Below are 72,089 nucleotides of genomic sequence, written 5' to 3'. Positions count from 1 at the left end.
GGGATCTCATCATGATAAAAAGCTTCTGCATGGCAAAGGAAACAATCAGCAAGAATAAAAGGCAACCGACAGAATGGGAGAAGATATTTGCAAACAACATATCAGATACAGGGTGAGTATCCAAAATCTATAAAGAACTTATCAAACTCTACACCCAAAAAAACAAATAGTCTAGTGAAGAAATGGGCAAAAGACATGAATGGACACTTTTCCAAAGAAGACATCCAGATGGCTAACAGACACATGAAAAAGTGCTCCACATCACTCATCATCAGGGAAATACAAATCAAAATCACAATGAGATACTACCTCACACCTGTCAGAATGGCTAAAATGAACAACTCAGACAACAGATGTTGGAGGATGCAGAGAAAGAGGATCTCTTCTGCATTCCTGGTGGGAATGCAAAGTAGTGCAGCCACTCTGGAAAATAGTGTGGAGGTTCCTCAAAAAATTAAGAATAGACCTACCCTATGACCCAGCAATTTCACTACTAGGTATTTATCCAAAGGATACAGGTGTGCTGTTTCAAAAGCGCAATGTTTATAGCAGCGCTATCGACAATAGCCAAAGTATGGAAAGAGTCCAAATGTCCATGGACAGATGAATGGATAAAGAAGATTTGGTATATACATATACATATGTATATATATATATATATATGTATATATATACACACACACACACATATATATATACACACACACACACCAATGTATATACCATATATATATATATATACCCTATATATATACACACCATATATATACACCATATATATATCATATATGCACCATATATACCATATATATACCATATATATATACCATATATCACATATACATACACACACACAATGGAGTATTACTTGGCAATCAAAAAGAACAAAATCTTGCCGTTTGCAACAATGTGGATGGAACTAGAGTCCATTATGCTAAGCGAAATTAGTCAGGGAAAGACAAATATCATGACTTAACTCATGTGAAATTTAAGATACAAAACAGATGAACATAAGGGAAGGGAAGCAAAAATAATATAAAAAACAGGGAGGGGAACAAAACATAAGGGACTCTTAAATATAGAGAACAAACTGAGAGTTGCTGGAGGGGTTATGGGTGGGGCCATGGGCTAAACAGGCAAGGGGCATTAAGGAAGACACTTGTTGGGTTGAGCACTGGGTGTTGTATAAAGGGGATGAATCACTGGATTCTACTCCTGAACTCATTATTGCACTATATGCTAACTAACTTGGATGTAAATTTAAAAAAAATAATAAAAAATGTTTTGTTTCATGAATGGAAGGCAACAGAATTTGGCCATGTTAACATCTTTAGATGTCACTTTTATGAAATAAAACTAAAGATGCCTAGCTATTTACATGCTTGTAGATACTGTGTACTGAGTACCAAAATCTATTTGTAGCTTCCTTCTCTGCTTTCTTCTACTGTACACTCCCTTGCAGGGAAGGGGACCATGTGTTCCAATTCTGGCCAAGATATAAACGCAAGTATCTGGTTGGGGCTTCTGAGAACGTTCCTTCATTCAGTTTGGCCTCCTATCCCTTCCCTCTTCTTCCTGACCTAGGACACAAATGCAACAACCTAGAGGTTCAGTAGTCATCTTTTAACATGGGACAAAAGTGACAGACTAAGGATGGTGGAATAGAAAGAAGGAGGAAAGCTTGATGATATCATTGAGCAGCTTCATTAGCCCTGAACTGACCACCTTGGCTTTTTTATCACATGAGGAGAAATATAGTCCCCATGAGGTAAAGCCATTGTCTATCTTTCTATAACTTGCAATCTGACTCAATTCTATCTATTTGGGTGATACTTAGAGTTTCCTTCTATTTTTATACTCCATCAACATTGCTCAGGAAATGAAATTTCCAGCACCCAAAACAGTTGTATTAATTTTCCAGCTCTTCATGTGCCACTTTGAAAAGTTGGTTTGAAGATATTTAAAATCTTGTTACAAGCTCAAAAATATATATAAAGATAAAAATTCATTGGTATTCTTAGGAAGAAGTCCTATTACAATACATCAAGTTCAAAGAAAACATTCTACAACATAGCTTCTAAGAATATCAAAGGTATTGTCAACAGATTCTTTCTATACTTGTTTTAGGTAGCAAACACTTTGTGCCAGCAAACTATCCAGAAAGAATTTAATAATATATGAATATGGTCTATTTTTTCTGCATTTCGTGGCCCCCAAATCATTATATTTTGTGACACATACATTAGCTAATATTATAAAGCTTGGGTTTTAGGAGCACTCAGTTGCCAAATTTGGGGCAATTTGGGCTTCAAAAAAATTAATGATGGTAGGGGTGCCTGGGTGACTCAGTCAGTTAAGCATCCAACTCTTTTTTTTTTTTTTTAATGTTTATTTATTTATTTTGAGAGAGAGAGCAAGAGCAGGGAAGAGGCAGAGAGAGAGGGAGAGAGAGAGAGAATCCCAAGCAAGCTCCATGCTGTCAGTGCGGAGCCTGATGCAGGGCGTGAACCCATGAACTGTGAGATCATGACCTGGGCCGAAACCAAAAGTTAGATGCTTAACGACTGAACCACCTGAGTGCCCCAAGCGTCCAACTCTTGATCTCGGCTCAGGTCATGATCTCATTGTTCGTGAGTTAGAGTCCTGTGTTGGGCTCTGCACTGACAGCACAGAGCCTGCTTGGGATTCTCTCTCTTTCCCTCTCTCTCTGCCCCTCCCCACTTGCACTCTCCCTCAAAATAAATAAATAAATAAATAAATAAAGTTAAAAAAATTAATGATGGTAGTGGATTATAACACACTAAATGAAATGTAAAAAACCTGTGTTCACAGTGATTCAAAAGCATGTCAGCTTGTACATGTAGATGAATATTAGAGTTTGCAGCTGCCAGTATAATAATTGTGTCAGGGTACCATCATTAACAGATGCTAAAGCTATTGAGTGAAAGGATATTGGGGAACAAGATAATCACGTGGCTTCAAAGTAGCATCTCAGAGATCAGTTAATAATTCTAAAAGGAAAATGTATCTTTACCATTGCACAATCTGGTAGACATCATCTTAACCAAGCAGTCAAACTTTGGCATCACCAATAGTTAGACAATGTGCAGCTTCTGATCTTATGCAGTAAGAGGTACACAACACCCCTTATGCAGAATTCTTGTCTGAATCTAAACATAAGGAAATAGGAAAATCCAGCGTTCGGAAAAGACTTGTAAGACAACTAGCTTAGTTTCTTAAAAAAGTTCAATGTCACAAAAACCACCAAAAGGCAGAGATTTTTCTAGACTAACAGGGAGTAAGCGGATAACAACCAAATGCACTGTATAAGTCTTCTGCATCAGAGGAGAAAAAATCCTGCTTATAAAAGACATTTTTAAAACCATTGGAGAAATTTGAATATAGACATATATTATATTAAATTGTATCATTGAGCTAATGTTAATTTTCTGAGGTGTGATAGTAGTGGTATTGTGGTTATTTAGTAGAATTTCCTTTTTCAAGAAGATCCATATTTTAGGCATTTAGGGTTTATACAACTTCATCCTACTTTTTTTTTTTTTAAGATTTCATTTTTAAGTAATCTCTACACCCAACGTGGGTGGGGTTTGAACTTACAACCCTGAAATCAAGAATTGTGTGCTCTACTGAGTATGTATAGTGTGTGTGTGTTTGTGTGTGTGTGTGTGTAGATGCAATTGTGGCAAAATGTTAATAATTAGTAAATCTATGTAAGGATTTAGGATGTTTATTTAGCTATTCTTTCAATTTCTTTGGGGGTTTAAGACTTATCAAAAAGAGAGAGAGAGAGAAAAAGTCTTGGACTTTCATACTATACCTAGGAATTTTAAGAGTATTATCATGACCAATTGTCATAGTCACCTTCTGGTAGATATTAAAATAGGCTTGCTAGACATCCTAATGCAAGGTCTAGGTGTCAGATAAGGATTATTCGGTAAAATACAAGCCAGACACTATTTTAGGCAACCCGGATACTTAAATGAACAAGACAGCAATCTCCTGTTCCCATGAAGCTTATATTCAAGGAGGGGAGTGGTGGAGACAGACAGAAACAATAATAATAAGTAAGTAATAATAATAAGTCATCAGTAAATTGTGTAGTGCTATGGAAAAAAATAGTGGAGGAGGGGTGGGGGGGAAGTTGGGGAATATTAAAATGGAAATTTAGATAAATAAATGAAAGGAGCACAAAAATTGACCTAAGGGATATTGAGATAATGTCCAAATTTCCTACTATTCTAGGATACGCTGGCTTGGTTTCACCTGAAGAGTCCTGCAGTTCTTTCTCACACAAAGCCACTCAATTGTACTGCAGGCAGACTAGGCTGAGTCCTGCCTGGGGTGATCACCTGGTTTGACTAGGACTAAGGAATTTCCCAAGAATGGGACATTCGCTGCTAAAATTGAGATGGTCCTGGGTAAACTGGTGTGGTTGTTCACCCTGATATTGCTACTTTTCACTTGTGTGAGCTTGAGCAAATCATTTAGCTTCCCAGAGTCTTGGTTTCCTTGTCTGTAAATAGGAGATTATACATGTGCTACAAAATGGGTGAACCTTGAAAATATTACACTAAGTGAAAGAAGCCAGACACCGACACCATATATTATATAACAATTCCGTTTTATATGAAATTTCCAGGATAGGCAAATCCATAGAGACAGAAGGCAGATTAGTGGCTGCCAGGACCTGCAGGGAGGGGGAAATAGCGAATGACTGCTAAGGGGTATGAGATTTCTTTTTGGGGTGATGAGAATGTTCTAGCTTTAGATAGTAGCAATTGTATAGCTCTGTAAATACACAAAAAACCACTGAGTTGCACATTTTAAGAGCGTAAATTTTATGGTATATGAATTACATCTCAATAAAGCTGTTATTTAAAAAAAAAACAAAACAGGAACACAGAGTTACCATATAACCAACAATTCCATTCCTAGGAATAGGCAGATCTATAGTGACAGAAACAAAATTACTGGTTACCTAGGGTTGGGAGGAGTGAAGGAAACTGGGGAGTGACTGTTAATGCGAGTAGAGTTTCTTTTTGGAGGGATGAAAATGTTCTAAAATTGATTGTGGTAATGGTTACACATCTCTATCAATATACTAAAAACCATTGAATTGTATACTTTAAATGGGTGGATTGAATTGTGTGGTATGTGACCGATACCACAATAAAGCCATTAAACAGGCAATACAGTAAAAATAGTTTAGGTTAAAAAAAAAAGGGAGATTATAATACCTGTGTGAGGTCTAAATGAATCTTTGCTCTCATAACACTCATACCCCCTCCCCAACTCACACTTTTTATCACACCAAATCATCATTGTGTGTGCCTTTTTCTTGACCACTGAGCTGAGAACCCTTTGATAGCCGAAACTTTCTAATTCCCTGGGGGCCAGTTTCCTGGACATGTAACCTATGCAGTCACACAAGACCCACATTTGGTTCAATGCTCTGCTGTCACTGTCTTGAAATTCTTAATTTCTGAACAAGGTGCAGCACCCCTCATTTCCATTTGGCACTGGACCCTGCAAATTTTGTAGCTGTCTGAATCCACCTTTGTACCCCCAACACTTAGCGTAGTACTGATGCTCAGTGGGTGTTCAATAAAGGTTGATTCTTTTTCCTGGTCCCAGAACCCTGGGACGTCACTGAGAACAGCACGTTGACCTTCATACAGATTTATCCAAAGGCTCCTATGTGCTAGGAACTGTGTCAGCTCCTGGGGACCCGGGGGGGGGGGGGGGGTGGGGAGCCAAAGCAGGCAGCAGGGAACTGCTCAGAAGGAAGCTGTTCACGCAGGTAGATGTGTCCACCTCACCACTTATCTCGAAGGGCAGTGACAGCATTTCACTCATTTCTGCTTTTAGTTGTAGAAAAACGCATCACCTTGGGACCTGATTTTGCGAGTTCTGCTTTGTTACAGGTAATAGAAGACTCTGATGAATGAGGATGGGACTGCAATTCTTTTCCACAGTGTGAATAAAAAGTCAACTCTGCCTTTTTTGATATGCTTGTGGTCTATCACACTGACATCTATTTTTAAAGAGATCTGTCAGCACCTTTTAATTCAAGTCAGTTTCTATCTACAAAACACATTGTTAGGCACTGCTGCTGATAGGAAGATGGTAGCTGGATGTTTTTCAGCTTGTCACATGAGGTCTTTGGATGATTATGGTGAGCTACAACATCATGGGGGGGGGGTCAGTGGAAAACAGCAGTCAAAACTCTGAAATTCCTGACAGACTTGGCTGATGCTTGCTAGATGTTCTTTATTATGGTGAATTCCAGGGGCAATTCCCTAATCTCTCTAAACTTCGGTGTTTTAATCGGTTAATACAACCCTGGTGTCAAAGGGCTATTGTAAAGATTAAATGAGATAGTGCACACATAAATTTTGGCACAGTGTCTGGCACTTAGTAAGAAAGCTACAATAAAATCAAAGCCTCAAACATCCTGTGAAACTGTTGTTTTGCATCTTAATGGCTAAATAGTACTGTTCCTGGCAAACAGCCACACATCATAAAATAGCTCTGCCTGCAGCTGCTGTTCCTCCAGCGAGAGGTGAAGGCAAACAACTCTAACCAGTATCCACCTAATTCTTTAAAGTCAGTGAAGTCCTCTTCCTCCCTCTCAGCCTTGGTGGTGACCCCATACCTGGCTCCCACGCTCCTGAGCACAGTGTCTATTTTGGGGAAGGGTTATCAAGGGGGCCAGAATGTCTGCAGCTGCTGGTGGGGGCACTAAGAGGACAGAGTTTGACCTGTCCTGGCATCTTGAGCTTCTTGAGCCCATCCTCTCCCAGCGCAGTTTGCTTACTAAGCACCTTCATCAGCAGTGGCTGCCACCAGGGAGAAGGGCATGACCTCAGCAAGGTAGCCTTCTTCAGTTGAGGAAGGGCAATTCTTGGAAAGATGTTTATCTGAGAGCTGTCAACCAACTCTCCTAGCAGGTGGGAGAATGAGTGCTTCTGTCCTGAAGCAGGGAATCTAGGTAGGCAGCATGCCACAGAGTTTCTGTTCTAAATCCCAGCCATTTCTAGGACTTCTGGAATGAGGACTGGTGGGGGGAGGATAGAGAATCATGAGATATGCCACCAAATCTCGTTTGATTATCTAGGAAAATTCACTGAAAACTCAATATACTACAGTTATGTGTATTTAACTAAACTTAGAGTTGATCCAAGCAAAAAATTTCTAAACACATCTACAAAAAGTACAAAGAAGTCTTTACCATAAGATATCCACCATTTATAAGATTGTGTTTGTTTTCTTTTAAAATCTTTATTGTTGTTTAGACATAATGTTCACATAAGCAAAAAACAGCAACAAAAAAGAGTTGGATTCTGGAAATTGACAGGACCAAGTTTGGTCCCAGATCCATGGCTTATACTCTGAGTGATGTCTATTTAGTGACCTGTGTAATCAAAATAATATTACCTACCACTCTGGATTAATGAGATAATGTACCTGAGGTACCCAGCACATTCCAATTTCTTTCTTTCTCTCTTTCTTTCTTTCTTTCTTTCTTTCTTTCTTTCTTTCTTTCTTTCTTTTTCTTTCTTTCTTTCTTTTTCTTTCTTTTGTTTATTTACTTATTTTTGAGAGAGAGAGAGAGAGAGGCAAGGAGAGAGGGAGAAAAAGAATCCCAAGCAGGATTCCTGCTGTCAGCACAGAGCCTGACATAGGGTTTGAACCCACAAACCATGAGATCATGACTTGAGCCGAAATCAAGGGTCCGATGCCTAACTGACTGAACCACCCAGGTGCCCTGTCCAATTTCTTAGTAAATATTTCTTCTTCTTTTCCTCCTCTTACTCATTCTCATTATTTATTCTTCATTTCACTGGGCACAGGAAAAAATACTAGGTTCTTACTCTCCAACTACTATTCCAATAATCCACATGGATAGTCTATTTTCCAGCACTTAGATGTTGTTTTGCTTAGTATTTAATGAAATTCTCATCCTATGATAGGGGAAAGATAAGATAGGCAGAGAGGGAATGGTTAGGACCTGAGGTCCCTGGATGGGGAAAACACACATTTTGCAACAATGCTGGGAGTGTTGGCCACAGCAAACTTCCTCGAGCGTAAGGCTCCTCTTAAGAACGTAACAGACACCACCTATGCCCCTCAGGTTCCCCTTAGGAATTTGACAATCAAAATACCTAACTAAAGTAAGTAAACCATAAAACTTATGTTTATGAGGGACAGTATGACCGTATTCTAACTCCTCACACAATGGAGTCGAGCCAATCAGGAGTGGACAACCCAACACCTAGAGTTATCAAGCCAATAAGGATAGAACCTGAGAAGGAATGGGGGGAAGGAGAGGCCAACCAAAACCCTATAAAATGAAGACCCTTGCCTATAGTTGGGAGCATTCACTTTCAAATGCTCCCTTTCTGCAAAGAGAGCTTTCATACTATTCTTACTTTCTAATCTTATATTCTAATAAACTTTTGCCTGCTGCTCATTTTATTCTGTGTCCACTTCTTCATTCTTCAAAGCTGTGAGACAACAAATCTCAGGTATTGCGCTAAAAAAAATCATGCAACAATCCTGTATCCATTTTATGATGTTCCCACCTCTGGTACTAATTTGACAATAAAGTGAGCCTCTTTGTTAACAAATCTTAATGTCATTTAAAAAATATGTTCAGGGGTGCCTGGGTGGCTGAGTTGGTTAAGCGTCTGGCTCTTGATTTTGGTTCAGGTAATGATCTCATAGTTCATGTGATCAAGCTTCATCTCCGGCTCTGCACTGACAGTGGGGAGGAGCCTGCTTGGGATTCTCTCTCTTCCTCTTTCTCTGCCCTTCCCCTACTCACACTCTCTCTTGCTCTTAAAATAAAAATAAATAAATAAATATGTTTACTCAGAAATCTTCTCTATAACTGAGCCCAATTCTGTGGGGTGTTGTATCTCTTAATATTGAGTAAGCAATGGGAAGATTTAAACCACTTGGCTCACTCACCAGCAAAACTGTTTTCAAAGATCATCTCTGTTTCATTTCCCCAGTAAGTATAAACCATGTCAACTGAGAAGATCATAGCCCTCTTTGGGAATGTCCTTGAGGTCCTATATATGGCCAGGACTAACCAACTCTAAAGCCAACACTCACTGTTTGAGAGGCACACTGTACAATATAAATGAATTAAAAACAGATCTTATCTAAAAGAAGTTGAAAATTTTATAAGGGAGATATGACATGTATATAAAGAAATTAATACAACATAGAAAGCAGTAAATGTCCATTATGTACTGAATGTTTGTGTTGCCCCAAAACTCTTTTGTTGAAATCCTAACCCCCATTGTGATGATAGTAGGAGGTGGGTCTTTGAGAGGTGATTCAGTCATGAGGGTGGAGCTCTTATGAATGGTATTAGTGCTTAATAAAAGGGACCCTAAAGACCTCTCCCACTCCTTCTGCCATTTGAGGACACAGCGAGAAGGTGGCCATCTATGAACCAGGAAGTGGCCTCACCAGACCCTGAACCTGTTGGCATCTTGATCTTGAACTTCCCAGCCTCCAGAATCATGAGAAATAAAATTTTGTTGTTTAAGTCACCCAGTCTATTGTGTTTTTACCAGCCTGAATGGACTAAGAGAGTGTCATGAGAAAAATACAGAAACACACACACACACACACACACACACACACACACACACAGGGCTGGAAGAGTAGACATGATCACTTCCCTCTGATATCTATTGCTTTTACGATGGTGTCAGTAGATCTTCCAGTAGGCACTAGAGATGGAGAAGCCAGCCTTCCAGAGACTGTCAGCTGCAGCTGCAGGCAGAGACCTGAACCTCCATCACAAACTGGAATTTGAATGACATTGTCAAGGAAAACAGAAAAGAGGGCCAAGGACAGATCTTTGCATATATTTAATCTGTCTGCTATGCCTTTTCCTAAGTGCTTTCTGACAGATTGTTTTTTCTACCCAGGAAACTCACATTTTGAACTTTAGGTTCCTAAAATACATTAAATCACACTGTGGAGGGGCAGGAGGGGATGCACATAATGATTACTTGTGCAGTTCACGTCTCATCTGAGGAAATTATCTTTTCAAAATGATCAGGTGCTCCTGACCCTGTTAGAAAGAGTGTGGGTATTTTTGAGCTAAGTTAGGAAGTGTGTAGGATAATTGTTATCACTCAGAGGATCTACTTCTAGCCCGGTGTTGGAATCTCAGGAACCCATAGAATTTCGAGAGGAAGAAAAAGATACCTTTTACTCTTTTCCTGCTCATGCCAAGAGAGCTACTTAATATCTAAGTAGATCACAAATTGGTAGCTTCTCTTCTGGATCAATGGTCACAACCTATAGTACTGTGTAGAAATACCACAAAGAATAGCTAACATTTCCCCCCAAAGAGTTTGTGGAATTTTGTTTGGGTGAATAATTTCAAGAAGAAAGGAGCAGCAGTTCTAATCTGTCATACCCAGAAACTAGTTGTCAACCTCATGGAACTTTGTAGAAACAGTAAAATGTCTATAAATGGCCATCATGATTACCATAGCAAAAATGCTTAGTTAGTTTTAAAAAAATTTTTTTTAAATGTTTATTTATTATTTTTGAGAGACAGAGAGACAGAGGATGAATGGGAGAGAGGCAGAGAGAGGGGGAGACATAGAATCTGAAGCAGGATTCAGGCTCTGAGCTGTCAGCACTGAGCCCAACGCAGGGCTCAAACCCATGAACCATGAGATCATGACCTTTGCCAAAGTCGGACACTGAACTGACTGAGCCACCCAGGCGGCCCATTGAATGCTTAGTTTTTTATCAGACACTGGGTTAAGGCCATTCATTCATTATTCATTTAATCACCTCAAAAATCCCATAAGATAACTTTTGTTTATGGGTCTCATTTTATGGATGCAAAAATTAAGGCTTAGTGAGCAAAATTCATGTTCCTAACCACTGCCAGATTACTCTTGCTTTACTCTCGGGTAGGACCCATCTGCAGACCTCCACGTGGCCATAATCTGTCTATGGGCCTGGGGCATCCATTCAAGCGGCCAGTAGTAAACATCCTTAGATCTACCAAGATACACTATAACTCTGCTTACCTAAGCGTTCTCCTACTTGGTTCTGAACTTTGGATCTAAATGTCCTCACTTTCATGAACTTCAAACACTGCTGGTTTCCCTTAGAAGGCAGCTAGGTTTGGCCCCACTGTCTACAGATGCTGGGGCACAGCTAAAGAAACAGGGACCTGGATTAATTACACCCTTGAAGTGAGGCCAGTTCTAAGAAAACACTCAATTTTTGCACGCAGACAGAAAAAATAGTGGAAGATTAGAGATACAGAGGCGTACACCCAGGGGTCAGAGGGAGCTAGATTGCAGAAGGGGAGCATGTAGATGGGCAAGACTAGTGGTGTAGAGCAAAAGGCACAACCCAGAATATCGGAGGCTTGTGGATAGGAAGGTAGCCCAGTGGTGAGAAATTCCAGAAGGGTCAATATTTAAGAACCAAGACAGGTGTCACGTGATTAAATTTCCCCACTTTATGTTATGGGTTGAATTGTGTCTTCAAAATTCATACATTGAAGTCCTAAGCGTTAGCACCTTAAAATATGATCTTATTTGGAAATAGGGTCCTTGCAGATGCAATTAGTTAAGATGAGGTCATTAAGGGGTGGGGGCTAATCCAGTATGACTGGTGTCCTTACAAAAAGGGATAATTTGACACACACACACACACACATACACACATACACACACACAGTATGTCATGTTAAAGTGAAGGCAGAGGTCAGGGTGATGCTTCTAGAAGCCAACGAATGCCAAAGTAAGGACAGATAAGCCCCAGAAACTAGGAGAGAGGCACAGAACAGAATCTTCTTCACAGTCCTCAGAAAGCTGACACCTGAGTCTCAGACTTCTAGCTTCCAGAATTGTGAGACAATAAATTTCTGCTGTCAAAACCAGAAATTTGTGGTACTTTGTTTTTTTTTAATTTTTTTTTTAACGTTTATTCGTTATTAAAAGACAGAGAGAGTCAGAGCGTGAGCAGGGGAGGGGCAGAGGGAGAGGGAGAGGGAGACACAATCTGAAGCAGGCTCCAGGCTCTGAGCTGTCAACACAGAGCCCAACGCGGGGCTTGAACTCACACACCTCGAGATCATGACCTGAGCTGAAGTTGGACGCCCAACCGACTGAGCCACCCAAGCGCCCCTAGAAATTTGTGGTATTTTGTAACAGCAGCCCTAAAAATCTAATATGCTCCCTCTCTCTAAAATTGTAGCTCTGGGGGTGCCTAGGTGGCTTGGTCGGTTAAAACGTCAAGACTCTTGATTTCGGCTCAGGTCATGATCTCGCGGTCTGTGGGCTAGGGTCCTGCGTCAGGCTCTGTGCTGGCAGCAAGGAGCCAGCTTGGGATTCTCTCTCTCCCTCTCTTTGCCCCTCCCCTGCTCATGCTCTTTCTCTGTCTCTCTCTCAAAATAAATAAATAAACTTTAAAATTTTTCAAAAAATAACATTGTAGATGTGTTCCATCTGCTTCTGGCCAATCTAGTCCTGGTTTCCTGAACCAAGTTCTCAGAGGAGGTTGATTGAAACCGAGAGCTTTTTAATCAAAATGGCTCCTGCAGAGTTTGCAAGTTACGAACTCACTGGAAGTCAGCTGACAGAGTGGCATGGGGGCCTCCAACCCTGCCTTGCACTGTGAGTATACTCTGTCCTATGTGCACTGTGACTTAAGGGAGGGGTCCACTGAGTGGAGCTGGGTGCTAATGTCTCTAGGGATCAAAATATTCAACTCCAAGTCAGGAGCATGGTTTTTGCTTAACCTGCCTCCTAAAAGTCTTTGTTTTCAGCTTCTCTCCCCTTCACCTTCATCAGGCTGTTACCAATTTGCTTTTAGTCACCTGATGAAGGCAGCGGGTTTCCATGGTTACCTACAAGCCTGCAGCAAGGCGTCATTCCTAGGAGGCTGTAGGATAAAGTGAATAACAGGGCCTCTGGCACAATAAAAATAACCTGGATCCTATTATCAGAATGGGGTACTGGGGGCATCTGGGTCTCAGAAGGAAGTCAGAAGCCCAGGTGTGAGAGCTAGGCTTAAAGGCAGAGGCAGAGCAGCAATCCTACTTCGTACTACTGTCTGCCGGATACAGAGCCTCTGCTATGACCTTGCTATGCTAAATACTTCATGTACATTATTTCCTTTTGGTCCTTGGTTACTGAAGCCCTCTGTTTTATCAAAGAGGGAACTGAGTTTACGTGACGTGTTAAAGATCACACAGCTGGTAGGTACAGAGAACGGATCTGAAACCAGGTGCTGAATATCTCCCTTCTATACCTCCAGATCTGCTTTCTGTTTCTCTCCACCCCATAGGCTGACCTACATGGGCTATGTCAACAGCCTCCCTTGCCCCTAACTCCAGCTGCGTCTGTTGCTGGAGAGCCCTGCCGACAAGGGGGAAGAAAAAACAGGTTACTTGCCACTGGCTGTGGCACAGAACAGCTGCCTTTACAGAATCCTCTTCCATTTTCCCTCCTTCTGTCTGTGAGTCTAGGGCTGCTATTCTTGGCTACCAACTGCTCTATCCCTTTGGTTGCCTGGGACCCCCCTTTTGTAGGAAATTCCTTTAAATCCTTCTTTCCTTTTCTTCCTTCCTTCCTTCCTTCCTTCCTTCCTTCCTTCCTTCCTTCCTTCCTTCCTTCCTTCCTTCCTTCCTCCCTTCCCTCCTTCTCCGTCTCTTTCTGCCTTCCTTCCTTCCTTTCCTCCATGCCCAGTGCAGAGCCCAACCTGGGGCTTGAAACTCACAACCCTGAGATCAAGACCTGAGCTGAGATCAACAGTTGGACACTTAATTGACTGAGCCACCCAGGCCCTAGTCAACTTCTTTCTAACAAGACCCCGGCTGCTACACCAGGTCTGTTGATTGTTTCTCCCTGTGCTCTGACAGAGCGCTAGTGTTGAGTCCCAGAGTGTTGGGCCAGAGCTCCTTAAACGCCTGTAGTCTAAGGACAGGATTGGTCTCTGAGATCTGGGGCTATAGGAAGACATGCTGAGCTTGAGGTGGTTGTCCAGTGGCTGGAGGTGTGGGGAGGGCGCTGCAGCACAGACTAGAGAAGTGAGCAGAGTCTGATACTCACTTAGAAGGACTTGCAGTTCCCACGTGGCCTTTCCTACACTGGCACCTCCCTAATGTTCAGCTACTATAATGAGTTTAGCTAAGTGTACATTTTGGGGAACAGTCCCCACATGACTTCTCTCACTTAGACACCAGTCACAAGTTTGTGGGTTCCCAGTGATGAGGGAGCATGGGCAAGCTGGGGGTAAAGTGGAGGCTAACAGTACCCCCACTCCCAGGTATGTGATATGAATGTATGTGATTTTCCTTGGATACTCCTGGCTACCCAAGAACAAAGGAAAGGGGTTTAAATGCTTGCCATGGTGTTGTGGGAAACTGAGGCAAATGAAAAATTAAATTCCCATACTGGCTACAGCCCATTGACAAGTCCTTGAAACTAGTAGAGTGACCTCCCTCTAGGAGTTCAGCTGCCTGGATGATGACACTTTGCTAGGGGCAGAAGGGAATCTTAGCTTAACATTATCCCAACCTGAAGGATCTTGTAAGTCTACTTTAAAATATAAAAATTCCTTTGGAAACTGCCTTTATCTCAACTCCTCCAAGATATATGCTGGCAATTGTACTTCAAGCTTATGGCCCCTGATATACATCTAAACGGTCTCATGACTGAGGTTTTAGTAAACAGTAATAAATGGTGTTTCCCTAGCAACAGCTAGTCCCTCAAGGTCCTGGAAACCTTGCTTCCAAAATTCCTTTGAGACTTACTCTATCCCTGACCCCCCTCTCAATCTGAGGGTATATAATGAGTTACCCCTCACGACCCCGGTGCAGCTCTTCCTGCCCGCGGGTTCTTTCTTGGCCGCTGGCTCTGGACCACCCCACACTTCATTTTTTTTTTTTTTTTTATTTTTCGTTTATTTATTTTGGGGACAGAGAGAGACAGAGCATGAACGGGGAAGGGGCAGAGAGAGAGGGAGACACAGAATGGGAAGCAGGCTCCAGGCTCTGAGCCATCAGCCCAGAGCCCGACGCGGGGCTCGAACTCACGGACCACGAGATCGTGACCTGGCTGAACTCGGACGCTTAACCGACTGCGCCACCCAGGCGCCCCCACCCCAGACTTCAAAACCAGGGCCATCCTCATTTCAGACTAGCTGGCTATCAATTCAGAGGTTCCTATGACCACCCTCAATTCGATAATTTGCTAGAGCAACACACAGAACTCAGGAAGTACTACCCTTATGATTTCAGTTTTAATATAGCAAAAGAATACAAATTAAAATCAGACAAGGCAGAGACACAAGGGCAGAGTCCAGGAGGGGTCCTAACATAGAACTTCTGGCCCTCTTCTCGCCATGGGATCATGGAGTCCTGACCATGATGTGTGTGACCGTGTGCTCACAGTATTGCCAAAAAGGGAAGTTTACCCAAGCCTTTGTAGTGTTTACTGGGGCTTGATCACATACTGCTTGTGAGATCAATGTAGTTGATACGCTGATTCAGAAGAGGATTTAGCTGGAAATCAGGTTTAGATTTAGGCATGAGATCATAAGACAAAAGTGACTGGATAATCTGTGAAGGACTGCAGTGCAAGCTGGTGGTTATGATTAAGAATGTACTGGAAGATGGGGCACCTGGGTGGCTGAGTTGGTTAGGCGTCCGACTTCCGCTCAGGTCATGATCTCACAGTTTGTGAGTTTGAGCCCTGCATCACGCTCTGTGCTGACAACTCAGAGCCTGGAGCCTGCCTCAGATTCTGTGTCTCCCCCTCCCTCTGCCCCTCCCTTGCTCATGCTCTCTCTCTCTGTCTCAATAGTAAATAAACGTTAAAAAAAAAAAAAAAAGAAAAAGAATGTACTGGAAGTAGAGAAGTTTTTAGGCATAGAAGCGAGTATGTGAAAGAGATTTTTGTTAAATCTACAGATTAAATGCAAGCTGAAACGTTTTTGTGTGTTGTTTTTTCTGACCTGAGAGTAAACTTCACTCTTCATCACTTTTTTCTATATTTTTCATCTCGCATGGACAATTTATCCCTTTATTTTTATGTTAATTTCTATTTTTATACATGTAATACATGTATATAATAGCATGAATGTTGCTTAAGATTTCTAATAAAAAATCAGTCCCCTGCAACATCCCCACATACCACCCAGTTCTACTCCCCAGAGGCAATCACTTCAACTCTTTTAACTGTTTTTTTCCTAACATTTATTACTCTTTCTAAATAATATTCTTTTATGTAGCTTCTTGACTGAATGATTTAGATAAAATCTACTGACTCCCCACCATGCTGTAGAGAGGAGGGTTTTGTATCTCCATACCACATTTCCCATTTCCCTTCTTCCTGTGTTCCCTGCATAAGCATATCAACACTTTTGTTATACCAAAGGCTGTGTTTACATTATTATGGCCAAACAAATACTGTTAACAGACAAGCCAAGTTGCATTCTTAACCACACCGCCTATCTTCAACAATCTTTATTTTTCCTATGTTAAAAATTGCCATGTGTTTTTATTTGCTTATTTGTTCATGAACCCATCCAATTTTCCCCAAGCATTTCAGTACCCAGTCGTGTACCTATTAACAATGTATCCCAAATGTTAGCACATGCCACTTCCACAGTTTTCCCAGAGCTCTCCAGAATCTTCCTTTGTGCTCCTGTATAGATAGAATGTTCTCTGGGTCTGTACACAGCTGCCAACCTTGAAATTCTTAGCCTTTTATTTTTATGTGTCATTAAAATTTTAAGAAAGAAAACAAAAACTCTGATGCTTATACACTATACATTCTAAAGTTCTTTTTTTTCATAATAAGTCCCTACTTGAATTTTAAATAGTAATCTAATAACTCACTGTTTTGAAAACTGGAAAGTAAAGGAAATGACTGAAGTATTTATTATGCTGTTCTGCTTTTTCTATTCTAATTGTATCCTTGGGTAACCACATGGTAGGTAGAGGAAAATTTCTCTTTATGGAACTTCCAGATAAAAAATGATAAATGCATCTTTGAAACAAAATATCCCCATGTTATAATTCTCTTTTCCCCCATTTTGTAATTCTTTTTTTTTTTTAATTTTTTTAACGTTTTTTTTTTTTTATTTTTGAGACAGTGAGGGACAGAGCATGAACAGGGGAGGGTCAGAGAGAGGGAGACACAGAATCTGAAACAGGCTCCAGGCTCCGAGCTGTCAGCACAGAGCCCGATGCGGGGCTAGAACTCACGGACCGCGAGATCATGACCTGAGCCGAAGTCGGCCGCTTAACCGACTGAGCCACCCAGGCGCCCCTGCCCACCCCCCCACCCCCCGCATTTTGTAATTCTTAACAAATTAATGGATCTAGTCATTGAGCATCAATGACTGTCAATGTCCCAAAAAGACAACTAGATATTATGTGCCTCCCAATGAAAGAACTCAATACCACCCATCAAGTAGTGTTGATAAAAAAAAAATCAAACTTGAATCTGATTCAGCACTGATATCCAATTACCAATATACAGGAAATGCAGATGAAAAACAAACAAACAAAAAAACCAAAAAAGTAAGTAAAATTGCACCACAGGGGTGCAGGCAGTAAAATCCAGATTATAGGAAATTTTAGGACAAATAACCCAATTTATTCAACTAATAAATTGCAAGAAATAGGAAAATGGGATGGCAAGGGAATTTAAACTTAGAAGACATAGGGGCGCCTGGGTGGCTTAGTTGGTTGAGTGTCTGACTTTGGCTCAGGTCATGATCTTGCAGTCCATGAGTTTGAGCCCCGCGTTGGGCTCTGTGCTGACAGCTCAGAGCCTGGAGCCTGCTTCAGATTCTATGTCTCCCCCTCTCTCTCTCTGCCCCATTCCCACTCATGCTCTGTCTCTCTCTCTCTCAAAAATAAATAAGCATTCAAAAAAATTTTTTTAAACTTAAAAGACATAATGGCATGTTGCAATATGTGGTCATTATTTTGATCCTGATTCACACACATTAAATAAAATTATGACATGAGACATTGGAAGTTTAATTGTTTTTAATATTTACTTATTTTTGAAAGAGAGAGAAAGAGTGCAACTGGGGGAGGGGTAAAGAGAGAGGGAGATGCAGAATCCAAAGCAAGTTCCAGGCTCTGGGCTGTTAGCAAAGAGCCTGATGTGGGGCCTGAGCCTATGAACTGTGAGATTGAGACATTGGAAATGTAAATGCTAAATATTTGATTATATTAAGAGATTGTTGTTAATTTGGGTTGAACAGATTGCTTAAAAAGTCTTATCTTTTTGACTTGCATGTGAAAATAATTACCTAGAAGCTCTGAACTCTGTATTTTTGGGACTTTTGTGGAGGCTTCATCACATAGGCATGATGCATCTTCTCTGGAGTAGAGAATTGGGAGGGCGTGCTGAAAATTCCAAGCTTTGAATCATGGCTTGGTCTCTCTAGTGACCAGCTCCCATCTAGAAACCCACCAAGAGTCACCTCATTAGAACAAAAGACAGTCCTATCATGGAGGAAATTACAAAGATCTTTGGAGCTCTATGTCAGGAACCAGAGTCAAAGACTACACGTTAGAACAAAAAATTCTTCTACCATCCCCTATTTACAAGAGTATTAGGAGTTCTGAGCCAAGAACCAAGGGCAGAGCCATATATAAATAATAATATGGCTATTATTATTTCACAGTAGGTTATTTCCATAAAATGGTATTTCACTTTTAACATTGTGATACAGCCTCCAAGATTTTGTCATGATGATTCCTTATTAAAAATGACAGTATAGGGGCATCTGGGTGACTCAGTCAGTTAAGTGTCCAACTTCCACCCAGGTCATGATCTTGCGGTTCGTGGGTTTGAGCCCCGCCTCAGGCCCTGTGCTGACAGCTCAGAACCTGGAGCCTGCTTCAGATTCTGTGTGTGTGTCTCTCTCTGTCCTCCTGTCTCAAAAATAAATAAACATTAAAAAAATTAAAAAAAAAATAACAGCATCAGTGATCATATGGAGTTCCAGGCACTGTGTTAAAAGCTTTCTTTTCTGGGGCACCTGGGTGGCTCAGTCAGTTGAGCATCTGACTTCAGCTCGGGTCATGATCTCGCAGTTCATGGGTTCAAGCCCCACGTCAGGCTCTGTGCTGACAGCTCAGAGCCTGGAGCCTGCTTCAGATTCTGTGTCCCCCTCTCTCTCCGCCCCACCCCTGCTTGTGCTCTGTCTCTCTCTGTCTTTCAAAAATGAATAAACATTAAAAAAAAAAAGCTTTCGGGGCGCCTGGGTGGCTCAGTCGGCTAAGCGTCTGACTTCGGCTCAGGTCATGATCTTGCGCTCTGTGAGTTCGAGCCCTGCCTCGGGCTCTGTGCTGACAGCTCGGAGCCTGGAGCCTGTTTCAGATTCTGTGTCTCCCTCTCTCTCTCTGACCCTCCCCGTTCATGCTCTGTCTCTCTCTGTCTCAAAAGTAAATAAACGTTTAAAAAAAAAAAAAGCTTTCTTTTCTTTTTTTTTTAACTTTATTTTTTATTTTTTAAAATTTACATCCAAAGTAGTTAGCATATAGTGGCAACAATGATTTCAGGAGTAGATTCCTTAGTGCCCCTTACCCATTTAGCCCATCCCCCCTCCCACAACCCCTCCAGTAACCCTCAGTTTGTTCTCCATATTTATGAGTCTCTTCTGTTTTGTCCCCCTCCTTGTTTTTGTATTATTTTTGTTTCCCTTCACTTATGTTCATCTGTTTTGTCTCTTAAAATCCTCATATGAGTGAAGTCATGTGATTTTTGTCTTTCTCTGACTAATTTCACTTAGTATAATACCCTCCAGTTCCATCCACGTAGTTGCAAATGGCAAGATTTCATTCGTTTTGATTGCCAAGTAATACTCCAATGTGTATATATATACCACATGTTCTTTATTCATTCATCCATCGATGGACAATTTGGGCTCTTTCCATACTTTGGCTATTGGTGATAGTGCTGCTGTAAACATTGGGGTGCACGTGTCCCTTCAAAACAGCACATCTGTATCCCTGGATAAATGCCTAGTAGTGCAATTGCTGGGTTGTAGGGTAGTTCTATTTTTAGTTTTTTTGAGGAACCTCCATACTGTTTTCCAGAGTGGCTGCACCAGCTTGCATTCCCATGTGTTAAAAGCTTTCTATGCATCATCTCACTCAGTGTTTACCACAACCTTATGAGGTTGATATTATTATTGTCTCTACTTCACAAATGAGGAAACTAAGGCCTTATTTCAAGTCAATGGAAAGTCCCGGACTCCCACCCAAGGATATTTAAGTTCAGAGGCTGTGCTTTTAACCTCTAAGCTATCTTTCCTCTAAATTAGGAAATTAAGTTTGAGCAAGATCATTTATTTGTTTATACCATTGCCTTGTTCCAGAAAGGATTTCAGGCATCTGGTTAAGTAACTTGTCCAAGATCACCCAGACAATAAGTAGCAGAGCCAGGAATCAAATCTTTCTCTCATGAACTGTATAAACTAAGTGCGATAACACAGATGTAGACCCACATTATATTATTTCCTCATAAATTTGAGAAGGGGAAATGGGGACATTTTCTTTGGCTGGTTTTCATGTTCATTCTGGTTAGACATGTTCTCAACATTAGAGTTCCTTGCTTTATCTTTAGAGAAAGAATGAACAGGGGAGAGCGATTCCAGAATAACAGGACTGGGCAGTTCTTACACAGGCTGCCCATAAGAAGTATATAGAAGGAAAAGGCCTGAGATTATGGTGAGAGATGTTTTTGGTGCGTGGCAGGCAACCTGTAAACACTGCTTAGGAAATCCTCAGGAGGAAGGGTAAGAGAGAGCAAAGAGAGGGTAAAATAAGGAGACAAAAGAGAGAAGTCATGTATTAGGGGAAGTGGAAGGTGGTGAGAGGGGCACTTATACCTGTTCAAGTGTGAGAATAAAAATAATAATTGAATTTGGTCATGCGTGGTTGCAGAGAAGAAAAGTATGAAAGGTAAACACCACCAAAGCAGCCATTTTTTAAAAACTGCATATCCTAAAAATCACTTATCTCAACTCAGGGACAGTCCCCTCAAGTCTGAGCAATTAAGAGTTTTGTCAGTCCCTCTGGATCCTCTCTTCTTGAATCTGTAGCATCGTCCTTCTTAAGGCACATAATCCATGTTTTTTACCCCTAAGACTCATTCCACATGGGATTGTATAAAGAACTGTCTTTTCTTGGCAATAACTCAAAAAATAAATAGAATGAAATATATACTCATTCTTTTTTGTATGCTAAAAAGTGGAGCATTCGTTTGCTTTCAGTTTGAATTATTATAAAAACATCGCAGAACTTGTTCTTAATATTTCTTTTCTTCTCCTTCTTCTTCATCTTCTTCTTCTTTTTTATGAAGGAGCCTGTCTCAAGTTAGTATCCTTAACCAAACATACTTTAGTCTCAGGGCAAGAACCGGCTATAAAGAAAATACCGTTCTTTTAATAGCAGCTCTTTAGCCCTGGCTGTTCACTAAAAGCTAACTATGAGGGCAAGATGCATTTGAAACTTCTCATTAAGAACCATGATGTTTTACTTAAGTTGGACTATGCCACTCTGGATAATGTGAAACAGCAGTCACTTATTGAGAAGCAGGGACAGGAAGAGGAAATGGCTGATCTGTAACTAGAGTTCTCCAAAGGTGGTAGGTACATTTATTAATCTCTTGGGACCTATATTCAGTTAGCAACGTAAGCTGACTAGCACGTGTGTTGAGTAATGTTTAAATCGTCAGAGTGCGCATATAGGAATTTAACATTACAGAAATTTATTTTTTCCCCATCCGTCCTTTCTAGACATTTCCTTTTTTAACTAAATTATGCAAACAACATTCAAAAAAGCAACTCAGTTCAGGCTTGTTTGATAGAATCCTGTAGAATATTGATCATTAGAACTTCTCTTTTGCCACCAGACATGGACAAAGAGTCCTCTGTTCTAAGTAAATTAATCTAGGGCAAAGAAATTTCCATATCGCTTGCATTTAGTTTGGAGTTTTCCTTCTTTCTCCAAAGGCACCATTATATGTGTGTGTGTGTGTGTGTGTGTGTGTGTGTGTGTGTGTGCGCATGCGTGTATACATATACACATTATATATGGAATCATATATAAAATATATAAATATATTTTAAATAGTATGTATTACATTTTTAAAATGTAAGCAATTTAATCTTGTTTTAAGAATTAAAAATAACTGAGGTAATTGAAGGAGTTGCAAATTCTACAAAGTAAATAACAAAACCATGATGTTCTGGAAATATATGGAAACATGCAAATAGTAGAAAATGTATTATTATGATAGCCAGTGGCTAAAGGTCTGACCTAAATTAATTTAATCCCTCACTAACTACTTTGTAAAACCTCAGGTCCAATGCTAACAATAGCCCTCACACAAATGCAGCAGAGGCACAAATGTATTAGACCTAAATGCCCTATAAAATGGTTTGAGACCTAGAAGATCTGTGCCCTGATACTATTTTAAAAAATTATGACTGATAAGACATTCTCAGCTTGAGAAGCCTTGAAAGAAAAATGACTCATTCCATAAAGACATTTTTATAAGGGAAGTGGATTTAGAATATAATGGTGACATTTAGTCATTATAAAGCAGATAATTTCATGAAGAATAATTTGATATTTATAACAGCATCATTGCCAATTAAATTTTGTAAAGAGTAAAAGTGAATCAAAGGTTCTTGGTGAGCAAAGAAAGAGGAAGTGGAAGCTCTGTGATGGGGTGGTTAGCAGTTACGAGGGAAGAAAAACAAGGGAGCGATTGTACTAATTATTGCAGTTTTTTGTTTTTAATTCCACTATCTTTTAGGTCGTCATCATAGCAGAATCAAATGCCCTTAGTATTATATAAATGTATATAAATCCAGGTTTCTTTTTTTTTTTAATTTTTTTAAATGTTTATTTATTTTTGCAAGAGAGAGAGAAAGACAGAGACAGAGGGTGAGTGGAGGAGGGGCAGAGAGAGAGGGAGACACAGAATCTGAAGCAGGCTCCAGTCTCTGAGCTGTCAGCACAGAGCCAGATGTGGGGCTCAAACTCACAAACCATGAAATCATGACCTGAGCTGAAGTTGGATACTTAACGGAATGAGCCACCCACGTGCCCCTATAAATCCAGGTTTCTAGATGGCAAAATCTTCTTGTGGATTTCATTGTCTCCTTGTCCCACCACCCTCCCCCCACTCTGGATTACTCATCTAAAGTACTAGTTTCTCTTCTGCAAGGCTTCCTTAAGATTTTGTTGCAATTTTTGGTTGCTGACCCGGTTGTTTACTACATTCTAAGAAAGCCACAAACAAGGAGTGTCTCCATTGTTCTTTGGTTACACATTCCAGTCTATTCAAATTGTGAACCAACTTGTTTTTCTATTGTTTGTAGTCTATAGCCTCATATACTCTGTATTACCTCCTGAAGACAATACAGGTATTTTAAATGTCAGAAACATGCGTAAGTAATCAAACTCTATTGTATAATATATTGTGCCAAGAATGTATTTTCACACATGGTGTGTTAGTGAAGAAATAAAACCTTTAAAATGAAGTGTTTTCTATTAGGCTACTTAATATAGAAATGGTTCATGCCCTGAGGCAAAAATTAATTGATGTTTAGGCATAACTTAGTGATTTTTAATTGAAACCTTTTTAAATTGAAACAAGTGTAAATCTGGAAGCCAAATCACATTTTGAGTCTATGGATTTATGACTAGAATAAGTTTATGCTGAATTAGCTTTTATAAAATGTGCTTTCTTAGAAAAATAGCATTAGCTCCAAAATAAATGTTTTTGGTGGCTTTCTTGCACCCAAAACAAAATTACTGAAATTTGACAATAGCATAAAACATTTATCTTAATTAATAGTAGCACATATTTGAGAATAAAGTATGTTCAATAATTGTTTCCTAAGATCCAGCATCTGGAAATGCATTCACAACATCACCTGACCAGCAAACAAATATTTCATTTTTAGGACAGAAAAGATGAAGCTTTATCCCGTAGTTACAAAGGCTACGTTTTACCAAAACTATTCATTAATCCCCTGCCCCCTCCCTTATCTGGGGTTTTGTTTTCTGCCACTTCAGTTCCCAACACCCCCTCACCCCACCTCCACCCCCACAGTCATCTGTGGTCAGGAAGCAAATGTTCCTTCTGACTCTCAGAAGGTCCATAGCAGCCTAAGGCTAGGTCATTTACTGCACTTCATCTCATCACATAGGCATGTTATCTCACATCATCAGGAGAAGGAGGGTGAATATAGTACAATATTTTGAGAGAGAGAGAAGGACCACATTCATGTAAGTTTTATTACAATATATCATTACTCTATTTTATTATTAGTTTTTGTTGTTAATCTCTTACTGTGCCTCATCTGTTGCTGTTTTAAGTTTATTTATTAATTTTTGAGAGAGAGAGAGAGAGAGAGAGAGAGAGAGAGAGAGCACAAGCAGAGGAGGGGCAGAGAGAGAGGGAGAGAGAGAGAATCCTAAGCAGGCTCGGCACCATCAGCACGAAGCCTGATGCAGGGCTCAGGGCTCCAACTCACAAACCTTGAAATCATGATCTGAGCCAAAACCAGGAGTCAGACGCTTAACTAACTGAGCCCCCCCGGTGCCCCTGGGCCTCATTTGTAAATTAAACTGGTCATAGGTATGTATGTATGGCCATAGCTCATTTTATTGTGCTTCACTTTATTGCGCTCCATAAATAGTGTGTTTTTATAAATTGAAGGTTTGTGGCAACCCTGCAGGGAACAAATCTATTGGTTCCATTTTTCCAATAGCATTTGCTCACTTTCTGCTCTGTGTCACATTTTAGTAATTCTTCCAATATTTCACACTTTTTCATTATTATTATATTTGTTATGGTGATCTGTGATCAGTGATTAACCACTCACTGAAGTCTCAGACAATGACTAGCATTTTTTTAGCAATATTTTAAAATTAAAGTATATACATTGGTGTTTTTTTAGACTTAATGCTACTTCACAGTTAATAGACTACAGTATAGTGTAAATATAACTTTTATATACACTGGGAAACCAAAAAATTCATTTGACTTGCTTTATTGTGATATTTGCTTTATTGCGGTCGTCTGGAACCAAACCTACAATATCTCCAAGGTATAGGTAAAAACAGTGTATGTAGGGATCAGTACTATCTGCAGTTTCAGGCATTCACTGGAGGTCTTGGAATATATCCCTGTGGATAAGGTGGGGGGAAGGGGGTGGTGGGGGAGAGAGGACTACTGCAGTATATTGTTAGAAGGTCTGTTTTCTTTGTGAACATCTGCTTTGTATTTCATTCATTCCTTGGGGTTTGTAGCTTGGTAAAACACAATTGGCAAATATATTTACCTAAAAAAAAATTTCTCATGACTCTTCTCACTCCCCAATTAGAATTTTAGATCACAAAGAAAGTAAGCGATAAATGCTATTCATTTATTTATTTATTTAATGCTTAAAGGATAAAAGAACAGAATGCCTAGCTCATTTACTTCTATTAAGATGTGCATGGGGGCACCTGGCTTCAGTTGATTAAGCATCCGACTTCGGCTCAGATTATGATCTCACTGTTCATGGGCTCGAGCCCCACCTCAGGCTCTATGCTGACAGCTCAGAGCCTGGAGCCTGCTTCAGATTCTGTGTTTCCCTCTCTCTCTGCCCCCCTCTCTCTCACCGTCTGTCTTTCTCTATCAAAAAAATAAATAAACATTAAAAAAGAAAAAGACCTGCACGAAACCATAAATGGTAATGTGTTTATGTAACCCGTTTAAAATCTATCCAAGCCAGAGAAAATATCAGCCCTCACTGGGTATATCAATATACAGTTCTGCAATATAAGAAAAGAAAAAGTGACCAAAATAAACTTTAAAAAGACAAACAAACAGGGGTGCCTGGGTGGCTCAGTCAGTTAAGCGTCCAACTTTGGCTCAGGTCATGATCTCGGGGTTCGTGCGTTTGAGCCCGTGTTGGGTTCTGTGCTGACAGCTCAGAGCCTGGAGCCTGCTCCAGATTGTCTCCCTCCCTCTCTGCCCCTCCCCCACTCATACTCTGTCTCTTTGTCTCTCTCTCTCTCTCTCAAAAATAAAATAAAAACATTTAAAATTAAAAAAAAAAAAGAGATCATGTGGGTCAGTGTATTACTTTGATCAGAGATTTCTGACCAACCAAAAGAACTGAATTTGACATCTATTCAAAATAATGGATCATTTGGTAGCAATGTATACTCTTCTTTCTGGGTTATCTGCTCAGGTACCTGTCACTGCCAATCTCTGTTTTTGGTCTAAAAAATTAGGCTTCTTGGCATCCCCCTCTACTTTTCCCCCACTGCCTGAAATAGTCTCTGTTTGGTAGTATTCAGATTAGACTTTCTAGAAAGTCTTTTTTTTAGTTTGGCATTGGACCCTCATTTTAGCTCCTCAATTTGAATTCTCTAATTCTGGTGAAATAGGATTCTCCAGTATTAAATCATGATGTCTCCAGGGTAACAAAGCAGAGAAGTGGTAGGATATGCTAAATAAGGCTCTGAGCCATTTCAAATATTATGTGGAAAGCAACCAGGAATAATCAAAGGCACCATAGAATTTCAAAGAAGGGTATTCCTTGAATGAACATATATTGAAGAAATAAAATTCATGCAGAACAAAAAGGGGGAAGTAAAAAATATATTCATATTTTATTTTATTTGCATGAAGAAACACTGGAAGAATAAACCAAAAACAATAAAAATTATTACCCATTAAGGAAAAGAGCTGGAGTGGGGCAAGAGAAAGAGTAGAATCTATTTGTGTATACCTTTTAGTTTGGAATCATGAAAAACAAAATTAAGTTGAAATAAAAAATACTTGGAAGATCGGGATCGGGATCCTCAGCTCTACTTCCCGAGTTAGTTCTGTTCTATAGTTGCCAGTGGTCTATGGCAGCTATGGGCAATCAAGACCACCACAACCAATTACAGAAAAAAGACCACCTTTTCCTCAAAGAGCTCCAGTAAAAGTCCCAGAATTGAGTCTTATGGGTTTTAAGTTTATTTATTTATTTTTGAGGAGTGAGAGAGTGGGGGAGGGGCCGAGAGAGATAGAGAGAGAGAGAGAGAGAGAGAGAGAGAGAGGGAATCCCAAGCAGACTCCATACTGTCAGCATGGAGCCTGATGTGGGGCTTGAACTCATGAACCATGAGATCATGACCTGAGCTGAAATCAAGAGTCAGATGTTTAACTGACTGAGCCACCCAGCTGCCCGAGTCTTATGGGTTTTGATTGGCCTATTTTGAACCATGTGCTCAACTCCCAATCCATCCCTGTAATCAAAGAGATAGCATGCTACCATTGGCTGTGCTGTGGGCACAGGAGTGAAGTGTGCTTCATGGGAAGTGTGTTGGTAGAAAGGAGAGAAATAATACCCCAAAGGGAAACTGGGGTATATTGTCAATAAGGGATGATAGATGCTGGGCAGTAAAAACACTAAATATGTCTACCACACTACCCTCTCAGTAAAGACCCTTTAGGAACTTTACCAGACATCTCCAGTTTTAAGGAGATGACCAAAAGTAGCTTTTTAAAAGAGACCTGAGACTCCGAAATTAAAATGAGTTTCTCAGCCTAAAACAGGCTATTCAGAGAACATTTTACTTTAGGAAGCAGGTCAGAACAATTGCTATTTTAATCAAGAAAGAGCAGCAGTTAAATTAAAATTACTTAAATCCCAAAGACTGAGATTTATGAAACAGCTAATGATGAGCAGTTTAATAGAACTGGCTTTCTTGAGTGAGACAGGACAAGAAACTATTTTTGTGTTACTCTTTTGTTATAAAAGCTGGGTAATTATTTGGGCCTTTAAACCCTCTTTGTATTTCTGAATGATGACCATAGCCAGTTCTTAAATAAATAAATACTCCACAAGGAAAAGACTGAAAAGAGGCATTCGTTGCAGCAGAGGTTCTAGCCTGTTATTCCATGGCTGGTCTCAATTAGCTTTCTGCCGCCGCCACGCATTAGTGAAAATGGCAGTGGGCGTAAAGAACATGCCCATAGGTCTGTGGAAGATTTCCATTTTCTCTTCATTTCTGGCACCACTGTAACACTTCAGCCCAGCACACATAATCAGTTGGAGTGCATGAATAAAACTCTACTATATATAGTATGAGTGAATTCCAGGATGCAAACTATATATAGTCGAGCAAAATAACAAGTTCGGTCTCATGTTACTCAGCTTGGCAGTGTTCAAAACATTAAACAGTTCTTTCCAGTCACTCCTTGTTGAATGCTGGTCTTTACTGGTGCTTCCTTTGTGCACCCTTACTTTCAGCTAGGATGTTTTTATAAGTCTGTTTCTGGACTTTTGTCAAGTAGTCGCTGTTTCTGTCTGATTTCCATGGACAGACATGGTGGTAGCATTTCTAGGCAGGAAGAGCTCACACCGGCCATCTGGCTGGGGGGTTGCCTGAAATCTTTTTGGAGGTTACTTGGAGGGTGCTGATGGAGACTACAGATGGAGGGCTAAAGGATTCACCTAAGGCTATCTTTTGGTGCTGCCACTACCATACGGTGTATCTTTTTGTTTTCTTATAGAAACTGCTCATTCTGGCAGGCGCTTACCCAGCCAATGAAGTAAAGCTCATCTAACAGGAAGTCTCTATTTTTTTCTCTGAACTGCCGATTTCCCTCAGCAGGGAATTGAGGGATCCGGTGAACATTTATTGGGACATTGGGGATGCCAACAAGAACAAGATGGTTCTTGTTTTCAAGTTGTTCATGGTCTACACTGGAGTTGGGGTAAAGGGACTCACAAAACCAAAAATATATGCAATGACTGGTACTTTAATGGTGCTTTGTAGAAGTTACATTGTGGGCACAAGGGAAGGTTCCATTTATCTCAGATCGCACTCCCTATTTGTATCTCTTCTCTCTAGTGCAGAGCAGCTCATATGTCATTTCTCGCCCCATCCCATTCACTTGATTTCACAAGTATTTATTGAGTATTAACTCTGTGGTCATTGCTGGGGCTGCAGCTATGTTGGACTTTTATTCCAGTTTGGGAATCAGATAATAAAAAAGTAAACAAGAGATTATATAGTGATAAGACAGGCTAAGGGATAGCTAGGGACCGTGGTGGTGGTGGGGGGGCAAAAAAGGGGAAGGGTTGCAATGGTAGGCACAGGGATCACAGAAAGCCTGTGTGGGGAGGTGACATTTAGCTGAGACAGGATTGGTAAGAAGTAACCAGCCATAGGGGGATCTGAGGAAAAGCATTGCTCTCAGGTAAACTAGAAGGGCAAAGGCTGTAGGCAGGGAAAATTTTGGAGTGTTTCAGAAATGGAAAGGAACCAGTGTGACTACAACTTACAGTGAAGGGGGGCAGTATTGGGAGTTGAGCTTGGAGAAATCAGTAGTGGCCAGATCATAAGGTCTGTGCGATCTTGGTGGGGTTTGAATTTTATCCTCAGCGCAACTTGAAGAAGGAGGATATACTTTTCCAGTTATTGGGGTATATGTGTTTCTCATCCAGAGTACTCTCTTCAGCATCTGAAGGAAACAGAATTAGTAATTACAATATTGGCTGCTTGGTGAGCACAGAATTAGAGCAAAAATAAACAAAAGGTTTTGAGAGATATTTTGCATAGGCTATGGATGGGTACATACCATTGGGGATTTGCCCTTTTGAATGTCTGGATATTTGTGAGCACCTGATGTACTACATACCCTTGAACGAATTTTCCTTCTCCAGGTCGCCTTGATTTTTAGGGTTGACAGGAATCTCTTGTCCACACTGTCACCTTTCTTCACTTTCACAACTTTCAATATATTGAGGATCCTCAATTTATTTATTTATTTTTAAAACATTTTGTTTGTTTGTTTGTTTGTTTGTTTTGTAGTCTCCACACTCAGCATGGAGCCCAACGCAGGGCTTGAACTCAATGACTTTGAGATCAAGACCTGAGCTGAGACCAAGAGTCAAATACTCAACCAACTGAGCCACCCAAGTGCCTGGATCCTCAGTTTATAAATAATATTTAATCACCTCAAGAATCTAATCCAAAGCCTATTATATAATGGACCTTCATCAGAAGTATGTAGTTATATAATATCCCATCCACAGTTAGTGAATGATTGTTAGAATCAGTCCTAGAGAGTGAGACTTCCAGACTTGGTCTTTTGGTTTGGGGGTGAGTCTTCCTTTTAGGCTTGTCACCTATAATTACTGACCATAATATGAATATGCTTTAAAAAAAATTTTTTTAGGGGCGCCTGGGTGGCTCGGTCGGTTAAGCGGCCGACTTCAGCTCAGGTCATGATCTCGCGGTCCGTGAGTTCGAGCCCCGCGTCGGGCTCTGTGCTGACAACTCAGAGCCTGGAGCCTGTTTCAGATTCTGTGTCTCCCTCTCTCTGACCCTCCCCCGTTCATGCTTTGTCTCTCTCTGTCTCAAAAATAAATAAACGTTAAAAAAAATTTTTTTTTAAATTTTAATTCCAGTATAGTTAACACACAGTGTTATATTAGTTTCAGGTGTAAAATATAATGATTCAACAATTCTATACAGTACTTGGTGTTCTTCATGATAAGTGTATTCTTAATCTCCTTCACCTATTTCATCCATCCCCCACCCACCTCCACTCTGGTAACTGTTCTCTAGAGTTAAGAGTCTGTTTTTTGGTTTGTCTCTTTGTTTCCTTTTTTGTTTTATTGTTTTTTAAATTCCACATATGAGTGAAATCATATTGTGTTTATTTGTTGTTCTCTAACAGACTTATTTCACTTAGCTTTACACTTTCTAGTTCCATCCATGTTGTTGCAAATGGCAAGATTTCATTCTTTTTTATGTTTGAGTGATATTCCATCATATATATATATTCTTCTTTATGCATTCACCTATCGCTGGACACTTGTTTCCATAATTTGGCTTCTGTAAATAATGCTGCAATAAACATAAGGATGCATATATCTTTTTGAATTAGTGTTTTTGTGTTCTTTGGGTAAATACCCAGTAGTGGAATTGCTGGATCATATGGTCATTCTATTTTTACTTTTTTAAGGAACCTCCATACTGTTTTCCACAGTGGCTGCACCAGTTTGCATCCCCACCAACAACACATGAGGGTTCCTTTTTCTCCATATCCTCACCAACACTTGTAGTTAAGATGTATATGGTTTTGATGTAAAATAGAATCTTTACCCAAAGGATCTGTCCACCTAGCAATTTAAAACCCAAATAAAATAAGTAGTGTTTCTTCTTTTGGGAACTCATCTGCTCATTCATTCAAGTACATGGAGCTCCAGGCAGTGCAATGGGCACAGGGGATAGAACAGTTGCATGATGTACTCCCAGGCCCCGGGTCTGAAAAAGCTTTTAAGTGTATTTCCGGTCCTTAGAATGAACAAATTGTCCAATTACAAACTATATACTTATAACTGCCTGAATTTATAGGGTATGTTCTCCATTCAGCTTACAAATATCTGTCTTTAATTATCTTCCCAAGACTAACAGCCACCACACCACAGCTCCTGGTTTCTCCACTCGCCTCCCTCTTCCTTCTTCCTACCTCCAGAGCTCTTGCTGCTGTTGCCATGACAACCGGAATGAAAAGCCTTGGAACCTTATATTTTATTATGGGTGCCTCCCCATAAGGACATTATTGTACGTCTGCCAAACTGGACTCTGGAGGCTCTTCTTTAAATATACCATTAAGTCATGTTAAAATAGGAACTCTAGAGGCAAGATTATGATGGTGTTTAATCAGGGACCTAGGAATTCTCAAATCTTGTTTTCAACCAGCCATTTCCTTCTTTGAGGTTTTCAAAGAAAATATGTACACTAATGACAAAGCAAGATCTAGGCATGCTTTACACCTAAACCCCAGATGGCTTTCTAGTGACTACATCCAGGCCTGGTGGAGATCACTTTTGGCCTAAGCCAGGTTGGCCTGAGGAATCTACTTGACTAAGAAACAACTCAAATCTGTCCTCAGAGCCCCAGGCTCTGAGAGCCATCTGCCTGCTTGACATTTACCTTTGGGTGACTCTTAGACATGTTCACCATACCAATCTTTCCATCCCTATTCTTCCCCTAGTCTTTCTCCTCTCAGTTAACATCTCCACCATTCAGCCAGTGGCCCAAGCCAGAAACCTGGGAGTCACCTTGAGTCTTCCCTTTCCCCGGCCTCACCCCATTCCTAACCCTTCCCTATCAAGTCCTGTCAGCTCTATCTCCAACATGAAACTCGAAGAGGTCTGCTTCTCTACATCTCCACTCCCTCCTCTTTACAGCAAAACATAGTCATCTTCGTCCTGGATTGTAATAGAATTCTGACTCTTCTCCCCAGTTCCACTTGTTTTCCCCTGAAGCCCTTCTCCATAGAGCAGCTAGATTGTAACACTTTTTTTGTTTTGTTTTGTTTTTTTAATGTAATTTATTGTCACATTGGCTTAGGTACAACACCCAGTGCCCATCCCAACAAGATTGTATCACTTTGTACTTTGAAACTCTTCATGGAATACTTGGAATAAAATCCATATTCTTCATGCTGGCCTACAGGGCTCTGCCCTGAACTCTCTGAGCAAACTTTCAAGCCTCATCTTGTACCATTCTCCACCTGGCCTCTACTCCAGTCATACTTTTCATTCCTCAACCCCCATGTGGCTTGCAAATATCTGTCATCAATTTCCTTCGAAGTCAAATAGCTGCCATAGGTCCTGGTTTGTGGACCACGTTCGTTCCTCCCACCCATGCCTTTACACTTTCAACAACTTCTGCCTGGAACACGTCTTCTCCACCCTTTGCCAGCTCTTTTCCTAGTGGCTGTCTCCTCTTCAACCTGGAGGTCTCAGTGAAATGTCACCTTCTCAACAAGCCCTTCCCTGACCACCCTATCCAAAATGGCCCTGCCTCCTCAATGATCCTCTATCAGTGCATCCTGTGTATTTCCTAAACTATACTTCCCAGAATATATAACCATTTTGTTTACTTGTTTGTGTATTTACTAAGTTTGTCTTCCCAAGTAGGAATGTCAATTCCTTGAAGGCAGGGACTAGATCTGTTTTGTTCACACTGAATGGCACATAAGAAGAGCATAATTAGTATCTCTTAGATACATGAATGATCCTGGTTGAAATTCTGGTAGCAACATCTGCACCCAGGAAAGAAATAAGAAATTCTTTTTCCCATTCATCCTTCACTGTCCTAGTCAGGATCTTGATGGATCATACAAATGAAGATATTTTAATGAAGGAATTATTTCTTTAAAAAATTTTTTTCATGTTTATTTATTTTTGTGAGAGAGAGAGAGAGAGACAGGGAGACACAGAATCTGAAGCAGGTTCCAGGCTCTGAGCTGTCAGTACAGAGCCCGATGAGGGGCTCGAGCCCATGAACAGCGAGATCATAGCCTAAGCAGAAGTGGGACACTTAACCAACTGAGCCATCCAGGCACCCAAAGGAATTATTTCTTTTTTTTTTTTTTAAATGTTTATTTATTTAGTTTTGAGTGAGAGAGAGAGCATGAGTGTGGGAGGGGCAGAGAGAGAAAGAGAGAGGATTTCAAGCAGGCTCTGCACTGTCAGCCCAGAACCTGATGTGGGACTCAAACTCACAAACCGTGAGATCATGCCCTAAGCCAAAATCAAGAGTCAGATGCCACCCAGGTGCCCCTAATGAAGGAATTGCTAACTGAGACATGGGCAGGGTTATGAGAACCAACACAGGATGTTGAGACACCAAAGACTGGCATGAGCATGGAGCGATTATACCCCCCAAAAGGTGAGGACAAAGGAAGCAAACGAATGGTGACCCTATGGCCCAGTAAGAGCTGGAGCTTTGGAGGAAGGGCCACCCAGCTAGAGATGTAGTCTGGAGAAACATAGCCACTGCCAGATTGGCAACAGCTAAGCAGGATAGGAATAGCCAAAGAAATACCCCATCCTGACTCTCCTCTTACTCTCTCATCGATGATCCATGCCCTTTCTTGGCTAAAACCAAGTAAAAACCAGCCTGCAAGGAAATGCAGGTGAATGAATCCATTTGTAGCCCAGCCTTTCAAAGCACAGAGCAGGTGATAAATGGAGAATGATCAGCAGAGATGTGACTCCTAGCAACCGTAACTCAGACTGGTCTTACTCCTATGATTTAGAGGTCAATCAAATTTGGGGTTTATGCTTGGAATATAACTACCATTTATACCATTGTGCCTAAGGAAAAACCATTTGGATTTTTTAAGCAACGAACTTACTAATAAACTTGGGAACATAATTCACTAGGGCATTTATAGTGCCTTTATAGTGAACGAGTGGGTGAGGTGTTTTTATTATTAATAAGCATAGCACAGCCTGCTCAAAGAAAGAAAGAAAGCTCCCATAATCTTATTTGGCTACCTCATAAATTGAATTATGAGGCATTTTGGTAATATACATAGTATCCTCACAAAATACATGGGACCAGTATCTGGCAAATTAGATTTCTAGGTCCTGTCAATCCAGTTACAGAGAAAATATAGCTAGAATTTTTTTCTGAGTCAAAAACCTTAAAGTCTTTGAGTACCGGTTTTCATCCTGCTCTCAATAGTTGCTATGTGAGAATGTCCATTTCTGGTTCATTTTAGTCTGTAAATACAGAATTGCACCCTGTTTATTTCAGGGATATTGGTCATCTTGGAGTTTTCACAAGGTTTTACAAACTATGCTGGAGGAAATAAGAAGTGAAATGCAAGTCTTCCTAACAGCTGACAATGCAGCTTTGGGGAAAATGCCATTTCATCTTTGTAAATTTAGCACTGGGAGTTGGGGCTGAGTTGCATGGCTAGGGGAATAACCATGTCAATATACAATTCCTCTCTAAAAATCTTTGTTTTACAATATGACTTGAATGCTCAGACAGCTATATTGAATATCTCAATAGGAGTAGAAGGGCATTAGGATAAAGAGGCAGCTGCCAAATATATTGTATCTTTGTTAATTAAATGCTAGATCTGTAAATGGGGCTCCATAATAGCAAACAGCAACCTCATTTCCAATTCATTTCTCTCTTTGCTTAAAATTCTCTAAATATTGGAAATAAGAACCACCAATATTTAATAAGAATGTCCCCCCCCACCTTGTCTACTCTCTGCATTGCGTAGCCAGAAAGAATGCAATATGTTTATTGTGTTTATTGATTTATTTACACTTACAAAAATAATAGAATGCTGGTTTAAGACAGGCTTGATTTTATCTTTCCACTGTGTAGAAAAGAGGCAAATTATTCTAGGGCTTTAAATGTTTGAAATACAGAGGCTTGTGAGGAAAATTCAAATCTGCCTCTGATTTCCCTCTGTTCTGGGATTCTGCAAACAGAAAATCCTCTCCTAAAATATATATATATATATATACACACACATATATATATATATGCACACAAACACATATATACATATACATTTATATAAATATATATGTGTATATATATATATATTTATAAACTACCTGGCACATAACCCAAGAAAAACGAAGCAGGGTAGATGGCAAAGTGAAACATAAACCCAGTGGAAAAATGTTTGGAAAGCCACTCTTTACCAATAAATATCTTAATTAAATCATCTCGGACCTTATTCCGTAATGATATGCACCAGGTGTCTCTGCCTCCATTTAATCACCTCAGCATTATTCCCCTTTCAGAAATGATACATACTGTTGAGGTGTATCCAGCTGAAAGACACATCAACACAAAGTGCAATGCTATTCAAATGTGGGGTTTTTTTCAGTGTATATTTTTAAATGGCCTCATTTCTTCCACTATCTATAGACTGATATAATGGATCACCCAGGTTAAAGGATGAAGTAGAAATAAGGCACTACCACATTTATAGACACGAAAACACAGTAACTGTAGGTTTATGGAAAACTAAGCTTAAGAAATATGCAAGGCACTTACTGGTTTCTTTCAGAAACCTCTAAGATGTGGGAGAAATATGTGTGAGATTTGGGCTTTCGTTTATTCAAATATGAGGAATTTGTCCGCTAGAGTCAACTGACTGATAGTAGATGGGAAGGATTAGTGTGGGTCTTATTTGGCAGGCTTCTCGGTAGAAACCCATATGCTCTCTGACATTGATTATAATTATTTTTCCATCATTCCCAGGTTAAGTTCTTAGCAGGAATGTGAGCCAACTCTCTCCCTACGAAGGCTCCTGCTGTGAAACCATTTCTGGCAATGAATCTTTAACAAAAGATCAGGAACTTGACATTTCTTTTTAAGCACGAGAAGAAAATGTGTGCAATGTTGGAAGCAAATATAGGGATAGAAAGAGCTTCTAAACAGTCACAGGGAGGAGCAGTGAATCAGGAAGAAACATTACATGATATGCCAGTGGCTTTATTTTTGTGAAACAGCAACTAATGACTAGGTATGGCATATGTAGACTATATACTGTTATGCTTCGGTGTCTTTAAAGTAGAAGGAGGGACAATGTATTTAATTGTTGTTTTGGACCAGGTGTATCTTTATGATTTTATATTCAACTGATCTTCAAGGAGATTGTTAGGATAGTGGTTGAAACAGAAATTTAGGATAATATTTTAAGAAACAGAAAAGGCAGTCATTCTTGTTTTAATTGACTAGACCCGCAGAGTTAAAAATTTTTTTTTTTCAGAAATGATGTGTACATTTGTGAATTTATTAATCTGATTTTCAGGGTGAGTTCTTGGTGGAAAGGCTAAATAAAGTACCAGGATGCTTCCAGGGTGAGAATTTTTCATCCTCACAGTGTCCATCTACAGTAAGAAAATTGCTTCAAAATTAATTTGAAGAGCAACAGATGCAGAAAATGGCATGGTGATAAAAAAAAATTACCAAATTAAACATAAAAGAGTGTCAACTTCTCTCCTAAAGGATGGTAATTCTACCTCATGGCTTAGTGCATTGTAATGATTGGTTTCCCCATTAAAATCAAATGCAGAATATAATTAAGTAAATCCTTCAGCTTACATATCTTTTAAAATTCCACTAGCATGGGGTGCGTGGGTGGCTTAGTTGGTTAAATGTCTAACTCTTGATTTTGGCTCAGGTCATCATCTCACAGTTCATGAGTTTGAGCCCCCTGTTGGGCTCTCCTCGAAGAGCCTGCTTGGAATTCATCTCTCTCCCTGTCTCTCTGCCCTCCCCCACTTGCACTCTTCTCTCTCAAAGTAAATAAATAAACATTAAAAAAAAAAATTCTGCTAGTGTGGTGGGTACTAAGGAAGGAACTGGTGATGAGCACTGGGTGTTGTACGTAAGTGATGAATCACTGAATTCTACTCCTGAAACCAATGTTACATTGTATTTAAATTTTTAAAAAATTGGCTCAAAAAATGAAATAAAATAAAATTCCACTAGCCGAGGGACTCACCAGAGGAAGTAATAAGTACTTTATTTTATTTTATTTTTTTTATAATTTTTTTAACGTTTATTTATTTTTGAGACAGGGAGAGACAGCATGAACGGGGTAGGGTCAGAGAGAGAGGGAGACACAGAATCTGAAACAGGCTCTAGGCTCTGAGCTGTCAGCACAGAGCCTGACGTGGGGCTCAAACTGACAGACTGCAAGATCATGACCTGAGCCGAAGTTGGATGCTTAACTGACTGAGCCACCCAGGCGCCCCAATAAATACTTTAATGAATGCCTTTCACCATAAATGTAGTTCAGATGAGACTTAAAGTCAGCTCAAATAACATAATAGGCACTTTTAGCCACTGGACTAATAAACATTTTTTTTTTTTTTGCTGAATTAGACTCTTCTAACCTTTTGGATAAAGTTCCTATTGGTATTTCTCTTCCTACCTTTGTGAAAACTGTAACCAAAATAGATGTGTACATGTTTATACATGAGAATGAGATTAAATGAAAAGTTTGATTTAAAAAGGACACCACATATTATTGAAAACCAAAATGTATCACAGCAGTGACCCCATGCATGTTACATCAAAATTCATTGCAGGAGGATAAATCATCCTTGTTTTTAGATATGGAAAATGCATATTGTTCTTCCTGTTTTAACATGTAAATTTACATTCATTTACAAAATCACAATTCAATTTCTATCTCAAATTTTGATTGTCATTATTATATTAATAAAAAATCACATTTCTAGAAACAATTATGATTACTTATCTTTCGGGTCTATTGTTACTGTCTTGATTTGGCATAACCAACACTTCTCACTACAGGTGAAGATGTTAATCATACTGGGGGAAAAAACTAATAACTATTCTCCAGTGCTAGGCAAATGAACATATCTGCCTGGATGGGAGAAACCTAAAAAATTCCAATAGTCTGCCTTATCTCTTCTATCAGCATAACAGCTAACATTTATCACATGTGCAAGACTGCCGGACATTTTACATGCATTCTCTCATTTAATTCTCATAAATCGCTTAAATATCACATTTAAGCCCCCAACAACCCTATGAGAGAGGTACTAATATCCTCATTTATACTGAGAAAACTGAAGCATAGAGAGATTGAGTGGCTTGTCCAAAGTCACACAGGCAGGAAGCCATCTTTTGTAATCCTCTGTATCAGTTGCATCTTCCAGGAAGCAGACCCTGAGATGGAGTTTAGAGTGTAAGTTGTTGATTTTGGTGAAATGCCTGTAATAGAAAAAAAGGGGGAGGAGGCAGGATAGGACAGGTAAAGCCTCTGGACCCTGGTGTGGATCTGCCACTTGTGAAAGAAAAGTAGGGAGGAAAAAAGATTGAATAAGGAGATGCTTAGAACAAAGTTTTGGCCAACTCACTTGGAAGCTCTGGAGTAAAGATTGACAATCAGAGGGTATCTCTGTTGGGCAGAACTAGTCAGGCTCTCATATTTCCATCATGTTCAGTTATTTTCCAGGGAAAAGCATGGCCTCAGCTCAAAAATTGAGTATAGTCTGAGACACTGCAGCTGGAGATCATCTGCTAATTGCTCCCCTTGCAGCTGGATGGAAGTTCTTTCTCGAAGGGGGATCCAAGTAGTACATCTTCCTGACCGTCACAGTCCACCCTTTCACCATCCAGATCCACCACTTCACATTTGACGATCAGCTCCTCCAGGACTGTGGTGGGTCTTTCTTCTTGCAGAGAAACTTAGAAGAGGGAGGTTAGTAGGATGAGCTATAGTCCTTATCACTGCAGTGGCCTTGGGGCCACAAGTGGTACTAATTTTCTCCCTTCTCCACTATCTATTCTAAATTTATTTGCCCTTATCTATTATCTCTATTGGTCTCAGTGACTTACCTGGTGGTGAAACACAACCTTCATTTCTGATGGGTCTGAGCCACTGGTGACCATACCTTTCTCAGGCTTTGGTTGCTGTACTTGTCCCTATACATTCTTAGTTGGGCAAGGAGATACTATATAAAGCACTCAGTGGATCACCTGAGTCCCATACATATTCCTCCTTCCCGCCATTTTGTAACAACAGCCAATTACTTTTGCCAAGATGGTGAGTCTTGCTTGCTAATCCGTGGACACAGGGATTAAAAATGTCCAGGCAGGAGCCATAACTTGTAGTTCAAGTGGAGTTCTTGCTCGTTCCCCAATCATGACTTTTTTTTTAAGTTTATTTATTCATTTTGAGAGATGAGAGAGAGAGAGAGAAGAGAGATAATCCCAAGCAGGATCATTTCTGTCAGGACAGAGCCCCATGTGGGGCATGATCTCATGAACGGCAAGATCATGACCTGAGCCAAAATCAAGAGTCGCCCACTCAACCAACTGAGCCACCCAGATGCCCCAATCATGGCTTTTTATTGGGCAACTGCTCTCAGCCTTGTGCTCTCCATACCAGCTTTCTTTGGATGATGTATGTTAAGCAATACCCACATTAGCTGCCTATCTATTTTGCCCCTTAGGATTCTATTAACCATCTCCACAGCTTTCTTTGAGTCAAGCCCCCTTGGCTGCCATTCCACTTTGCTGGTCATGGCAATAATTGTGGGATCCCCGGGGGGGGGGGGCCCCCCTTATGGTAGTTAGGTGCTGCCCCCTAGTCTCTACTGCTTCAGGACCCCATCAGGCCCATTTTTGTCAGTGGGCCAAGCCCTATGACAGTCTCTCCTACTGGTAACCCTAGCCACCACTGAAACTTTAACTGATGCTGGTGCCTGTCTCACTAGCATATTCCTGATAGCTTTGACAAATGTAGCATTGTCTGGGTATATGTAATATACATACATGTAGTATCCTTTGGTAGGTCATCCGGCCTCACAAAATATCTATTCCAATGTGTTTACTTCTCTTGCTTTCTTGATTCTTTCCTCTACCATCTGTCAGAGCAATTCAGATGTTTTGACTTCATTCAGAGTGGACCATCACATGAATTTGCACCATCCCCTGGGGTTCTTGCTCAATATTAAATCCCATATCCTGGGAGGGTAGAGATATGAGATTCCAATAAACTGTACTTTTTCCAGTGTTAGGTTCTGGCTCCCTTGATCAAGCACCCTCAAAATTTCATCCCACAAGTACTCTCAGTCTCCTACTGGAACATGCTGGCTCATTTTTACAGCTCCATTTGGGAATAGTCCCTTTCCTCCTTTTTCAGACCCAGCTCAATTATGCTGCCACTTAATGTAGTTGTTGATCTAGAATCCAGGGGAGGAGCTGAGGAAGATGCTGATGGGGATCCCTGTTGTCTTGTGAGGTTGAGCCTTCTCTGGTATCTTTTCACACCTGACCGCTAGCTTTAATAGAGAGGGGGCACCTCTGCAGTCTCTCAGGGTTCAGAGGAGTCCAGTGCATCAAAATAGGGGCATGTGCCAGATGGCCCATCCCATGTGTCATGGTCCCAAGTTTCACACACCAGGGATGGACTCAGCTGAGCACTCAAACATGTTTGAAGCTCTGCAATACAAATTATTAAATCTGGAGTTTGTACTGTTGGCTCCACCCTCAGCTCTAGGAGGGGTCGTATGACTGGCACCTGGTTAACCGAAGTGTTGCATTCTCAGCCACAATGATTCTTTTGTGGGGAACATGTGAGCAATCCAGGCCAGTGCGTGTCAGGACTTTAGATTGTTGGGAATGGGAAGTTTCTTTTTGTCCTTGGAGCTATAAGGAAATTAACCTGCCACTGCTGGTCACCATCTTCCTACCATGAAAGGAATGTATGCCTGGAAATAAAGCCAGCAGAGAGATAGGAAGATCAGAGACATCCAGAGAGCTGTGGTCCTGATACCATCGTTTAACCCCCTGACTCCAGATGTGCCTGAAACCAGTATATTCCCAGGCTTTTTAGCTACTTAAGCCAATACCTTCTTTTTTGGTATTTATTTATTTATTTATATGTTGAGAGAGAGGGGAAGGGCAGAAGGAGAGAATCCCAATCAGGTTCTGCACTGCCAGCCCCGATGAGGGGCTCCAACTCATGAATGGTGAGATTATGACCTGAGCCGAAATCAAGAGTTGGACGCTTAACTGACTGAGCCACCCAGGCACCTCACCTTCTTTTTTGTCTTTTTAGATAATTTAGGCTTGGATTTTCATCACTTGAAAATAACTGCCTCCTGATAGTCATTCATCCAATCAGTATTGGCTGTGTGTCAGACATTGTTCCAGTGTAGAAATATAGCAGTGAACAAAATAGGCGTCTCTTTGTCGGCCTACAACTTATATTCAGAACTTACATTCTAGGGTAAAGAAAAGAAGAAGGGAAAAAAACAAATATGCAAACATTGTATATCAGTTGGTGACTAGTTTTGTGGGGAAAAAAATAAAGCTGGGTAAGAGGAAGGATATGTTGTAGGATACTCAGGGAAGGACTCACTGCTACGGTGACTTTGAGTAGAGACTTAAGGTATGTTAGGGGAAAGAGCCATGAGATAATCAGTAGGAAGTTTCCAGGAAGAAGGAGCAGCAAGTTCAAAGGCTCTGAGGTGGACGTATGTTGGCAGAGCAATGAGGTCGAAGTGTTGGCAATGTGACAAGGAAGGAGGTGAGAATAGAATATGATGTCAGAGAAATAGCAGGTTGAAACCGTCGAGGCCCTTGACAGCCATTTGAGCTTTGTAGTTTTACTTAACGTGGCATGTGACTCCATTGGCGGGTTTTAAGAAAAATAATGACACAGGCTAACTTTTATTTTAAAAGAATTAATTGGATAGTTGAATGGAAGGGGCAAAGGTAGGAGCAAGGAATCCAGTTAGGAAACTGCAATAATATAGATGAGAGTTGATGGTGGCCAGGGCAGGGTGTCCAGTGAAATCAGAGAGAAATGGACTGATATGGGGTAGACCAGACAGGATTTGCTCACTAACTGGATGTGGGGATAGGAGAAAGAAAGGAGTCAAGGATGACTCCAAGGTCTGTGGCCTGAGCGATTGGAAGTTTGTGATAAAATCGCAGTCATTTTCTGTTAAGCCTGAGATCTCTATCAGATACCCAAGATCTGACACTCACACATTTAGGGGAGAGGTCTAGAATAGAGATATATGTTGGGGAGTCATCAGTGCATAGATGGTATTTAAAGCTGTGAGACAGAATAAAACATGAATATAGACCAAGAAGAGATATGAGGGCTGAATCCTGCAACACTTCTGTATTTAGAGGTCAGAGAAATGAAGAGGAACCAGTAAAGAACACTGAGAAGGAACAACCGTTGAGTTGGTTGATTTTGTATATAGTGAAAAAAATTCTTTAAGGAGGAAGTGATTGGCCATGTAAAAATTACAAAAGGTGTTGATTTCTAGGACAAGAAAAATGAGGGCAGGAATTTTATTACTGGGCAATGTGGAGCTATTTTAGCACTTACTGCCGTCTTACATACTGACAACTGACATGATCATTTTCACTCTCCTCCCATTTAGATATAAGCTTTGCATCATTGTTTTGTTCATGAATGCATTCCTAGTATCTAGAAGAGTGTCTGGTATATGGTAAGTGTTCAATAAATATTTCCTGAATGAAAAAATTGTGAAAAATAAGAAAAAAATATTTCTCAATCTCTTTTACAAAAAATATCTTGCATTTTATATTTTGGTAGAGGAAGTGATTGTGTAGCACTAGATTTTGAATTATGTTGAAAATTTGGCAAGAGATTTAACCTCACCAAGGTTTTGTTTCCTTATCCATAAAATAAGCTGAACAAAAATAAGGCATGTTTGAGAATGTACCCAGAACGTAGTAGGTACTCAATAAATGCTTTATAAATCTGGAAAAGATGGCCAGACCACACAGTGGCATGCAAATGTATTCCAGATAAATAAATCATTTGACATGGTGTCATTGATTTGAGAATTGAGTCGGAAAAAGAAAAGCAAGTTGCATTTCCAACTAAAGGTACTTGAGTGCTTCTCAAAGTGAAATAAGGGCCAAAACACATTCAGATTCATGTTGCTATTATGGTTGTTTCACGTTAAAATACATTAGCTTTGAGGTGTGTGGGGTGTGTGTGTGTGTGTGTCTGTGTGTGTAAGCGCACATGTACTTTTAATCCTCTTTATCTATTTCTCACCCATCCCCCCTCCCACTTCCCCTCTGGCAACCAGTTTTGTTCTGTGTATTTAGGAACTGTTTGTGTCTTTTTCTTTGTTAATTCATTTGTTTTGTTTCTTAAATTCCACATATGACCGAAATCATGTTGCCTTTCTCTGACTGACTTATCTCACTTAGGTCCAATAATGTTGTTCCTAATGCCAAGATGTCATTCTTTTTTACGGCTAAGTAATATTCCATTGTATATGTATACTTCTACTTCTCCTTTCCCTCCATCTCCCCCCCTCCTCCTCGTCCTTTCTCTTTTCCTTTTCCTTCTTAATACCACATCTTCTTTATCCATTCATCTATCCATGGACAACTGGGTTGCTTCCATATCTTGGCTATTCTAAATAATGCTTCAATACATAAAGCGTACACATATCTTTTCGAATTAGTGTTTTCATTTTCTTTGGGTAAATACCCAGTAGTGGAATTACTGGATTATATGGTAGTTCTATTATTAACTTTTTTGAGGAAAATTCACACTGTTTTCCACAGTGGCTGTACCAGTTGCATTCCCACCAACAGTGCACAAGAGTTCCTTTTTCTCTACATCCTCGCCAAAACTTGTTATTTCTTGTGTTTCTTATTTTAGCTATTCTGACAGATGTAAGGTGATATCTTACTGTGGTTTTGATTTGCATTTCCCTGATGATTAGCGATGTTAAGCATTTTTTATGTGTCTGTTGGCTATCTATATGTCTTCTTTGTAAAAGTATCTATTCAGTTTCTTTGCCCATTTTTAATTGGATTATTTGTTATTTTTGTATTTAGTTATATAGGTTCTTTATGTATTTTGGATATTAACCCATTATTAGATATATCATTTGCGAATATCTTCTCCAATTTAATAGGTTGCCTTTTTGTTTTGTTGATGCTTTCCTTCACTGTGCAAAGGGCTTTTTTTTTCTTTTTTAATACATCGTGTCTTATTATTCATTCTGTAGTTCAAGTCTCATTACGTTATAGATCTAGGATGGATAGATTTTTTTTTAAGTTTGTTTTTAATTTGAGTGTAGCTGACACACAATGTTACATTAGTTTCAGGTGTGCAACATAGTGATTCAACAAGACTATACATTATTGACAATAGCCAAATTATGGAAGCTGCCCAAGTGCCCTTTCATAGATGAATGCATAAAGAAGATGTGGTATATACAGACACAATGGAATATCATTCAGCCACAAAAAAAAAAAAAAAAAGAAATCTTACCATTTGTAATGACATGGATGAAGCTAGAGAGTATAATGCTAAGAGAAATAAATCAGAGAAAGACAAATACTACATGATTCCACTCATATGTGGGATTTAATCAACAAAACAAATGGGAGAGAGACAAACCAAGAAGCAGACTCATAACTATGGAGAACAAACTGATGGTTACCCGAGGAAGGTGGATGGGGATGGGCATTAAGGAGTGCGCTTGTTATGATGAACACTGGGTGATGTATGGAATTGTTAAATCACTATATTGTATGCCCCAAACTAATAGAACACTGTATGTTAACTATACTGGAATTAAAAAATTTTAAAAACCACAACTCTATACATTATGCTATGCTCACCACAAGTGTAGGTATCTGTCATCTTACAATACCACTGACTGTATTTCCTATGATGTACCTTCTATTCCTGTGACTTATTCATTACGTAACTGAAGCCTAGATCTTCCACTCCCTTTCAACCATTTTACCCATTCTCCCACCTCCCTCCCCTCTGGCAACCATCAGTTTGTTATGAATAAACCATCAGTTTATTTATAGGTCTGGTTCTGCTTTTTGTTTGGTTGTTTATTCATTTGTTTTGTTTAAGATTTTTTTAATATTTATTTATTGTTGAGAGAGAGAGAGAAAGAGAGAGCAGGAGAGGGTCAGAGAGAGAGGGAGACACAGAATCTGAAGCAGGTTCCTGGCTCCGAGCTGCCAGCACAGAGCCTGACGTGAGGTTCAAACTCACAAACTGCGAGATTTTGACCTGAGCTGAAGTTGGAGGCTTAACTGACTGAACCACCCAGGTGTCCCTGTTTTGTGTTTTAGATTCCACATATAAATGAAATCATATGATATTTGTCTTTTCCAGTCTGATTTATTTCACTTAGCATAATACCCTCTAGGTCTAGGACGGGTAGACTTTGGTGAGACCACTTTCCCTACACCTACACCTTCCCGTAGATTACCCTGATCTGAACCTTAGAGAAAGCACCAGAGTTCAGTGGAGCATATATCAAAGCTTGGAAAAACTACAAATTTGTCGAGATCAAAGTGTTAACTTCAAAAGGTTAAGTAGGAAGCTCCTCAAGGATCTGGTAGGTTTAAAGTAGGTAAAGATTATATTTTAAAGGAGATTGGCCTTTAGCAGGGGAAAAATGTGCTGAGTGATGAGGTTTAAAAGGGGATGGGATAATTACTTGGAGTTGAGAATTATTCTGGATTATCACTTAAGCACCCTGGGCATGTAGCCAAATCTCTTGGGTTAATATTTCTTTTCTTTTGTTTTCCAGGATTAGGCAACAGCATAGCCTTCTGTCATTTTGCATTTCTTTATCTATTAAACAGTCAACCTGCTGTCTCTTTGGACCCAGAATATTTGGCTATCATCATACCCTTAATAGATCACCATAATCAATAACACGTTGGTATTGATATATTAAAACTGGACATCTTGGGGGAGGGGGATGGCAAGATGGTAATTAAAGTTCTGATCCTTTGGAAATCAGGTCTCATGGCCAGGTACTAGACATTATAAGATCCTAAGAATTTGGAAGACAAACATTTAGAGAAAACCTCCAAGGACAGACTTCCAAAAAGGGACAAAGTTCATATTAGTATGCCACTCTTATAGCTCTCTTCATAAAATTATCTTTTGCCATGACATGTGGGTTATTACAACAATAGGGGAAGAGAGGCTGAATCAGAAAAGATTTTGAAATGAGACAACTGGAAAAGGGATTTTAAAGTCTTAAAGTGTACCCCTCAAGGAAATGGCTCAAAGCATCACATTGTAGATTCCTTACTTGGACTTCACAGAGGCATAATCACTACATCTAACTGGTCTTGGGGGTGCCGAGTGGCTCAGTCTGTTGAGCGTTGGACTCTTGATTTCCACTTGGGTCATGATCTCATAGTTTGTGAGTTCGAGCCCCATATCAGGCTTTGTGCTGACAGAGCAGAGTCTGCTTGGGATTCTCTCTCTCTCTCTCAAAATAAAAAAAAAAAATTAAGGTTTATTTATTTATTTTTTGAGAGAGAGAGAGCAAGCAGGGGAAAGGCAGGGAGAGAGGAGACAGAGAATCCCAAGCAGGCTCTGTGCTGTCAGCACAGAGCCCTACATGGGCTCGAACTCACAAGCTGTGAGATTATGACCTGAACTGAAAGCAAGAGTCAGACGCTTACCCACAGAGCCACCCAGGCGCCCCTTTAAAAATTTTTTTTAATGTTTATGTATTTATTTAAGAAAACAATTTTAATGTTTATTTATTTTTGAGAGAGAGAGACAGAGCATGAGCAGGGGAGGGCAGAGAGAGAGGGAGACACAGAATAATCCGAAGTAGGATCCAGGCTCTGAGTTGTCCACACAAAGCCTGATGTGGGGTTTGAACCCATGAACCATGAGAGCATGACCTGAGCTGAAGTCAGATGTTCAACCGACTGAAACACCCAGGTGCCCCAATGTTTATTTATTTTTGAGAGGGGGCACACATACAGAATCTGAAGCAGGCTCCAGACTCTGAGCTGTCAGCACAGAGCCTGATGAGGGGCTTGGACTCATGGACCATGAGATCATGACCTGGACCAAAGTCTGATGCTTAACCAACTAAGCCACCCAGGCACCCCAAATAAATAAGCTTTAAAAAAAAACCTAACCGGTCTTTGTTATTATTACCTCATTTATTTAGCACTTTCTTAATATTAGACATTGTGCTAAGTGTTACCTATATAATTCCATTTACTTCTCATGAAAATACCTATGAGATAGGCACTATTAACATTCTCACTTCATTCACAGAAAACTGAGGCTTAATCCCAGCATAGTAAGACCTTGGTAAGTAGCACCTGGATAATGGGAAATAAGTGGCTAGCCGAGGCACTAAGAAGCACAAACACCTTTTAGAGCAACTTAACCAAGGCTAAAGCATAGTTATCATGGAATAAGAGAATGCAGAAGTCAGAAAACTGCTTTCTTAATGTTTTTAGGACTCTTACAAGAAATAGAGTAGATTAAACATTTTTAATTAGATTTTCTCATTTATTCATGATTTGCTCCCTTCCATGAGATGGGCACTGTATTGGGACTGGGAATATAATAATGAACAAATGCAGTTTGCAGGCTATTGAAAGACGAATCATTCAAATAATGGTAATATGAGAAGCGCTATAATATAATGTTTCCAAAACTTTTCTGCAAATGAGAATTCCCTGGGTGACTTGTTAAATAAACAGATCACCAAGCTTTTTCCATGGAAGTTCCGAGGTCCTGGAATATGCTTTTTAATAAACACTGTAGATGAGTCTTCTATTCAGGAAACTTTAGGTGTGTGCCCAAATGTTTCTAGTGATCAAAGGTCAGGTGTCTACCCAGGCTGGAGAGTTAAGGGTGGTTTCACAGAGGACGTGATAGCTAAATAAGAGTGTAGGGACAGGAGCCATTTCATTCTCCAGCAAGGGGACCCTCGTGCTCCAAAGTGTGAAAGTGTGAGCCAACACTGACCTATTTAGAATAGCAATTAGACACCACTGGAGCACAAGAGATGCAAAAGGAAATAGCAAATGTTAGGCTGGGGAGAAAGTTGGTGGTCAGATTATGAAGATTCTGGAATGCCATGTGAAGAATTTAGGACATTTAAATACTTTAAAAAATGTGTATTTACTTACAAAATATAAGGAGCTCTCTCCATATAAATTAATTCAAAGGAATATTACATGCTCAGATGTCCCCTGCTCCAGGGAAACCACCGCCTTCTTTCCTTCCTCTCTCCTTAGTTCATGGCCCCTCTCCTATGGCCTTCCTTAATATACTGTGTGTGTCTAACATATCGCATATGTATATTTTATGTTTACTATTCCATATTATATGCTTATTTGTCTGCCTCCTCCACTTCATTGTGAATTATTCTCTGAAGGCAAGGAATGTGATTTATTGTTTTTGTACTCATAGGAATGAGCAAGGCACATAATAAGTCCTTAGTGGTTTGTTTGTTTTTAATGTCTATTTATTTAAAAAAATTTTTTTTAACATTTATTTATTTTTGAGACAGAGAGAAACAGAGCATGAACGGGGAAGGGGCAGAGAGAGAGGGAGACACAGAATCCGAAGCAGGCTCCAGGCTCCGAGCCATCAGCCCAGAGCCCAACGCGGGGCTCGAACTCACGGACCGCGAGATAGTGACCTGAGTTGAAGTCGGACGCTTAACCGACTGAGCTACCCAGGCGCCCCATGTCTATTTATTTTTGAGAGCAAGAGAGAGACACAGAGCATGAGTGGAGGAGGGGCAGAGAGAGAGGGAGACACAGATCCAAAGCAGGCTCTAGGCTCTGAGCTGTCAGCACAGAGCCAGACAGGGCTCGAGCTCATGAACTGTGAGATCATAACCTGAGCCATAGTCAGAGACTTAACCAACTGAGGCACCCAGGTGCCCCATGCTTAGTGTTTTTTGAATGGAAGAAAGAGAGAGAGGGAGAGAATACTATGTTCACTCTTTTAAAAACATACATATTATTATCAGGACTTTTGACTACTCTGAATTGAATTAAAGAATAAATGCCTTGTCTCAACAACTCAGAAGCCAGTATCTGATGTGGTTTAAAAGCATAAAAAATATCCTGCTCTGTTAGTGTGAAGTTAGTTCAGTAATTAAATAGCTACAGTTCGTATACAGCACATTTAAGCTACATGGCTCAGTGAGAATATATAATGTTATCATATATGTTTTAAAGAGGACATTTCAGAAGTTCTAAAGGAAAGAAAGGTAAAAAAAAAATAACTGAATTCTAGAAGTTTAACTCACTTGGGGTGCCTCGATCATCTAACTCTTGATCTCAGCTCAGGTCTTGATCTCAGGGTTGTGACTTTAAGCTCCACGTTGGGCTCCATGCTAGGTGTGCAGTCTATTTAAAAAACAAAAACAAAAACAAAAAATTTAGAAGTTTAACTCACTTAAGGTTGTTGTTTTGTTAAGAACAATTTTCACTCGAAACTCATTAGAAGATTTATATGTAAAAATACATAAAAATCTAGAATCAAAAGCGATTACTTTTTATTTCACATGCATCAATTCTCTCATTTTAGATGGGAAGCATTTAAAAATATTTTCCACTTCATCTTTAATTTGCTTTAACTCTGATATTGTAGTCTGGCCCAATATCCTGTGATTATTGCATCAAGACAATGAAATATTGTAAAACAATCCTTCTTTTACAAAACAATTAGGTTTTTAGAAAAGTAACCCATGTTTTCCTTTTCCTCTGTCACTTTAAGTTTTCATTGTTGAAAACTTTCTAATTGCTTTTAATGTTTACAAATCTATTATTTTAAAATGATTTTATCTAAAAAGGTATTCTACAATAATTACTTTAAAATAAAGCCTTGGGGGGCGCCTGGGTGGCGCAGTCGGTTAAGCGTCCGACTTCAGCCAGGTCACGATCTCGCGGTCCGTGAGTTCGAGCCCCGCGTCAGGCTCTGGGCTGATGGCTCAGAGCCTGGAGCCTGTTTCCGATTCTGTGTCTCCCTCTCTCTCTGCCCCTCCCCCGTTCATGCTCTGACTCTCTCTGTCCCAAAAATAAATAAATGTTGAAAAAAAAATTAAAAATAAAATAAAATAAAATAAAGCCTTGGATTAAAAACTTATTTGGATATTTGTGACAACTAAAACAGAAAATGTCAGGTTTTAGAAAAAAATTGGCTTTGAAAAAGCAGTATCTTGCTCAATGTGGACATATGTGTTCTTTATAAGAACAATTTATATTAGAATCTATTGTTATTTATACAAATTTTCATTGAGTGGAGAATTGTACATCTGCCCAGTGAAGTTTTATGAAAAGAAGGAAAAGAAGTAAAACTATTAAACAGAGAAAAAATAATTTAGAAAAGATTTAGTGTAACTCCATTAGCAATTTGGATTCAGGCAATTTATCCAAGGAAGCAGTTATTTATGTTTGTGAAATTGGAGAAGAATGTTAGCTAGAAGTCTTCATTTTCTCTTGTTGGGTCATCTTGCTTAGAATTATGTGTGGTTGAAGTAAAACACAATCTCAAGCATCATCTGGGTGAGGAGTTCTTGACTTGCATTAGAATTACCTGAGAAGCTTTTTAATAAAAAGCCCTTACTCAGGCCCCATTCCTTTGCCCCCAGACCCCACCCAGTCTGACTCAATTTATCTGGCAAGGGGCCCAACATCAGTATTTGTGTGTATGTTTATTAAAATATACAAAACATAAAATTCACCCTCTTAACTATTTGAAAGTGTATAGTTCAGTAGTATTAAGTACACTCACAACGTCATGCAGCCATCATCACAATCGACCTCCCGAAATTTTTCATCTTCCCAAACAGAAACTGTACCTATTAAAAAATAACTTCCTGTTCCCTCTTTCTCCTCTTTAACCACCATCCTACTCTCTGTCTTGATCAATTTGACTGTGTTAGGTACTTCATGTAAATGGAATCATACAATTTTTGTTTTGTTTTGTTTTGTTTTGTTTTTGTGACTGGCTTAGCTCACGTAGCGTAATTGCCTTCAAGGTGCATCTGTGTTGTAGCACCTGTTAGAATTCATTCCTCTTTAAGGCTGCCAGTATCAGGAGTTTTAAAAGCTCTGCAGATGATTCAAATGTACAACCAGAGCTGAGACCTACTCATCTTGTCCAACTCCCTCCTTTTTCAGATGAGAAAACTGAGATTCAGAGAGAGGAAGTGACGTTCATTTATCTATCATCCACTTATTCATTACATATTTACTGCCCACCTACTGTGTTTCCAGGCACTGTGCTGGGTACAGTTAGACTCACACAAGGCCAAGTAAATTTGAACTCAGATTTCCTGATCTGAAGTCTTTGGGCAGCTTCACAGTTCCTCTTGCTATAATACACTCTTTTCCTTATGTTTAAAAACTGCAAATCCCAATAGCAGCAAGATATATTATTTTCTCTGGGGCTACTTGGGGAACCAATTTTTAATATACTTTTTTTTTTTTAACATTTATTTATTTTTGAGACAGAGAGAGACAGAGCATGAACGGGGGAGGGTCAGAGAGAGGGAGACACAGAATCCGAAACAGGCTCCAGGCTCTGAGCTGTCAGCACAGAGCCCGACGCGGGGCTCGAACTCACGGACTGCGAGATCATGACCTGAGCCGAAGTCGGCCGCTTAACCGACTGAGCCACCCAGGCGCCCCTTAATATACTTTTATGTAGACTTCTATTTAGAATCACTTTTATTTTCTCTAATTGTAATCAAAGTTAAATATAGTAATCATGAATCAAGCCAAACTATTAATTTAGTTGGGAACAGCTAATTTACAGTATCTTTAAGTTTACCCTCTATACCAAGAAGTACCTGGTAAATAAAAACATAGCAGAAAATCCTTAAAATGCTATTTCTCTAAAAGATGGGTGGGAAACCTGGAGCTTTCAATTTAATGTCATCGGGTCATGGGACATATCCAAAGAATTTATGCTTAAGGCCATGAAATTATAACCTTAAAGTATATAATACCAATACTCTTAAAATATATCCTTTGTGTAATAAAAATCAGTCAATAAAGTCCAACAATTTTTTTAAGTACACAAATGGAACATTTCATATTTCTTTAAAGATAAAATAATGAATTCATTTTATTTACATAAATTTTATATACTGATAAAATATATGTGACATAAAATTTACCATTTTAACCATTTTTAAGTGTATAATTCAGTGGCAGTACATACATCACAGTGTTGTGTAACCATTACCACTATCTATTTACAGAGCTTTTTCATCATCCCAAACCAAAATTCTGTACCCATTAAATTATAACTCTCCATTCACCACTCCTCCTTAGTCCCTGGTAACCCATTTTATACTTTCTGTCTATGAATTTGCCTATTCTAGGTACCTCCTATAAATAGAATCATACAATATTTTCTTTCTGTCTGGCTTATTGCATTGGCATAATGCCATCAAGTTTCATCCATGTTGTGTAGCATGTGTCAGAATTTCCTTCCTTTTTAAGGCTGAATAATATTCCACTGTATGGACATACCATATCCACTTACTTGTTGATTGTTGTTTCTACCTTTTGGCTACTATGAAAAAATGCTGCTATGAATGTGGATGTACAAATATCTGTTCCAGGCCCTACTTTTGATTCTTTTGTGTATATACCTATGTGAAGTTACTGTATCATATGGTAATTCTATGTTTAACGTTTTGAGGAATTGCCATACTATTTCCCATAGAGCTGTACCATCTTACATTCCTGCCAGCAATGTGCAAGGATTCCAATTTCTCAATATCCTTCCCACCTTTAGTAAAATTTCAACCTTATTTATATAAACTTTATTATATAATTCTTGATATTAAAATGTTTTTTAACCCCTCACCTTTAATTCTGCATTTCTAGGTTGCATGGTCCTTTCTCAGTCCAACATAAATGTTTAAATTCTTAATCTTAAACATATACCTTCTGTGTTTATAAAATATGTTCTGGGGTGCCTGGGTGGCTCAGTTGGTTAACCGTCTGCCTCTTCATCTTGGCTCAGGTAGTGATCTCACGGTTCACGAGTTTAAGCCCCACATTGGGCTCTGCGCTGGCAGTGTGGAGCCTGCTTGGGATTCTGTTTCCCTTTCTCTCTGCCCCGCCGCTGCTCTCTCTCTCTCTCTCCCTGTCTCAAAATAAATAAATAAGAATAAATAAACATTAAAATATGTTCTTATTGAAAACCTACAATCCATGTCACCGATATTTCTCCAGGTTTCACCAAGCTGAGAGTACTGACAGGGTCACATTAACAGTAATATCTGGGGACTCCTGGGTGGCTCAGTCGGTTAAGTATCCGACTTCGGCTCAGGTCATGATCTCGTGGCTCATGAGTTTGAGCCCCTTGTCGGGCTCTATGCTGACAGATCAGAGCCTGGAGCCTGCTTCCATTTCTGTGTCTCCCTCTCTGCCCCTCTCCCGCTCATGCTCCGTCTCTCTCTCTCAAAAATAAATAAACATTAAAAATTTTTTTTGAAAACCAGTAATATCTGAAATTTTCCTGCCTCTTGTTTCTAGGCATATCTATCCTTCTTCTCCTCTGGCCCACTTGAGGTATTCCTTCTTACAAGTTCTCAGGAAGTCTCCCTATGAGCTTGGGTACAGTCACTGGTGTAATTACTGGGGAAGCCACTGGAGGGCAGCAGTTCCCTCTTACCTTTGACCCTAGCCCTGGAGAGGATGCAGTCATCAGGCCCATAACATTTCTAAAATGGAAAACTCTCCAAGTGCTGCATGGCAACTATACAGAAACAGGGGTATTCCTCTTCCACACTTTTGGTCACGCTTTGTCACCTGGGTTTCATATAGTCCCATGCGGAAACTTGAGCACAAGTCTGAATCCAAGATTAATAACTGATTGAGAAAGTGAAAAAAAAGTCCCTGACAGTTTTTAGCTGGCAGCACATAGCTGGCTATGGTGTTCCCCCACTGAAGATAAACAGAGTAACAATAATTAGACAAGGTCACTTCTGTGACTATGGTAGGAAAAAGACAGTAATAATCATATCTGAACACGGGCAGAATGAGGACGTTAAGCAGCCAGGAAAATAAGCAAACACTCCCCTGTTCTAGCTATGTGAGTGACTCCAGCCCTCTAGGTAAAATTTAGATATCCAATCATGGAATTGTCCCTGCGTCTTGACAGAACACAATCTAAAACAAACCCTCACTTCTCCCCAAATCAATCAGTGTAAGTCCAAGTCCTAACAAGACCCTCCCCACTGGTTCTTAACCTAGACACCCCCAGGTGTTCAAGTGTGCATTCTCCCTTGCGCAGCAAGCTTACAAACCCAAGTTTATTTGACAATAGTTGTACTATCAGTGGCTTTTGCCTGGCAGACCGTCTGGATCACTCTGCTCTCATTGCCTACATCCTCCTGAATCTTAAAAACATTCCTATGCAAATTGATGCCTGTGAAATGGCTGGGTTTTAGCTGAAAAAAAATTTGTTTTCTGTATTTTCTGAAAATTTGCAATGAACATGGAATATTTTGAAACAAAATTTTTTTTAACATTTATTTTTGAGAGACAGAGAGTGAGCAGGGGAGGGGCAGAGAGAGAGGGAGACACAGAATCTGAAGTGGGTTCCAGGCTCTAAGCTGTCAGCACAGAGCCTGATGCAGGACTCGAACTCGTGAACCGTGAGATCATGACCTGAGATGAAGTCGGACGCTTAACTGACTGAGCCACCCAGGTGCCCCAACATGGAATACTTTTATTTTTATTTTTATTTATTTATTTTTTTTTTTAATTTTTTTTTTTCAACGTTTATTTATTTTTGGGACAGAAAGAGACAGAGCATGAACGGGGGAGGGGCAGAGAGAGAGGGAGACACAGAATCGGAAACAGGCTCCAGGCTCTGAGCCATCAGCCCAGAGCCCGACGCGGGGCTCGAACTCCCGGACCGCGAGATCGTGACCTGGCTGAAGTCGGACGCTCAACCGACTGCGCCACCCAGGCGCCCCGGAATACTTTTATAATAAAGGAAAGAACTGTACCTTTAAAGTAATAGAACTCTTTTGCCCACTTCTCCACTGGTAGGGAAACTTTCAAAACCCCTATAATTTTCTCCTTGGCTTACACATCAAAATGAAGTACTATACCCTTTATCTTTCTGTCAGTTTTCTATCTCTTCATTTCTCTTCACTTTTTGCTCTTTATATACTTCTTTTCTTGGTTCACACACATATTTTCACTTCTTTTATTCCATTCTTCCCTATTTTTTTAAATGTGTATTTATTTTGTGAGAGACAGAGAGAGAAGGGAAGGGGCAGAGAGACAGGGAGAGAGAGAATACCAAAAGCAGGCTCTGTGCTGACAGAGTTGGCTCTGGCTCAGTCGGCTGAACATCTGACTCTTGGTTTCAGCTCAGGTCATGATCTTGCGGCTTGTGGGTTCCAGCTCCTTGTCAGGTATGTCGGGCTCTGTGCTAACAGCTCAGAGCCTGGAGCCTGCTTTGGATTCTGTATCTCCCTCTCTCTGCCCCTCCCCCACTCATGTTCTGTCTCTCTCTCTCTCTCTCTCTCTTTCTCTCCTTCAAAAATAAATAAACATTAAAAAAACATAAATAAAAGAAAATAAATTTTAAAAATACTTTAAATAGATTAGAGGAACAAATGTGTTCATTTTTCTTGATCTCTAAATTACTCATTATCATTAGCATGTAAGAAGTGCTGCTAATTATGAAAAGATCTATCTTATCCAATATAATGAGACCTTTATATAATAATAAACTGTTTTCCTTTACTAAATATATTAATTCCTAAATTTTTAATAAATAAATTTTACTTATTGAGAACTCAATTAATTTCAACCAATGAGATTTTTGAGAGCTCCTACAGCTACATTTAATATTTCAGAGTCATGCGTATCCTTTTTTATGTCTCCCTAGATAAATCGAAGTTGAAACTCTTGTAACTTATCAGAGCTTTAGTTCTAGAAAATACATTTCCCAGACTAGCTCAAAGGAATGCATAGGAACCAGTTTAGTTTTTAGCACAGAACCCCATACAATATGACCCCCAGAGACAGTTCAATTTTTCATATCTTCATGTTCCTACTAACATTAGATTTTTTTAATACCAAGAAGCTTACCACTTCTCTCAGTGTTGGGACCCATATGAAAATCTTTGCAAGTTCAAAGAAAGTGAAATTATCGGGGCGCCTGGGTGGCTCAGTCGGTTAAGTGTCCGACTTCGGCTCATGTCATGATCTCAGCGTTCTTGAGTTTGAGCCCCACATTGGGTTCTGTGCTGACAGCTTGGAGCCTGCTTCGGATTCTGTGTCTCCCTCTCTCTCTACCCCTCGCCTGCTCACACACTCTCTCGCTCTCAAATAAACATTAAAAAAAATTTTTTTAAAAGAAAGTGAAATTATCATAAATAAAAACCTGTGCACACAAGTGGAAAATATTAATAAGATCAATGTGTCCTCTGTATTGTTGCATTTCTGAGGCATATCTTTATTCTGATCAAAAAGTCTAAAAGTTTCTGAGAGCTACAGGAAGAGAAAAAAACCAGTTTTGCCTTTTCTTATTTAATTGATCATTAATATATCCATTTATACTTAATTTTGTATATAATCAAAGTAAACATTTATCATAGGTTTTCTATGTGCCATGTTCTCTTTTAAGAGTTTCATGAGTGGGACACCTGGGGTGGCTCGGTCGGTTAAGTATCTGACTTCAGTTCAGGTCATGATCTTGTGGTTTGTGAGTTCCAGCACTGTGTGGAGCTCTGTGCTGACAGCTCAGAGCCTGGAGGCTGCTTAGGATTCGGTGTCTCTCTCTTGCTCCTCCCCTACTCGCGCTCTGTCTCTCTCAAATATGAATAAACATTAAAAAAAATTTTTTTTAAAGAGCTTCATGAGTATTAACTTGTTAATTCAGTAAACAACGCTAAGAGATTAATACTATCCTTATCCCTATTTTAATTAAAAAAAATTTTTTTTTGAGAGAGTATACGCACATGTGCACGCAAGCTGGGAAAAGACAGCAGGAGATGGAGGGAGAAAATCTCGACTCAGGGCTCCATCTCATGACCCTGAGATCATGTCTTGAGCTGAAATTAAAAGTCAGATGCTTAACTGACTGAGCCACCCAGGTGCCCCTCTTATCCCTATTTTTAGGAAATATGCAAACTGAGCCACAGACAGATTAATAAATTACCAATGTTACTAAGTAAGTGGTAAAGCTAATATTAAACTCCAGAAATCTGGCTCTCATAGCAATAACCTCTCCTCTACAGAATATAATCTCCTCAGTAAGTATGCTCTCACCCTCTTCCCTGATTCAAGTGGTTCCAACCTAAACCAATTGAACACTCCCTGTAATTCCTGTCCTAAACCATGGGAAATGACTGCAAATATTTGGAGTCTGTGTATCCCAGTCGAGAGGGATCCTGACCATACCACCTGTGCCACAAGCTTTCCCTGCAGTTCGTGCCTCTGACCCTCTAGATCTGCCTTGTTTCCAGTTTGAACCCAAGCCTGCTTTTCCAGCCTTTCTATGGGTTCTGTAAGTTCGTCACGTTAACTTCCAATAAACACTCTTCTGCTTGAGTTGCCAGAGTTAGTTTCTGTTTCTTGAACCAAAGAATGCAAATAGATACCATTGGAAGTTAGGGAAATGTCTGTTATTTCTTTAAATTCTCTCTGTTGTGCTAGGGCTGTACCTAGAGGAGGTGCTTAGTCATTGAGAGAGCTGACTCTGGAGCTCAGCTGCCTGAATTTGATCCTATCTCCACCAATTACTAGTTTCCTATCTTAATAATGGGGACAGGGTGCCTGGGTGGCTCAGTCGGTTAAGCATCCAACTCTGGATTTCAGCTCAGGCCATGATCTCAAGGTGGTGAGACGGAGCCCTGTGGTGGACTCCGTGCTGGGCACAGAGCTTGCTTAGGATCCTCTCCCTCTCCCTCTGCCCCTCCTCAGGTTGTACACCTTTTTCTCTCAAAAGTAAATAAATAAATGGTAATGAAAAAGGAAAAAAAAAAACAACCAATGGGGATAATAATAGTACCTACCTCATAGGGTTGCTGTGAAGATTAAATGAGAGAAACAAAGTGTTTAGAAGGTATCTGCCATATACAAAGCACCCAGTGAAACTTACCTTCTTTTATTATCATCATCTAGATTTCTAGTCTATTAAAATTATTCCAACTATAAATGCAATATACAGTAATAATTTTACTCCACCATCAAAATTTAATTCTCCACACATTAAGTAAGATATTCATTTAATTTAAAAATCTCCAGAGAGAAAGTTCCTGAATAAATCTATATTTATGAAAATATGCACTTTGGGTCTGCAACAGCCCCTCATTTTAATATATATTCTATCTAGTGAAATAGCTCTTCTTATTTTAACTACTTTTTGAGAGACAATGCTATGAATATATTAATAGGTTAGTTTCTAGAAGGAAACCTTGTAATAAGTCTTCATTCACGCTGAAAAGATAATCTTCAAATCTGTATAGATAAAACTGCTTCATTTTATTTTGTGTAATTAATGAAGTTTTATTTTTAAAAAAAATTTTTTTAAGGTTTATTCACTTTTCAGAGACAGACAAAGCGTGAGTAGGGGAGGGGCAGACAGAGAGGGAGACAAATCTGAAGCAGACTGCAGTCTCTGGGCTGTCAGCACAGAGCCCAATGTGGGGCTCAAACTCACAAACTGCAAGGTCATAACCTGAGCTAAGGTGGGACGCTTAAACATTTAACTGACTGAGCCACCCAGGCACCCCTTGTCATGTGATTTTTAAACATTCTTTCAAATGCCTGATAATACAAAGAAACTTCACTGATTCCCAAGGTAATCTACTCTAACATCATGCAAGATTAGTCCTTACTTGCAAGCATGTACATGAACTAAATTCTGTCAAAACATTGTCATCAAGATGATCAGAAAATGGGGCGCCTGAGTGGCTCAGTCAGTTAAGCATCCGACTCTTGGTTTCAGCTCAGGTCATGATCTTGCAGTTCGTGAGTTTGAGCCCTGCATCAGGCTCTGTGATGATAGTGTGGAACCTGCTTGGGATTCTCTCTCACTCCTTCTCTCTCTGCCCCTACTGTGTGTGCTCCCTCTCTCTCTCTCTCTCAAAATAAATAAATAAACTTAAAAGATGATCAGAAAAGCAAGTTCATGTCTAAAGTTTTGTGGCTTGATATGAATTCCCTTGTGCTAAATTAAAACTAAGCCCATTAATTTTTCAATCTATTTTATATGCCCTCATTGCATGCAATTCCAATAAGTAGACAATGGAGGCAAAAAGTGAAAATTACACAACACAAAATTGGTTCTCAAATATTCCTCCAATAGAGTAAAAATGAGTAAAACTTACCTCTGGTCAGTATTCATGTGGTGACCAGGGCTAGCAACAGTACCATGAGACTCTGTGTGGTTGGATCGTTGATTTTTAAATGTCTGGAGTCTTTCAATGGGAAGTGACAGAAACTCCACAGTCTAATTTAAGCAACAAAGAGAATTGTATAGGTTCCCAGAAATGGGAAGACCAATGAGTAGGGCCTGCTTTGAGCATAACTGGTTCTAGAGTGCAAATTATGTCATTAGATCTCTCCTACATTTTTCTCTGTCTCTCTGTTTTTCTCTGTGTGGCTTCATTTTCAGGCAGGCGTTCTTCATATAGGAGCAAAGATAATCCACCAAATAGCCCAGGTTTACTGTATTTTCACAGTGAACAATTCCAAAGAAAAGAGGGGGACTCTTGCTGCCTCCAGATTTACATCAATCTTTGGAAAGAACTTAGATTATGTCACTTGCTCCATCCTGGACCAATTGCGTGTCTAGGGGAATTAAGTACTCTGATTGGGCAGCCTAGGTCATAAGCCCATGTAACCAACAGACCCATCAGAATCCCATGGAATGGGAAAGCAATAATTTTCAAATAGAAAGGATGGAAGAAAACTCTTCCCCCCACCAAAAAAAGGAACAGATGGGCACGTGCATGAGATTTTCCCCTAGGAGTCAAAACTCTTCATGATCTAGGAGAATAAGTAAAATTCAATGGTTTTAAGAGTAGCACACTTGAGAAAATTGTCTCTTGAAGTGATGGATGGCTTAACTAGAATTTAATAAGGAAAAAAATTCAACCCACAGCATTATCTACATTACTGGAGGTATGTTTGTATGTTTAATTTGTGAGTAAAACTGAAGACACATTTTTATTCATACAGCTTCACACAGAGAGGCACATCTTAGAGATGAATATAAGATCTCAAATTATTCTTATCCAAATGTGCCCCAACATTGTACCTAATATTTATTGATCATGATATTCTCATAGCTCTGGGTGCTTCAAATCAGATGTGGACCGTACCTCTTTTAAAAAATATCTTCCTTGTAATATTTTGATACAGCTCTGGAACTTGATCTGATCAAAACACGTTCAATTAAACTTGCATAGTAAATAATCTTTCCTTGTACCTGTCAGAACCTGCCTGACTTCCCACTTCTAATCTTCCCTCTCCCTAAATAAACCTGGCCCCTAAAATAAATCTCAGCTTCTGAAATGCACTCCTGCTTATCACCCAGGAACTTGGCACAAGAAGTTACAAACACTATTTAGACCAGCTCTAACCTCATGCTCCAACAACGGGTTTCTGAATTGTCTCCAAGACCAGACTTTCTGGTAATCAATTCTTGTAATTACACCTGTATCTGTTCCCTGTGCCTGAATCCCTGACTTAGAAATTTTCTCAGAACCATACTCTCTCTAGACCTGAAGGCACTGCCTTGTTCTTATCAGTCCCTGTTCTTATCAGACCAAGGACTGAAGGTAGGCATTATAATCTCAGCCTAAATACCTCGCAGATAGGTGACTCTCACTATTTGGAAATCTACCTGGAGAAACATTCAACATCTACCATCTGAGACCTTCCAACTTCTTTGTGTTGGGCCCACGCTTTCTTGGATTGTAGCTTGCGGTCTTTTACTCTACCTTCTGGAGGTAAACTTAGTCCCAAGATCCAGAGCTTTACCTGTCCTTTTCAATGCCTTGTAGGTGGGAACCTACATCCAGTTCTTTCCCTTCTTTACACTTCTGAGGAGAATAAGATTATTTCCTGTCCTGCTGCATTTTCTCAATACCCTGAGTTTTATTTCATGAGAAGTTACTGTTTGAGAAGAGCAATTTAACTGAATGCTGGTAGAGGAAGGCCATTCTGGATTGGAGTAATTTTTACACTTCTTTTGTTGCTGCTCGCATAAAAATACTTCATCCTTAACTTTCCTTACTGTTCTGAATTTTGTCATTTTTGTCTTTCTTGGTGTTGGAGAAGTAACCCTTGCTAGTTCATGGGACTTTGAGTCACAATACTCTGATAGCCTTGGCCTCATGGGTGGTCCTATGACTAGGATCTGGCCAATTAGAGTCCCTCCAGAGTGATTGGTTCAGAGTTTAGGACTGACCAAGGATGGCCAACCAGAGATCTTCCTTAGAATTTGATGTGTACAAGCTTGCAGAGAAAAGTGGGGTAGATATGCTGTGACATAGGCTTGAGCTACTGGGCTATTCCCTACCACATGGGGAAGGGTGAAAAGCACCAAGAGTGAGGATATGAAGTGAGAGAATGAAGCCAAGCCAAATAGAGATGAGATGTACGAGGCAGAAACTTTTGATTTCACACATACTTCTGTTCTTTCCAGTATGTGAGCCAATAAACCTTTTTTTTTTTTTTTGCTCAAGCTGGTTTGAGTTGAATTTTGTCTTTATAATTAATAGTCTGAACTAATAGAACTCTATTTCAAGATATTTACATATCTAACCAAGATCCACCTGCTGGAGATCTTGGGGCTGATCTCTCCCTTATCTTCCCCTTCAAGTTCCAATCCCTTTGAAAACAGATTTAGGGAGGATTTCCTTGTAAACTGTGTGGACGTAAAGTGGCTTTAGCCTGAGGCTAAACTAAGGTCTCTTTCCCAGGTCTCCTCTTACGTAGGTCTTCCAACTCCATTCTAGAGACAGTGGGGATCTGCACGAAGGATACTTCCTCAGTCAGCAGTGCATAGGGTCATGGCCTGTCTCATAAACCCTGTCGTCAGCAGAGCGTATCACCCATAGTTGATGGTATAAGACTCTAGACCCCTTTTTTCAGTCCACTGCTCCTGTTTCAAATGGTTTGTCCTGATGTCACTAATCACAAGTCACTCTTACTTGATGGTATAGAAAAAGATGGTACCCTCACAGAACCCTCAGGAAATCAATTTCTACAAGTCCTTCTTCTATGGAATGTGAAGGAGAGTCACCCTGCTTCCTGGGTTCTTATCTCCCTTCCTGTCTTCTTAGCACCTCACCCTAGTTTCTCCCATGTTATTCACAGTACCTTACTGACAGAGGTTGGTTTATGGCTTGGAATGGACCAATCAGAGCCCATCTGTCAACTTTCTGAATTGAATTCCAACCTCTTATGGCCCACTTCTCAGGTGCAATAGTCCCCTCTTATCCACAGTTTTGCTTTCCACAGTTCCAGTTACCCACTGTTAACTTGAGGCTCAGAAACAGATGATCCTCCTTCTGACAGAAAACCAGAAGGTCCATAGTAGTGTAACATTACATCACAGTGCCTACATCATTCACTTCACTTGATCTCATCACGTAAACATGTTATCATCTCACATTATCATGAGAAGAAGGGTGACTATAGTACAATAAGATATTTTGAGGGGCACCTGATACTTCAGTCAGTTGAGTGGCTGACTCTTGATTTCGGCTCAGGTCATGATCCTAGGGTCGTGGGATTGAGCCCTGCATTGGGCTCAAGCCTGCTTGAGATTCTTGCTCTCTCTCCCTCTGTCCTCCCTGGCTCGCACCTTTCTCACTCTAAAAAAAAAAAAAAGATACTTTGGGAGACAGCACATTCACATAACTTTTTATTACAGTACATTGTTATAATTGTTCTATTTTATTATTAGTTATTGTTGTTAATCTTTTACTGTGCCTCATCTATAAATTAAACTTTATCATATGTATGTATATACAAGAAAAAATACAGTATATGTAGGGTTCAGTACTATCTGTGGTTTCAGGCATCCATTGGGAGTCTTGGAATGTATCCCCACAGACAAGTAGGTATTATTGTAATGCCATCTTCAAAAAAGCCACTTTCCTTTCTCAAGCCCATCATATAAGCTCTTCCCCTCGATGGAATGCTTTTCCCTGTCATCTCACTTGACTAGCATTTTGTCTTCCTTAGACCTCAAATGTGACTTCCTCAACTTAAATATTAACTCTTCAGAGAAGTCTTCCCTGGCAGTTCTATTTAAACTAGGATTGGCACTGTGATCTCCATCTCAGCCCCTTTTTTCACAACAAAAAGGAATAACCACTCTTCATCAAGCCTAGCATAAATGTACTCAGGTCTATTTCTTTGGGTCTTCATTTTTATATGAAGGCTCCCATATCACACAAAACTTACATTAAGTGATTTTTGTATGCTTTTCTCCTGTTACTCTGTCTCTTTGCCAGTTTAAATTGCAGATGCAGCCGGGGACCCTAAGAGGGTCAGGGAAAACTTTTTCGTCCCCTACACTTGTATAAAATAAACACGAAAGAAAGGATTCCCCTTTGCTCTCTTTAGCCTGTAACATGAACATACCTGACATTCCTTGGCCCTCTTTGACTCCCCACAGAGGCCATTGTCAAATGTCATCTCACCCAATCAACAGAAATCTTACTGCAAAAATATTGGTGAGTAATTATTTTTTACTGAAGCTTTCAAGGGAAACAGAGAAGTGGTCATAATACACCACTAGCAGCATCTTTAAAAAAAATTTTTTTTAATGTTTATTTTTTAAACAGAGAGACAGAGACAGAGCACCAGCAGGGGAGGGGCAGAGAGAGAGGGAGACACAGAATCCAAAGTAGGTTCCAGGCTCTGAGCTGTTAGCACAGAGCCCAAAACGGGATTTGAACTCACGGAGTGTGAGATCATGACCTGAGCCAAAGTTGCACACTTAACCAAGTGAGCCACTCAGGTGCCCCAGCAGCATCTTGTAAATATTTTCTTGAACATTTTTCTCTCACTGAAGATACTCAGACATTGGCATTACATGTTTCTCTTTTCTCTGTCTCAAATCTATTCAACTTCCCTCCCTGTCTTTGATACTCTCACTTCTCCTCTTCCTCTTTCTCCCCCAAGATCTTCCTCTTTAGGTCTCGTTCCCTTCCTAAAGTGGAACACGTGGTCTTCTTCTGGCTTCTTCAGTTCAGATCCCCACCTCCTTAGCTGGTACTCTGAAGAAAGGCTTTTCTCATGACACACCATTAATAGAAGATGAGAGAGAAAAGGGATACAATCATTTTCTTTTCTTCATATTCCTTCTGTTTGAAATTGCACAAGGGGGGAAATTATTTGAGTGTGCGGTACAGCACAGAATATACCAAAATTTGAAGGCTGCAAGGACAATCCTTTGTACCTAGACAGGGTGTCTGTTGGGGCACTAAAATAATGAAGTGATTTGCCTTGGCTTGTATACTTCATTAGTGCCAGAATGCTAGTTTTGTCACTAACAGCTCAACTTGTTAAGCCTTCTCTGTGTAAGTTCTAAAAGACTGCATCGTGAATGCTCTCTGTGTGACTCTTAACCCACTCATGCTCTCTCACTTAAGGTGTCTTTTATTCTCTTCCATATGCAGCCCCTTTTGATTAAAAAAAAAAAAGTACTGCTTAATCTTGCTTTGAATGAGTAAGTGCTCAAGATGCAATAGGCTTCCGGCAGGTCTTCCTTCCTTTGCCACTGGGGGCTGTTATATGAATGTGGGTCTAAGGACACTGAAGAAATTTTCAGCATTGCACCATACAAGCAAATGTTCAATGTCCAACCAAATGGCTCATTCTATATGGGACAAAAATAGATGGAAATGTGTTATTTGTGATTCAGCTTGGCTTGCGGTTTTGACTTAGCAACTGATTTCATTTTTATATCCTGCTCTGTTCTCTACAGTGACTTAAAAATGTAGTGTAGAAACTTAAAAAAAAAGTATCTGTTATTCTCAGTGGCTCCAAATGGATCTTTAAAAGAGCCTAAAAGCAAAATAGAATGCAATTCACTGTAGATCCATCTGCTTTCAGGTCTTTTGGAGGGGGGCGGGGCGAGCATGTTAAAGAATCGTACTGCTTTCTCACTGGTTATAAAAGCAATATATGTTTGTGGTGACTATAGCATAATGTATAAAGAAGTTGAATCACCATATTGTACACCTGAAATGAATATAGCATTTTATGTTAATTATGCTAGAATTAAAATTGTTTTAAATTATGCAGTTGTCTAATAGTAACTTAAAAAAATGTTTTTTAAACTGAGTATAACTGACATGCAATATTACATTAATTTCAGGTGTACAACATGGTGATTCAACAATTCTATACATTACTCAGTGCTCATCACAATAAGTGTACTCTGAATCCCCTTCGCCTAGAAAATATGAATGAATGAATAAGGAACAAGTCAATACATTCAAAATATATTGTATATCTCAAGTGAAGCACTATATAAAATGTTGGAAACTCTTGAAAGTATACATATATGAAATAAAACTCAATTTATGACTATTTTTGTATACTATCATTAATATACATTATTGTTACCATAAATCCAACTTTAACTCCACAGCTAGGCAATTGTGGCAGACATTAGTGGCCCTCATAAACTGTATATTTTGGTATAGTCTTGTGTCATCTTGTGTCATCTACTGTCACATCAGCTCAGCTTGGCCATGTGGTTTAGATTGACCAACGTGGTACAAACAGAAGACTGGAGCTCTGAACCACTATGTATAGAAGTCCAGCAACTCTGTTGCAGCATCCACGGGGAAAAACAAGGATGCTCAGTTAGCCCCCAGATGTCTCAGCCATCTCAGGTGAGGCTCCACACATGAAGGAAGAAGCCATTTTGAACATTGCAGCCCTATCAGACACCACAGGGAACAAAACAGCCATCTGTGCCCAGCTCTAATTGCAGAATAAGTCAGAACAAAAATTTGTTATTTTGCTTAAGTCTTTATGTTTTTGGGTAATCTTATGCAGCAACAGATAACTGAATCAGCAATATAATTGTTTTATAAGCAAACAGTTGTTTAAATGTGTTTTCATTTATACTAATTCATTTGCTCACCTTTAAAAGCCTGTATCCTAGTTCCTTCTTATAGAATATTTTTTCTTCTTCATGAAATAGATCCATTTGAAGATTTAAAGAAAGCAATATATGTTTGCTGTGGAAATTTTTAAAAGAAATGAAATAAAAATCACCAGTAAAAAAAAATATCATCAATAATGCCAAAACCCGAAGATAATCACTACTAACGTTTTGGGATATTTTCTTTCAGTATTTTTTCTATAAGGATGGCCAGTTTCAAGGGCATGGGACCTGTGCAGGACTCATTCAGAAGTGCCTTACATTTGGTGTAAGGCTTTACTACTGCTATCTTGGAATTATTAATAATTTTTTTAGTGTTTATTTATTTCAAGAAGGGGGAGGGGCAGAGAGAAAGAGGGACAAAGAGAATCCCAAGAGGATGCCATGCTGTCAGTGCAGAACCCCACATGGGGCTCGATTTCAGGAATGTGAGATCAGGTCTTTTCTAAATAATAGTAATTCACTATAGCTGCACTTTCTGTTTCGTGGAGGAAAGTTTTATTAATTATAAGGGAAAGGGAATATATGGAACTAAACAATTATAGTAAACATAAAGAGGAGAAGTACAGAGAAGAACAAAAAAGGGTTAGTACATTAAATCAGGGACTCAGGGGCACCTGGGTGGCTCAGTCGGCTGGGTGTCCAACTTCAGCTCAGGTCATGATCTCACAGTTCGTGGGTTCGAGCCCCACATCAGGCTCTGTGTTGAGAGTCCAGAGCCTGGAGCCTGCTTCAGATTCTGTGTCTTCCTCTCTCACTGTCCCTCCCCTGCTCGTACTCTGTCTCTCTCTCTCTCTCTCTCAAAAATAAATAAACATTAAATCAGGGACTCACAACATCCAACCTTCTGGCTGGGGAAGCCCTGCAGATAACAGCCCAGTTGGAGTCCCGATTGAGGGTCCTGGGCAGAGCATCCTCCCCTCAGGTGAGGCTTCTAACTGTTCCTGACAGAGCAACATTACCCTGTGTGTGATCTGTGGTTAGTCATTAAGTTTGCCTAAGTGCCATCCTGAGAATCTGGGTGTTTTTCTCTGTTTCTCTTATCACATCTCACAATGTTAGGATCCTGGGTGTCTGCATATTTCTCTTCCCTCCCTGATCCATTCCAGAGGGCCAGCCTGGTCTGGTTTAAGGAGGCAAAGTTAATTCCTCTTGGTGTCAGGAACAGAAGAGCCAATTCTGATCCTGAGGCCAGATATGGAGCAGAAGCCAACTAAGCCTTCCACGAGTGTGTACGTACAACTCTGGCAGAAATGCATGACAAGCCACACAAACAGAACAAGGTCCCGAGCCAAAATCAAGAGTCAGACACTCAACTGACTGAGCCACCCAGGCAACAATTTTTGAACAAGAGGTCCTGCATTTTCATTTTGCACTGAGCCCTGCAAATTGTGTAGCCAGTTCTGTTTACAGACATTCTTATATACACATCTATGAATTATATGCATATATGTTTATAATCTATGTCATTAAAGCTCCAAAATTCTTCTTAAATGTTATTTTAAATACTCGCATAATATTTCATCATATGGAAACAATCATGTATTTAATTATGTTTCTATTTTTTTTATATTTATTTATTTTTGAGAGCCAGAGAGACAGAGCATGAGCAGGGGAGGGGCAGAGAGAGATGAAGACACAGAATCTGAGGCAGGCTCCAGGCTCTGAGCTGTCATGGGGCTTGAACTCACAAGCTGTGAGATCATGTCCTGAGCTGAACTCGGACACTTAACCGACTGAGCCACCTAGGTGCCCCTATGTTTCTATTTTGGCACCGAGATTGTATAAAGTTTTATACTGTTATGATGAGGATGTCTTTTTATATTATTTTAAAGATCTATTTCTAATTATTTCCTTAACATAACATCCCAGAAATAAAACTGAAGGGATAAAGTTATTTGAATACTGCTGGAACCTTGTATTTAAATTGCCAAAAAGCTTTCCAGAAAGATTACTATTACCAGCAGAGTATAAGAAACTCCTTCTTCATACCCTTAGCAGCAGAGAATATTCTAATTAAAAAGTATTTGGTAATTGAATACATTAAAATATTGTCCAGTTAATTTGCATTTCTTTGACTACCAATAAAGGAAGCTTTTATTTTTTTAATTTTTTTTTTAATTTTTTTTTCCAACGTTTATTTATTTTTGGGACAGAGAGAGACAGAGCATGAACGGGGGAGGGGCAGAGAGAGAGGGAGACACAGGATCGGAAACAGGCTCCAGGCTCTGAGCCATCAGCCCAGAGCCCGATGCGGGGCTCGAACTCCCGGACCGCGAGATCGTGACCTGGCTGAAGTCGGACGCTTAACCGACTGCGCCACCCAGGCGCCCCTAAAGGAAGCTTTTAATATATATATATATTTACTAGTAGTTTTTATTTCTTCTTGGAATTGCCTAAGGTGCAAACTTCTCAACATGTTTTTAAAAAAATTTTTTTAATGTTTATTTATTTTGGAGAGAGAGCACAAGTGGGGGAGGGGCAGAGAAAGAGGGAGACACAGAATCCAAAGCAGGTTCCAGGCTCCGAGTTGTCAGCACAGAGCCCAATGTGGGGCTCACACTCATGAACCCTGAGATGATGACCTGAGCCAAAGCCAGCCGCTTAACCGATTGAGACACCCAGGCGCCCCCTACACATGGTTTTTAAGGCCCTTTGTGTCCACCAGTCTAGCTTTATCTTATCTATTCCCTTCCTTCTCACCCACCCCATTCTATTCTAATTTCCAGCCATACTGAATTGTATTCAGTTTCTAGAAGTTGTCATGCTTTCTCTTGCTTCTGGACCTTTAAACATTCTACATACATACTATTGTGGATATATGCCTATATCCCTGTTTGGTTAACTTCTACTTGTCCTTCAGCTCTCAGCTTAAATATTACTTTCTTTGAGAGCTTTCCTTGACCATCAAATTAGGTTGGGTGCTCCCAAATCACTCTGCTCTTCTTCTTTTTCTCCTCCTTATTTTTAGTAAAATTTTTATTTTGGGATAATTTTATATTTTCAGAAGAGTTGCAAAGATAGTACAGAATTCCCATATATCCTTTACCCAACTTCCCCTAATATTAGCATGTTCATAACTGTGGCACATTTGTCAAAACTAAAACTGAACATAGATATGCTATTACCTATACTATACTCTTTATTTGGATTTCAGTAATTTTTCCACTAATGTCCTTTTTCTGTTTCAGGATCCAGTCTAGGATAATACACTGCATTTAATCATGTCTCTTTACTCCCCTGTACTTCTTATGTTTTATTCTAGTTGCCTCCCCTCCTAGTATATAAGCTCTGTGACAGCAGGGACTACATACTTTTCACCATTTCATCCCTAGTTCTTACAGTACCCATAATAAGCAGGTGGTGTATGTGATGGCATATAAGGCAAGATTTTTAAAAAGCATCTCTCAAAAAGGAGAGATCACCTTCCATTTAGTTGACAAAAACTCTTATGGTACATTTTCTCAATTATTTTATTTAGAACAAAATAACATTCAAAGGACACATATTAGCCTGAAATGACCTCAGTGAGTGCCTGGAGACTTGTGGAGATCATCTGTTGGAATCAGTAAAAATGGAGGCAAAGACATTGAAAAACATTTAGGTATGTGCATTTTAGGGGTTGTGACCTCACAGTTTTAAGGGCTGGATGTCCTTATAAACAAGGCTTTTAAAAAGAGATCAGGGGAAAGAAAGGAGATGGAGACAGAAGGAGAAAGGCTTATAAAATTCACTTCATAATTTTTTTTAGTGTTTATTTGTGAGAGAGAGAGAGAGAGAGAGACAGCACAAGTGGGGTAGGGGCAGGGAGAAAGGGAGACACAAAATCTGAAGCAGGCTTCAGTGTCTAAGCTGTCAGCACAGGGCTGGACACAGGGTTTGAACTCATGAGCTGTGAGATCATGACCTGAGCTGAAGTCGGCTGCTCAACTGACTGAGCTACTCAGGGGCCCCCATAAAGTTCACTTTAAAAAGCCATTCATTGGGGCGCCTGGGTGGCTCAATCGGTTAAGCATGCGACTGAGGCTCAGGTCATGATCTCAGGGTTCATGAGTTTGGGCCCCACATCAGGCTCTGTGCTGACAGCTCGGAGCCTGGAATTTGCTTTGGATTCTGTGTCTCCCTCTCTCTCTGCCCCTCCCCTGCTCACTCTGCCTCTCTCTCTCTCTCAAAAGTAATAAACACTAAAAAAAAAAAAAAATGTTTTTTTAAGCCATTCAGGGGAGGAAGTGAAGTACATCCCTAGTCAAAGCTATTGTCTCTTGCCTGGAATTGCTACCATAGCTTCCTAAATGGTGTTTCTGAACGCTCTCTTCTCCATCTACAATCTGCTCTCCATCAACATCGAGTGATTTTTTTTTTTCCAAAATTCAAGTCTCCTACTTAAAAAATTACAATGGGGGGCACCTGGCTGGCTTAGCCATTAGAGCATGCAACTCTAGATCTCAGAGTTGTGACTTTGAGCTCCAAGTTGGGAGTAGAGTTTACTTAACAAACGAACAAACAAACACACTTGCAATGATTTTCCAACTGGTCTTAGAAAAAAGACCGAAATCCTTAACAACCAATAAATTCTTGAGTGCTCACTCTTCTGCTTACTCTTCCCCCCCACCCCAGCCTACACATCTCAGCCTAAGCCTCACTTCCCATGTCTATCCTCCAGGTACATACTTTCAGCACTCAGCTGAGTTTTTCTTAATGGCCTGTGTTAAAGTTATAATTGTAATTACAAACTCCATGAGGCCCAGCTCAATTTTTGCTCACTTTTGTATCTCCAACAGCTAGCAAAGTCCCTGGCTTAAGTAATTTCTAAGCACCTGTAATTAGTTGAAAAAAAATGAAGGAGTCCTTTCAGCAAGGGTGAATTATCTACCTAGTGGTCTAATGGGGTAACCTTTAGTATTTGTACTTTTCGGTTTCTGGGCACCCAAACATTACTTTGAGTCCTGACATCATGAGACTTGACCATCTAACCTGGTTAAGACCATTGAGCTCTACAGCTCTGAGATCAAACACATGTCCAACTTAATTGAAGTTTTACTTGGAGATCCTCATTTTTATTTTTTTTAACATTTAAAAAAGCTTGTTATTTATTTATTTATTTATTTTTGAGGAGGGGAGGGGCAGAGAGAGAAGGAGAGAGAGAGAGAGAGAGAGAGAGAGAGAGAGAGAGAGAGAAACCCAAGCAGGCTCCACACTGTCAGTGCAAAGCCTGATGTGGGTTTGAACTCACCAACCATAAGATCATGACCTGAGCTGAAATCAAGAGTTGCATGCTTAACCGACTGAGCCACGCAGGTGCCCTGGAGATCCTCATTTTTATCAAACCACTCATCAATAATTGACATCTGCTGTCTGATTCTCTGAAGTCTTCCATCTCCACTTAATTTAATTTCAACATAATATTTACCACATGAGAATTCTTCCCCAAGCTCTCTTGGCCGAGTCCTTTTGTAGTTTTTCCAAGTTCCTCCCGTGGTTAAGGACAGTTCAGGTACTCTACTTGGAGACGAGGGCTTACTTTCCAGTATTTGTATCTGGCACAAAGAAGTAATATAAAACTGTGCAGCATGCACTGAAATATTCTCGGAGAATAAAGTGTTGCTTCTCTGTATCTTATTCAGTTTTGTAGCTCATGTACTTCTTACAGGAGTGAAGAATAATTGGGAGTTATGGGTA

At 39.9% G+C, this 72,089-nt stretch overlaps 1 protein-coding gene and 1 long non-coding RNA gene across 2 annotated transcripts in view; one reads left to right on the top strand and one right to left on the bottom strand.

The window, feature by feature from the left end:
- Positions 1 to 6,028, top strand: part of YPEL2 (yippee like 2) — a 106,137-nt gene extending 100,109 nt beyond the window's left edge. Inside the window, exon 5 of the mRNA XM_040496968.1 lies at positions 5,946 to 6,028. Coding sequence (XP_040352902.1) covers positions 5,946 to 5,969 — 24 coding nt within the window. The 3' untranslated portion in view covers positions 5,970 to 6,028. The remainder of the gene's footprint in view (positions 1 to 5,945) is intronic.
- Positions 6,029 to 28,864: 22,836 nt separating this feature from the next.
- Positions 28,865 to 49,575, bottom strand: LOC121044700 (uncharacterized). Its single transcript, XR_005797434.1, has 2 exons — positions 49,528 to 49,575; positions 28,865 to 29,585 (listed from the first exon to the last, which is right to left on the bottom strand). It is a non-coding gene; the product is annotated as an uncharacterized LOC121044700 (long non-coding RNA).
- Positions 49,576 to 72,089: the final 22,514 nt, after the last annotated feature.

The sequence above is a fragment of the Herpailurus yagouaroundi genome, unplaced genomic scaffold (genome assembly GCF_014898765.1).
Source record: "Herpailurus yagouaroundi ecotype Mexico unplaced genomic scaffold, PumYag 189, whole genome shotgun sequence".
In the NCBI taxonomy this organism is placed as follows: Eukaryota; Metazoa; Chordata; class Mammalia; order Carnivora; family Felidae; genus Herpailurus; species Herpailurus yagouaroundi.
Note: the sequence above shows the minus strand (reverse complement) of the source record. Positions and strands in the feature narration are given on the sequence as shown.